The sequence below is a fragment of the Adiantum capillus-veneris genome, chromosome 16, assembly GCF_014529385.1.
Source record: "Adiantum capillus-veneris isolate H3 chromosome 16, ASM1452938v2, whole genome shotgun sequence".
In the NCBI taxonomy this organism is placed as follows: Eukaryota; Viridiplantae; Streptophyta; class Polypodiopsida; order Polypodiales; family Pteridaceae; genus Adiantum; species Adiantum capillus-veneris.
Genome location: NC_140946.1, coordinates 96,686,202 through 96,758,290, shown reverse-complemented (window position 1 = coordinate 96,758,290; position 72,089 = coordinate 96,686,202). Strand labels below are relative to the sequence as shown.

The following is a 72,089-nucleotide window of genomic DNA, read 5'->3' as shown; positions in this document are numbered from 1 at the left end:
AGAGGTGAGTTGTGCATGTTGTGATGAAAACTGCACAGATCAAACATTTTGGCAGCAACGCTATTAATGCAGATTAGTTGAGCATTTTCTGATCTGTATGCCAATACATAAATAAAAGGTGTAGTTTTTTAGGGTTAAGGGTAGCTGATTTTCAAAAAAAGGTCTTGCATGTGTCCTAGTGCAAGCTGCATGTTTGAGATTTTCACTGCCCATGCCAATTTGCATGTTACGAGATTTGATACTATATGTATGTTGTAAAAGAAAGCATTCTAACTATTGGAATGTGTGAATTGACTTGATCTTTGTAAGGAAAAACATAATGGAACATTACCCCATGCTTACAAAATTCTATCATACAACAGAGGAGCTAAATGAGGAGTATGGGCTAAGCCTGCTGGAGGTGCTTCCAAAGGATCTAAGTGAAGTTATGCTCCCAGAGGATCAGTGGTTAACAATGTTCAAGTTTATGCACAACAAAGGTGCCAAGATTTATCTTAATCACATGCACCCTTGCTTCATAGATGACTGCAGGATGCTCTTCCACAAGGTGTATCAAGCACCACCATCTTGTGGAGAAGTAAGAACGAAGTTTTCTTGAGGGTACGCTTTTGAGAGGTGCCATGCTGCGATGAAAGACCCTGCATGCCACACCGTGGCATAAGCAAAGTTTGGTGAGAATGTTATTAAGATGTGCAGAGCAAGAGGAGGCTGAGGCTGCTCATGGAAAAAGCCTCGCATTACACACTCTGGCAGCAACTTGTGCACAGAGACCAAGCCGGCTGTGTTTATCGACATAATTTGCCGATTTGTGACTATGTCGTTGATTTGGAGTTATTGGTGGAGAGAATTCCAGCCAAGAACAAGCACACTATGGATAGGCTCTTTGAGATGAGGACCTCGATCCAGCTAAAAAAGGAGGTGCTACTTATGTGTGTGGGGTCCAACGCTATGGCCAGCAGATAAATGTGGACATTAAACTGTATACAACGCGACTGCAAGAGCTCCAAAACCAAATTCCAATTAATGGCGAAGAGGTGAAGGAGGTGGAAGTTGATCTTGCAACAAACCAACGCATGCTACAACACCTAGGGGTCACTGAGGACATAAAAAAGCTCCAAATGGAGCTTGAGCAAGAGTAGGTTTGGTCCTAGTTTGTCTATCTGACTAGGGACTCCTATGTTTTACTTTAGGGAATTTAGGGACATTTGATACTTCATTGGTGGTTGTGTAATGCATTTTGGTAACACATCTTGCAATTTTGGATTGTGCATACGGTCAAAGGTTTCCCTTGTACATCAACATCCTTGGTCTTTGGTGCATACAATACTCTTTGGCACTAATGATTATTGTAGGATTGACTTTGGTACCTTTCCATGGTCTCCTTGGTATTTATAAACAGTACCCTAGCTAATTTTGGTACGACTTCTACCTAACTTTGGTAGTTTTATTTGTCTTCATACTACCTTGAGGCTTCCTTGATATACCAAAAATCATAGCTTTCTCTGGGACTGCATTGGCATCTCCCTGGTCTTTGGTGCATACAATATTGCTTGGTACTTTTAATGATTGTAGGGCTGTCTCGGGTACTTTTCCATGGTCTGTTTGGTATTTATAGGTACTGCCTCCCACTGTATTTGGTATTTCTTCCAGCTAGCTTTGGTATGCTTACTTTGTCTTGGAAGTGCCTGGGTACTTAGACATGTAGGATGGTATTGTTGGTGCTTCCTTGTTATAGTACCAAATCTAGATTTGACTAGAAGATGCCTTCGTATGTTCTTGATCTCATTGGTGCATAAGTACTCTTTGAATCTTTGGTAGTTTTTGTAGGTATTTTTGTTCCTTTGCATTGTTTTGGTAGAGCCTTGGACCTTATCATTGTAAGATGGGACCGCTTTGGTACCTCCTTGGCATAGTGCCAATCATTTACTTGGTACCTTTCCATAGTTTCTTTGTTAGTTTTTAATTTGTGCCTTCTAGTATTTTTGGTAATGTCCTAGCTGCATCGGTGATCCCTTGATATACCACCAATCACAGCTTTCTCTAGGACTTCCTTGGCATCTCCTTGGTCTTTGGTGCATACAATATTTTTTGGTGCTTTTAATGATTGTAGTGCTGTCTCGAGTACTTTCCCATGGTCTCTTTGGGATTTATGGTACTACCTCCAACTATATTTGGTATTGCTTATAGCTAGCTTTGGTACGTTTACTTTGTCTTGGAAGTGCCTAGGTACTTAGACATCTAGGATGGTATTGCCTTGGTGCTTCCTTGTTATAGTACCAAATCTAGCTTTGACTAGAAGATGCCTTGATATGTTCTTGATCTCTTTGGTGCATAAGTACCCTTGGACTCTTAGTACTCTTTGTGGTAGTTTTTGTAGGTAGTTTTGATCCTTTGCATTGTTTTGGTAGTGCCTTGGACCTTATCATTGTAGGATGGGACCGCTTTGGTACCTCCTTGGCATAGTGCCAATCGTTTAGTCTTGGCACCTTTCAATAGTCTCTTTGGTAGTTTTAATTCCTACCTTCTAGTATTTTTTGTATTGTCTCTACCTTCCTTGGTGCTTCCTTGATATACCACCAATCATAAATTTCTCTAGGATTGCCTTGGCATCTCCTTGGTCTTTGGTGCATAAAATACTATTTGGTACTTTTAATGATTATAGGGCTATCTTGGGTACTTTTCCATGGTCTCTTTGGGATTTATAGGTATTACCTTCAACATTGCTTCTAGCTAGCTTTGGTATGTTTATCTTCGAAGTGCCTGGGTACTTAGAAATCTAGGATAGTACTGCCTTGGTGCTTCCCTATTATAGTACAAAATCTACCTTTGACTAGAAGATGCCTTTGTATGTTCTTGATCTCTTTGGTGCATACAGTTTCCTTGGACTCTTGGAACAATTCTTGATAGGTTTTGTAGGTAGTTTTGGTTCTTTGATTTGTTTGGTAGTGCCTTGGACCTTATCATTGTAGGATTGGACTACCTTGGTACTTCCTTGGCATAGTGCCAATCGTTTAGTCTTGGTACCTTTCCATAGTCTATTGGGTGGTTGTTAACTCCTGCCTGCTACTATTTTTGGTATTGTCTCTATCTACTTATTATACTAGTTCCTACTTACTACCTTAGTACTTCGCTTGGTAGTCTTAGTGGTTTTGAATCTAGGTAGCAAATCCAAATCTGCATGGGTACTGTTGGTGCAATGATTGTTTGATATTTTGTGTGCAATGTCTAGTGCATGGCATGTTCCATGAGATTGATTATTTTTGTTTTGTTGTGTAGACACAACATGACAAGCTGGAGGCCTCCTGCAAGGAGGGACATGTCCATTGCCAATTTGTGGATGGGACTCTCGAGGAAGTGAAGCAAGCAAAGAGGTTCACGCTATTCCCCAGGCCACCCTTTGTAGATAATGACAAAACAATCCATGTATTTTGCACGTGTGTGTTGGAATTAGGGTTGCAGAGAGACACACACAACTTGGAGAAGATGAAGGAAGCTCAAGCCACACAATAGAGAGTGTGTTGCTTAGTATGCAATGGAAAGATAGATAGCCCTAGAGTGATGGGCGTATATACAATGCTTGGGGGGAAAAACCTCCTAAAGAGGGAAAAAATACCCCGGTGGTCCTAGTGTGTTCACACACATCACTACTATGGTAACAAATCCCCTCTAGAGTGATGCGGTGAACGAGAGCTGGCACATGAGTAAAGGGAAGTGCCGTGCCCTGAGCACATGATCAGTCCACAAAGGGGAGTAAGCCCATAGCTTTGCGGAAAGCTTCAAGCTTCTCATGAGACAATGCATTTGTGAAAAGATCTGCAAGGTTGTCCTGTGTTGGCATATAAGCCAAGCTGATCTCCTGCTGAGAGACTCTCCCTAACATAGTGGTAATGCACCTCAATGTGCTTTGTGAGAGCATGAAAAACTGGGTTCCTCGCAACTGCCAATGCGCTCTGACTGTCAGTGTAGATAGTGTAGGCAGTGTCCCGTTCAACACCCAAATCGGCCATAAGGCGTCTGAGCCATACACACTCAACCGTAGCTGTGAAGACTGCCATGTACTCAGCCTTACAACTTGAAGTGGCCACAGTAGGTTGCTTCTTGTTCAACCATGATATACATGAACTACCAAGCATGAAACAAAAACCACTTGTGGACACTCGCGTGTCAAAACAACCAGCCCAATCTGAGTCTGAAAAAGCATGTAAGTCTGGCGGCAATGATCCCCCCTTGGGATAAAACAAGCCAAGATGTAAAGTGCCACTAAGGTAGCGGAAAATCCTCTTGACACCCTGCCAATGCTTAGACCCTGGGCTATGCATAAATCTGCTGACCTGTGAGACTGCAAACTAAATATTCGGCCTCGTGTGCTTTCAGCACTATAACCAACAAAAATACATTTGACAGCCTTATCATCCAATTTTTTGTGTTGCACTTGTGGCAACAAAGCATATGCCAAACAACCAAAAACACGCATGTGCTCAATAGAAGGCTTTCTATCATACCATGCTTCATATGGAGTAATAGACTGCAAAGCTTTTGTAGGACACCTGTTAAGTACATAAGTGGCACACATGATGGCCTCAAGCCAAAAAGAATGCGGCAAAGCTTGAATTTTGACCATACATAGTGCCATTTTCATCAGTGACTTGTTTTTCCTCTTAGCAACACCATTTTGCTAAGGTGTATAAGGCACTGTACATTGGTGTTTTATCCCACGACTAACCAGAAATGCATTAAATTCATGAGACATATACTCACCCCTCGATCGGAACGGAGGGTGCCCATAGTACATTTCGAGACATTTTCAGCCATAGCTAGAAATTGTTTGAAGCACATAAAAACTTCGGACTTCGATTTAAGCGGAAATACCCATGCATACCTGGAGTAATCATCAATGAAAGTCACGAAGTAAAGGTAATTGCCCAAGGACGGAGTTTGCATGGGCCCACAAACATCACTATGCACAAGCTACAACCTGCATGAGGCCCGAACTGAACCATCCTTTGGAAACTTAGAACGCTGCATCTTACCCAAAATACAGCCTTCACAAACATGTTTGACAGGTGCTTCAAGAGGCGGCAAACAAGCAACCATATCAGATTTTTGCAAACGCAGCAAACTGGCAAAATTCGGATGACCAAAACGTGCATGCCAAAGTTTTGCATCTGAAATAGTCCTTGAATCTGCAACAGCATTTGCAAAATTTTGTCCACACTTGTCATACAAAGTGAGCTTATATAACCCACGGCACAAAAGGCCAGATACAACAATTTCATCACCAAAACTGAGATCATGAACTGTACATCTGTCATCCACAAATTTGACTACAAATCCAAGTCTAGCAAGTGCGGATACAGACAAGAGATTCTTCTTGATCCCAGGTACATAAAGTGCATCAACAAGTGTGAAGGAACTTCCATTTGCAGCAGTAAGTACAATCTTTCCAACTCCCTGAACCAGATAAGAGGCATTGTTAGCACAAGTGATTGAATTCCCATGAGGGACAGACTCGAGAGAGGTAAACAATTCACGATGTGAGGTAATGTGCTTTGTAGCACCACTGTCGAAATACCACACATGTGAATCTGTAGCAACTGAGAAGCATGCATCATGGACAACAGGATTGTAAGTGCACTCTGCACTAAAAGCCCATTCTGCATCAACATCAGCATCACAGTCTCCTTTCACAGAAGACTCAACAATGGCTGCATTTATAGTGGAACCAACATTTGCAGTCGAACCACCCTCTTTCTTCTTAGCCATTATTGTAAAGATAATGATCACTTGATCAAGTCGTGTCCTAAGTTGAAGGCCTCTCAAATTTGAAGTAGGGGAGAGTTGTTACCTACTAGCATCAACTCAGAAAAATACATTAGAAGAGACACTATTAATGCTAGAATACATGTGTCATGATGATCCTCACTTGTCTCATCGATGTCACTAGCTAATTTAAGAAAAGACAAGGGAATGGGGTCATTACCTCCACATGGTTCAAGCGTCACATGTCCATTAACCCCAACCAATAGAGAAAGATGGATATAAACACTTCAAAAATCATGTAGTCATAAAATCATTAAACTTGGTATAGATAACATATAGTTGAAGGTGGAATGGACAACCGCAAAAAATGGAGTCTTTTCAGCTCATAAGTCACCTTTGTGGATATCAAGCTCTTCAAAATCCATTCTACATATGACGATTCTTGGAAGTTTCTTGGGTAACTGGACATAAAAGATTCCTTGGTTGCCAAAAACATTTTCCCTGACCAAAGAAAATAAGGGCATAGTTAAAACTCTTCCGATAATTTGAAGCATTTGATGATATTTATGCTAAAACTTTTTTTTTCCCTGCAAAAAAGGATGTGTATATTTATGCTAAAACTTATGAAATATTCCTGATTTTCTTCAAGGCAAACTCAAAATCCAATCCGGATTTTGTGATTTCAGCCAGCTAGGATACACTTAACTTTGGTCTTTTGCAAGCATTGAAAAGAGTTAGGTTATCAACCCAGTGTAACTTTGATGCACTAGCTCTTTCTAAGAAACATGTTTTACTTCTTCCCTAGTGAAGTGAAGATTAATGTTAGCATTTGCACACTTTAAGGCACCTCTAATTTAAGATTTGACCAAGTTGTACCAAAAATATCTGCTAACGATTTGGGATCTTTTTTTTTAGGCGAACCTTTGGGAGATGCGATGGAGCATGAGAAAGCAAAAGGAATTGTGCCAAGCCAACTGAACAGGTGTGAATGAGTGGGAAAAGGAGAAGCGCAGGTGACGAGCCAAGAAAATTGGAAACGACGGATATAGGTGGATCCAGGGTGAGGGCCGCCTAGCCTGGGAAGAGGAGGGTTGCGGTATCCAATTTTTTTAATGGTAAGCATGCGTGTTCAAAGCAGCGAGCGTCGTCGAGCGTCCTAATAGAGATAAAAGCAATTTGTGATGAGTGCGAGATTGACGCCTGGTTGTGAGGTTTGATGATGAGCATGTATCCTCCTCTCCGAAAAGTCATACATAGGGTAAGGGAGCCAATTTAGAGGTGTTTTGTGGAAACATGATATTTTTGGGGGGGATTTTGCAAATCTCATCATTTTTAATATATATGCATTGCACGAGACTCCTCACGAAAAGGCAAATCAAATGATACCAAAATCAATATTTTTTAAATTTTGTTTAAATGCTCCATTTGAATAAATTCAGCTTTTGAGGTTTTTTAGCATTAGAGACACTCAAAGTCCAATAATTACTGGTACACTTTTTAGCAAATCACATAAACAAGATTTTAAGAATATTTTAAATTTTTTGTCTCTAAATTGGAGGTGGATATGTGCTTTCCGTCTCTAAAGTGGCTCCCTTACCCAATGTAAATTTCCTCTTGGTTACATACTGAAATCTCTCGCACCATTATGCTTTTGATTGAAAGAAGTTGACCAAGCTCAAAATTCCAGTGAACGTAGGATCCTAAGACAAAATTACATCGAAACTTTCAAGACATGAAGAGTGAAGGGTGAAATATATAGATCAAAGTTGTGGGAAAGGTAGTATTTAATGGGATGCTGCATTTTTAAAATGATTAGTGTGGCCAGCGGTTTCGCCGCCTCTCTCTCTCTCTTTCTCTCTCTCTCTCTCCCTGCGTCACTGTGTTTCCCGGACCTGCAAGCGACACTGCCGGCTTGATCTCTTGTGACGCGTGTAGGGGGGGGAGCCGGAATCCCCTCCCCCTTTATCTAATAGTATAGATATAGAAAGGCCAACATCTCCAAAATGGAAAGAAAGGAGAGGAGGGCTCCCAGGAGGAACAAGTGGTGACGAAGTTGTAGCTTTGCTGTTGGAGGTACACATCGGACTTGGTGGCATGCAGCCGGCATGTCGTTGCTCTCTCTCTCTCTCTCTCTCTCTCTCTCTCACAGAGGAGATGATGAGGGCAAAGAGGTGATGCTTTGGCAGCTGCACACAGAGATGGTGCAAACGGTGGAGGGTGGACAGTTATGCTAAGCGAGGTTGACGAGTTTGTTCTCTCTTGCTCTGCTGTGTCGCACGAGCATGGTTTGCAGGCCCTCCGATCGAGCTCAGCACGGTTCCAAACAGCCTGCGGACTCAAGGGGACAAAGTTGCAGGTGTAAATTTCCAGGCAGGGTCTGCTGCACGGCGAGGGTAGGCGTTCAAGCCTCCTACAGAGCGAAGTGGAGCCTCCTACAGAGCGAGGTGGAGCCGAGGGAAGAGGCAGGAGCTCTCTCTCTCTCTCTCTCTCTCTCTCTCTCTCTCTCTCGTTGCCCTTCACTTCCTCATCGTAACTAAAAATCCCATAATGCATTTTGTAAGCACGGGACACATTTTCGTGAGGTAGAGTTACGGTGGGTTCAGACTAGGCGACGGAAAAAAAATGGAAAGGGGCGTGGATCCTCCATGGCGAAATTTAAGTGGTTGGAGTTTGAGACACTCTTCCGCCGGACCCTCCATTTTTCTTCCGACCCCCCTCCCCCCCCCACTCCCTCGGAAGAGTTGATGGCCTCTCTCAGTCCCCTTCACTTTTTCACTTTTCCTCCTCCACACTGTTCACACTAGGTAGCGGAAGATTTTGGAAAGCTTGCTTCTTCCACCGGTTCAGTTTGAACCTAACCTTAGTGAGGTTGCGTGGAGGAAGGGGGGAATCTCTACGCAGAACTCTTCTCTCTCTCTCTCACCACGATTTTGGAAATGAATTTATCTAGAGAAAATCTGCGACGATACGATTGACTACTCGATATGCACCTTGGATTTGCGATCGCCAATCGCTCCCTAAATAGAATGCCATCTTGAGCACCATTTGTCTCATAGAAAGTTGAATTGTAGACCCCATTACGTCCAAGAATCCCCATTCGTGAACTATGAACATATCACATCTTGTCCATAATCTGGCCAACAACAATGGATTCTGCACCCATCCATATTGTTTTGTATACGCCGTGTTGGTTCCTTGCCAAATGCATGTGCCTTGAACTCCCACACACAGGTTCAAAATGTTAAAGTTAATGCATCTCAAGTGAATGCCCAATGTGACCCTAGTTATTTATTTGTCTTGTAGCTATTTATTTTACTTATATAACAAGGTTCTAGGTGGCTCTCTCTCTCTCTCTCTCTCTCTCTCTCTCTCTCATGAATTCTCTCCCTTATTGTACACTCTGCATCAACGACTTTGACATAGTATTAGAAGAGCAGCGACACAAAGGAATAAAAGAGAAATGCAATGTTCTTGGTAGCGTTCTTGTAACGCTCAGAGGTCGGCAAGAAGGGCTTCATCAGGAGCATTTTCTAAGGAATTTTGAAATGCCCTTAGCAACAGCAGCTTGGAGCTCGTAGCACCTGACCTGTTGGAGCATTCTAAAATGCAATACAAAAGGGAGGCTCTGACTAGCTATTAAAAGTGCATTTTGAAACCCTACAATAGGGGAGCAATTTTGTGCCTCCATTTTGAGCATTTTGAGAGGCTATAGATTGCGACCAACGATTGATAGCCCCATTTCATTGAGTGTTTTGAAACACAGAGCCTAGCAAGGCAAGCCAAGGTAGCTCCTTTTGTAGCACAAGAGCACTTTTCTACACGTTTTCTTTGGTAGCGTCTAAAGAGACAAGAGCCCTTTGCAATAATTATGGGCAATATCTTGGAATGCAAGGAACAACAACCCCATGAGTACAGAGCCAACGAATGTTCTTGAGACTGTACCAAGTAGAAGAACAAAAGCCTTGTCCGATGTCTTAAACCTCTCAAGAATCTGAGCCCTGTGATGGTGTTTCGTTGTGCCATATTTTCTCGAGCTTTGAGAGGTGCCCCTCAATAAGTTCTAAATGTGGTGGCTTGATTCGACGGCATTTTGGAAATGCTTTCAGAAAGGCATGTGCTTGTGCTTTGGTCGACTAAAGTGTGATCTCCTCTTGCGATGATGTTTGATCAACACCTCTTGGCTATGGATAGTGCATTGACTAGTACTCAACTAGCGGCCTTTGGACTCATGAGGTTGTCAAAGGATTACGAGTTGGTAGCCTATGCATTACGTTTGCAAATCATGAAAGAAAAGTGGGATTTTGATGATCTCGCTTCTTTTCTCATTGAGGCGGAAGCTCTCTTAGTCTCCAAGGGCAAGGTTCGAGGTCCAAGAAGGGACAAAGACAAAGGCAAGCTTGACAAGGACAGAACAGTCAATTATTCCATCCAAGAGAGCGGCATAGCACACATGGCGGCGACTTAGTGCCCTACAGTTCTAGCTTTCTAGTTAGTTGGCCATTGTCGCACATACTTCAGAGACATGCTTGTGAGCGACAGACAGAGAGGGTCCATTGGTGCTCCCCCTACATGATTTGGACCCGTGTGTCGGAGTTCAAGTAATCAATGTTTGAAGCTGTGTGTCAATTTTCAAAGCACGTGCATCTGGCAAGGAACCAACACGATGTATACAAAACACTATGGATGTACGCATGATCCATTGTTGTTGGTCATATTATGGACAGAATGTGTTCCAAAGTTCATTGTCTTGGACATTTTGGACAAGGTATGTTTAGAGTTTACGAATGGCGATTCTTGGACGTACAACATTCTATGAGGCAAACGGTGCCCAAGATGGCATTCTATATGGGGATAGATTGGTGATCGCAAGTTCGAATAGTCAATTGTTGTTAAGAGTGTCCATGGTAGCGTCTTCATTGACTTGATATTCCTACATATGTGTACTATGAGTTGTAGAAGAAGAGGAAGAAGAGAATTTTAACTTCTTAGAGAGGGTGTTAAAGTCTATGCATCTTGATTGAATGTCCAATGTGATCCTAGCTATTTATTTATCTTTTAGGTATTTGTTTTACTTTTTTGACAAGATTTTAGGTAGGAAAATCCTTTAGGTGGTATATAAGCACGCCCATGCCCATATTGTATAATCATTATATTCATTGTTGGTTGGTTAGTTCAGATATCTCTCTCTCTCTCTCTCTCTCTCTCTCTCTCTCTCTCTCTCTCTCTCATTATACTCGTCCACATTGTCCAATTTGACACAAACACCAATAACTTGAACTTTGACACACGAGTCCAAATCATGTATAGGAAGCACCAAATGCCCCTCTTTGCCGCTTACAAGCCTCTCTATGACTAAAGCATGTCACGGGCCACCTGACTAGAATGTTGGAGCTTTTGCCAGTGTAGTTTGTACCACACCGGTAGATTCCATTGAGTTCTTTGCAAAATTACTATCATTGTTGTCCTCATCATGCTTGTGTTTGCCTTTGCCTTTGTCTTGTCTAGCTTTTGTCTTCGTCGTTGGATTTGTAATCTCGAGACAAATGACCTCGTTTTTCACAATTATAACAGCGGCTCTCGGACTTCTTTATAGTTGCCAAAGCAACAAGTGCTGTCCACATTTTCTAGAAACTTAAATTTTGCATTTGAGTCATTAAGGTGACTTCCTACTAAATGAGAAAAGAGTTGAGATCATCAAATTCCACCTTTTCTTTTGTGATTTTTAAGCATAATGTCCTTTACATTGTCTCATACTCTTTGGGCAATTTCGTTTCCTTCATTGACTTAGATAGCATGAAACTTTCGGTTTCAAACATGAAAGAAAATAATTGTCCAAGAAGGGTGATCGCTCGCATCTTAGAATCTTGATCAAACATTCCAACGAGCTTAAGCCACATTTCACTGCCAGTTTTCAAAGTTTGTACAACAAGAAAGATTTTCTCCGTGTGTGATTCCAAATGGCTAACATCGCCTTCACGTTTCTTGCATCCCAATTAATGCGTCATGTGAGATATTCCTCATCCTGAAGAGAGATTGTGCCAATAGTTGTTGTCCCTCGTGGATCGCGCCTCCATGCCGTCGACAATATCCCCTAAGCCTTGTCATTACGCTCGATAGATCTTGCTTAAAAGTGGGCTCCAAGAGGCTTTTCAGGACTCTCCGCAGCTTATCGAGTCTCCTTGCGATGACCTGCCCCACTGCTGCGTTTCAAAACGTCTCGGTAAGTGCCTGATCACAGCGTTTCAGAACGCGCCCCTTCACGCACGTCAGGTAGCTCAGCTGTCGGGCTAGAGTTTTATAACGTAGGCCATTTTGGGCAAAGGTGCCGCCGCTGCTAAGAAGCTCACCTGCAGCGCTTTAAAGTGCAAGAGAAAGCACCAGCAAGCGGAACCACCAAGCCACTTAGTCGTCTCCCACCTCTGTCTCTACCATGTCAAAGGTGACAATGTGGAAGCGCCGAGCAAATGAGAGAATGCGAGAGAGAGCTTGCTGAACCAACCAACGGGGTAATGGGAGCACTGGGTTGCTTATACACTACCTATAGACATGGCAGATCAGGTTCTTCAAGACTGCTTGGTGGCAAAAAGATGGGAAGTTCTGCTCTACTCAAACTGTCAGGTACTTCTTCCCTCACCAGCGAGGAATCGCCGTGTGTTTGAAGGAGATCTTGATGTGGCAAGCTTTTTAGAGATTATACAAGACAACAGAGTGAAGATATATACCTCGGAAGCAAGCAAGACTCAAAAGATTGGTCTAGGGCTACCTATGCCGTCTTGTCTACATGTGTTCAGTAAAAGCGTTGAACTATAGTTCACCTACTTTGTAAAGCCGGTTATGATTAGCCTCATTGAGAGGCCGGAACTTGAGGTTGTTTTGTAATTTTGTTGTTGTGATTAATCCAATTCACTCACAAATTGTGAGTTTTGCAAAAAGGAAAAAGGAAAAAAGGAATCGGCCTCCTAAAATCTTGTCAAATACATATCTAAAAGACAAATAATTAACCAGATCATATTCTTCAGATGCATGAAACTTTAATAAAGAGTGCCACATTGGAAGGAAGATTCCATGTAATGAAAACACAGAGATGAGCAAGTATGGGAAATGATAGGTGCAAAGAATTTGGAAAGACAAAGGCCAGTTTGCTTACCTATCTAAGAACAATGTATTCTAGAGATGAGCAAGTATGGGAAATGATAGGTGCAAAGAATTTGGAAAGACAAAGGCCAGTTTGCTTACCTATCTAAGAACAACCTAGAATACAGGTGATACTGATATCTCTTGGGGTGTCAATTTTCATTTTGCCCTTAAAGTTTTGATCTCTTCTTTCATCCACTTGTAGGAGTCATTGTTTTCAAGTGGAGCGTGTAGTAGGTCTGCACAACTTCGAAAAGCCCACGCAAATAAATGGTTTTAATGAAAATGTTGCATTTTACTTGCACTGTCTTTCGAGAGAAAGATGCAGAGGTTTTTTGAGCCTGTGTAAAAGGGCATGCTTTTCTGGAACCATGCCATGCAAGTGGAAAGAAATAGTGAACTCGAATAACCTATCACACAAGTGTGGTAGATTGGTTATCCCAGTTCCCTCTTGACACTAATAACCTATCACCCATGTGTGGTAGATTGGTTATCTTAGTTCCCTCTTGAGTGTCAAGTCTTGAGTTCAAAACTCATGGGATAGATCTTTGAGGTTGTTTCTACGACATTAAACCTCTCTCTCTCTCTCTCTCTCTCTCTCTCTCTCTCTCTCTCTTTCTCTCTCTCTCTCTCTCTCTCTCTCTCTCCACACAGTGCCATAGCCTACAAAGGTTAATTGATGTGGAGAAGAACTCTATTGGTAAAGGAATAGGAATGGCAGTAGAAGGAGTTGGAGCATTAACGAGGTTCTTTAAGGATGGCAATCTCTAGGAGAGACCACTTTTGTGATGAAGAAATCTTATGTGATTGTAGAATGCATATATATACCTCCCCAACCACCATCACCTACCTAGTGTATCCAAGTGCAATTATCCACAAGCTCAAACGTACAAAATGTACCTTCCAAATAGTGAGTAGAATTGAAATACCACCAGTTCATATATAACATGTGAGAACTTCACAAGGGCTTGCCACAAAGAGAGAGAGAGAGAGAGAAATGAAATGAAATGAAATGTTATATTAACGTCTTCAAAAGGCCATAATGACCTATGAGACCCGAAAGTTACAAAGTGGTGGATCTGATACAAAGTCAGAGTAACAAAATAACCTAACAACAATACAAAACAAAGATATATACTATGGGGTCCTAAGCTGATCGATGTGAACCAAGCAAAAGACTAAGCAAAAAATGGGCGGCTTGTTGGGATAGCTGAATCACAAGAGATCTAGCATCGGTCGTTGGCGAATCTCATCAATTTCCTCCATGGTCAGTAGTCTGACCGGGCGTCGTGCATGCCTGGCTAGCGTGCTCCGAATTTTTTGTCGTAGCCTCCGTCGATGCTGTGTAGTTCTTCGCAGTCGCGGGCGCCTGGATTTCCCCCGTTCAATCGCTCGGTCAATCAGTGTGCCTCTGGTGTGAGACGAGGGGGAGCTCTGTTGTGGGAGTGGCTCTTGCGGTTGTCCCGTGTCTGCTCTGAAGAAGTCTGTGATCCGTCGTTGAGACTGGCTAGCCTCACCATTCATCAGGCTATCTCTTTGTCTGCGCAGCTCGAGCAAGAACAAACCCAGACATCTTTGATCTTCGTATCCCATGACTCTTGAGAGTGGTCCAAAACCTTCTCTGAACAAGCAATGGAAGCGGCCTCGTATCTCGTAGTAGACGGGGCAGTGACATGTATAGTGTAGCTCTGTCTCAGGTTCCATGTTACACAAGGGGCATGTCCTGTCCTCTGCTGGTACTCGGCTGTATCTCCCAGTTTCAATCCGTAACTGGTGAGAAGATGTGCGTAACTGGCCAATAGCACATCGTATCCCATGAGACAAGTGGGTATCCATGTATTTGGGTCTCGCCACAAAACCATCTTCCGTAAGCTGGAGAAGGTGGTCTTTGTAGAAAGCCATCTTCGTGCCCAATTCCTATGCTGGTTGTATCCATGTCCTTCTGGTGTCTAGCTGGGTCAGGTCTTGGCGTATGAGCTTGGTGATCTCTGATTGTGTAAGGGTGAGAGATGGTGCATCCAAAGAGTAATGAAATGGTGGCAGCCGGTCTATGCTGAACCCATGTGCCTGAAACCATGATGTCATCTCCCCATACCAGCATGTTGTATCTCCTTGTATGGCTAACTGTCAAGAGGATTCAAGTGATATGCGAGCATATCTGTCTCTAGGAAGTTCCCATGTGCGGTTTATGAAGGAGACTGATATGGTGAGCGCCTCCACTACAAGTGGGGGGGGGCGGGCTAGCTCTGCTTGAATAATGGCCCGTGGTACTGATGCCTTGGCTCTAATGAGCCGCGAGATCATAGAGACGAGAGGTTTCTCCATGATCCCCCATCCGTCTGAGCGACCCGTCCTCCCGTGGTGATCCAGTGAAGGTCCCCATATCTCGGTTCCATAGAGCAATGCTGAAGGCACCAAGGTGTCAAAGAGCCAGAGCTTCGTTCGGGGCTCCTAAAACTGAACCTGCGAACACATCCTCTCCAATCTACCCAATGCTGCGTGGGCTCTAGTAAGTCTGGTTTCTGCTGCTCTTCTGAGTGAGAATGTAGGTCCGCTAAAAACCACTCCAAGGTAAGTGTAAGCGTCTGTGTACTCCACCGTCTCCTGGCCGTATGTGAGTGTAGGTGCTGACCTCCTGATCCACTGTGGGGTGGTATTAAACACCATAACCTTGGTTTTACCGAGGTTGACAGACAAACCACTTTCGTGGGCAAACGTATGCAGAGCATCCAATTGACGTTGCATTCCCTCTGGGGATTCGGAGATCAACACTATGTCATTAGCATATAACAAAAGTGGAATCCATGTCCCTGCCAACTAAGCACCTTTATCCCCATCGCTGTCAATGTAGTCAGAAATCTCATCCACATACATACCGAAAAGAGTGGGAGAGAGCGGGCAGCCTTGCTTCACCCCAATAGTGGAGTGAACCGGTGTAGAAAGTCCCTCCGGGGTGCGTACATGCCCTACTACTGATCTGTACAATGCCATGATCCCCCAAATGAGTTCTGTGGGTACTCCCATTTCCTGTAATCTGCGCATCAGTCTAGCTCTGGGTACCGTGTCGAAAGCTTTGCGGAAGTCCACAAAGCTACAATAGATCCGTCTCCCATGAGATCTGCTTTCCTCAATGATGGCCCTGAGTGTTAGGATGTGGTCGAGAGTAGAGAAGCCTCTCCTGAATCCTGGCTGCCCAGTTGCACGTATTCCTTCCCTCTCTGCCCATCTACTCAGCTGTTGCTCAAGAATGGATGCATACAACCATGCCAGTGTGTGCCTAATCATAATAGTGCGATAATTCCCAGGCTCCATGGGGTCTCCTAATTTGAAGATAGGTACGATTGTAGATAGGCTCCAAGTGTCCGGTAGGCCCTCACACATGGCACGGTTAAACATAACTGCTAGAAGCTCTGCTAGTAGGTCTTTGGCATGCATGAAATGCTCAGCTACTAGGCCCTCATGATCATATGCTCTCCCAGTCTTCATCCTATCAATGGCTTTCTTCACCATCTCGGCAGTGAAAAAGACACGTGTATGTGGGCATGGGTCGGGGAGGTTGGGGAAGGGCGGCTGTCCAGGTACTGTGTACAAAGATGATGCGTACTGACCCCAGGTCTCTGTGGAGGAAATAGCAGGGCGGGGGGGGGGGGGACTGCTCATGAAAAAGCTCCCACGCTTCACGCGAGTCTTGACTCAAGAATAGCTGATATAGATCCTGCTCGAGTCTAGCCAAAAAAGCCCTCTTCTTCCACCGCACCAGGCGTCGGAAGTCCATCTGTGACTTTCTGTGAGTGACGCCCCCAACAGCACTTCCCTCTGAAGTCTGGCTCTAGTCTGGCGGCACTCCTCATCGTACCAGCTGTTCTGAGGCATGCTCCCAGATCGGCGGCTCTGCTCAGGCTGGGTGTGTGGGTATGCTTCAGCTGCTGCCTCATGTAATGTCTGTGTCAGTATAGTAGTTAGCTCCTCCAGAGGTAGCCCCGGGTCCTCAATGCATAAGCGTCTGTAGATTCCGTCCATGTATACCGAGTCCGTCTCCCTTGTGAATGTGTAGCGAGTAGGGGCTGCTACTCGTGGCCTGTGTGCTGCATTGAAATGGAAGGAGATGGTCAGTGACACCAGAGCATGATCCACTGCCACCCCGACCGGTCTAGGCCCAGCTGTGAGATCCTCGATACTAGAGATGAGGTTCGGTTGTGCCATGACATAGTCCACTGTGCTGGCCCCATGTCTGTGTGGGAAGCATGTAAAACCTCCCGCAGCAAGAAATCTCTGTCGGCCATTCAAGATGGCCAATCCATGTGCAGTGCCCATGTCTATCAGGTGCCGCCCATACTCAGTATATTCCATATCGTGTGATAGTCTGGAAAGGCCCATCTCTGCCACATCTATCTCTCTTAACATCTCCTCTAAAGTATCATAAAACATTGCCTGGTGATGGGCAGTCCTAGCATTGAAGTCCCCGAGGATGATAATGTCACCGTCCCTAGAGAACTCCCATATGTCATCATCCAAAATAGAGAAAGGGGACTGTCCTCTGGGTGGTGCATAAATTGATGTACTCGAGGGAAAGTAACAAATAGCTAGATAGAGGTATCTGGCTGTCTCTGCTTTCAGTCTCACCCACATGTACCTAGCATGTTCGTCCCTGCGGGCTATATGAATCAGTGGCTGCAGATCCTCTCTAAATAACACTGCCACTCCTCCCGAGCCCCGCCCTGTGTGCTCTGAGCGTGTCTCCTGTTTGTAGGCTGTCTCCCACCTATATCCACTGATGTGAGGCATGGATTGCCCAAGGGCCTGGTGTGTCTCAGAGTAGAAGATGATGTCTCTTCCAGTAAAGCTATCCTACAAAGCACCCACATCAAGACGCATTGATCCATTGCAGTTCCAGGCAGCTACTTTGAGTGTCGTCCCATAAGTCTCGCACCGTCATGTGGAGCGTCGCTCGAATATTACCACTTTTCCGTCTCGGTAAAAAGCGATCTTGCCTTTTCCCCTTGCCGCTCTAATCTCCGGCATTACTTCCTGCATATGAGCGATCTGCGAGAGGGTGAGATCGTCCCCAAGAAAGATGCCAGTCTCTTTAAGAGTTGGTCTTTTCTTCAAGAATGACTTCTTTGCTTCCATGGAGGGAAAACGGAGGATGAGTGCTCTTTCTTTTGAGGTTTCTCCACTGTCTCCATTTTTCTTTATGTTGCCCACTCTCCATGCCCTTGTGTGTGTCGGTTCATGAATCCCCATCAAGGCTATGAGTTCTTTTACTTCTTCGTCCACATTGCCTTTGTCTTTAAGACCGCAAATTCTCACATGTAAAGCGCGCACCCTTCTCCTCTGCTCCTCCTCTAGTGTCTGGTTAATGATGGTGTTGGGTGTGGACGTGGGCGTTATCTCCTTGTCTTTTCCTTTCTTGGCCACCTTGATCCATTTCTCGGTAGAGAGAGAGAGAGAGAGAGAGAGAGAGAGAGAGAGAGAGAACATTTGAGGAAAGAAGAAAGAGAGAAATGATTTGCCTTGGAGACACATTGCTTAGGCCTCACATGGCATGTCAAAACCTAATTTTTTGCCTTAAAAAAGCATATATGCCGGTAATAGATGTAATAGTACACGAGAGAGAGAGAGAGAGAGAGAGAGAGAGAGAGAGAGAGAGACCCTCAACTCTCGAATTATAGCCCTCCCACCCACCGTGGCTCAAATCCGACGATGAGGGCGATGGACGAGAGAGAGAGAGAGAGAGAGAGAGAGAGAGAGAGAAATGAAATGAAATGTTATATTAACGTCTTCAAAAGGCCATAATGACCTATGAGACCCGAAAGTTACAAAGTGGTGGATGTGATACAAAGTCAGAGTAACAAAATAACCTAACAACAATACAAAACAAAGATATATACTATGGGGTCCTAAGCTGGTTGATGTGAGTCAAGCAAAAAAATGGGCGGCTTGTTGGGATAGCTGAATCACAAGAGATCTAGCATCGGTCGTTGGCGAATCTCATCAATTTCCTCCATGGTTAGTAGTCTGACCGGGCGTCGTGCATGTTTGGCCAGCGTGCTCCGAATTTTCTATCGTAGCCTCCGTTGATGCTGTGTAGTTCTTCGCGGTCATGGGCGCCTGGATTTCCCTAGTTCAATCGCTCAGTCAATCAGTGTGCCTCTGGTGTGAGACGAGGAGGAGCTCTGCTGTGGGGGTGGCTCTTGCGGCTGTCCCGTGTCTGCTCTGAAGATGTCTGTGATTCGTCTTTGAGACTGGCTAGCCTCGCCATTCATCAAGCTATCTTTGTGTCTGCGCAGCTCGAGCAAGAACAAACCCAGGCATCTCTGATCTTCGTATCCCATGACACTTGAGAGTGGTCCAAAACCCTCTCTGAACAAGCAATGGAAGCGGCCCCGTATCTCGTAGTAGACGGGGCAGCGGCATGTATAGTGTAGCTCTGTCTCAGGTTCCATGTTACACAAGGAGCATGTCCTATCCTCTGCTGGTACTCCGCTGTATCTCCCCGTCTCAATCCACAACTGGTGAGAAGATGTGCGGTTGGAGGAGGTGGTCTCTGTAGAAAGCCATCTTCGTGAGAGAGGATCTTTTTTGTGGGTTTGGGGGGGGGGGGGGGGGGGGGGGGGGGGGTCGGGGTTGTATTGAACTGCCTTTGAGACACATTGCTTAGACCTACATGACATGCCAAATTAAATGCATGACAAAAAGGTGAAGAAATAGCACCATGAGAGATGAGAGTCTGAACTCTTGGCAGGCAAAACAAATGGTCCCAAAGAGAGAGAGAGAGAGAGAGAGAGAGAGAGAGAGAGAGAGAGAGAGGATCTTCTTTTTTGTGGGTTGGGGGGTTTGGGGGGGGGGGGGGGGGGGGGGGGGTCGTGGTTGTATTGAACTGCCTTTGAGACGCATTGCTTAGACCTGCATGACATGCCAAATTCAATGCATGACAGAAAGGTGAAGAAATAGCACCATGAGAGATGAGAGTCTGCACTCTTGGCAGGCAAAACAAATGGTCCCGAATCACAACTGCCCCTTCCCAATAGTAGAACATGTTGGCAGCACATGTGGATGAGAGAATTTTTTGGATGCTATCTTTTTGGGCACACTATGTCTAAGGCATGCATCAGCCAACCTTGACAACAACCATCACATAGGATCTGAGCATGAAGGATTGCTTATATACCAAGATCCAAGTAGCTATTTTTCGTAAAAACTGCATTCGATGTGAATTTTAAGACCCACAATTTCAACACTAGCAAACGAAATAAAATTTGAACATTTTAACCAATATACTGTTCCTCAAATCGTGAACAGGGTTTTGTCCATATTGTTCAATTTTGCCATTCATAATTATGTTCAGTTCTATTCCTATATAACAAATCAAAATATGTATAACACCCATTTCAATGCAGAGAGAGAGAGAGAGAGAGAGAGAGAGAGACAGAGAGAGAGAGAGAGATTGGATTTCAGGAAAAAGCATCTTTCATTTTGTATTTCACGCTTCATTCACATTAGTGCTGCTCTCTTCAATGATGGGCAACTTCTGATCATGGGAAGGAGCCAATCCGTCATGCTGATCTTGGCCACCACCAATGTTGTCGTCCCACGCAATGACCTTTTGATGAGATTGCTTGAGTGCAGTAAGGGTGGAGGAGGACAACAAGTTGCTATTAGTAGCAGAACTTTGATGGGCATTGCCGCTCTCTTCAGAGTTATTTTCCTCAACATGATGGGGATGCCCTCCAACCTGATGCAAATTCAGGCGGGGGACGAGAACATTAGATGCAACCTTCCCTCCTGTGCTAGCTTGAGCACCCTTCTCGGCCTCTTCATTACTACTTCCATGCTCTTGCAATTGCAAGACCCCACCGACACTGTTTTTTTCACCACTGTGCAAACACTCTTGTATGTTGATCATGCCCTCTACCAGATCCGCTACCACATCCTTACTTTGATCAAGTTCTCCTTCTTTGGATACAGCTCTTCCGGGCTGTTGGCTATTGTGCGATAGGTCAAAATTGGCAGCGTTTGCTTTCTGTGTCAGATCTTCACAGGGATATTTGTATGGTGACAAATGCCGAGGATCCTCAATTGCACGAGAAGCTTGAACAGGTTTATCAGCATGTGTAGATTTCTCCACCATGTGAGATTCACCTTCTTGTATATGAGCCTTGGGCCCAGAGCTGTGGCGACGCTCTCCTTCCAGGGCATGATTGTGAGTCGAAACCTATGTATACAAACTTTAATATATGTCTGCAATGAAATTGACGCTGTTTAATTGAACATATGCAGTATGTCGGTACACTGACTTGTGGTAACCTGGAAGTCTCCATAGCTTTCTTATTTGTTGGCTTTGCAGGTGATCTAGGCCTGCTTCTCCTTCCTTCTAGTGAATCCCCCCCTACCAATTTTGCTCTTTGCTCACCCCTTGTTTTTGGACGCTCTCCAAGAAGTAGCTTTTCACATTCTACAGTATCCTGAAACTCTAAGAATGGCACAGTTTCATATTCATGAACTATCTCCATGTATCTGTATATCCATTCATGCTAATGCTTTCAAGCAAATCAAAGGCCCTAAACATATGAGGCATTCTTTGCTTAATGACCATCCATCATCACAGTACCAATACGATTACAAAGAAGGTAGCATGCTCGTACCATCGACCATCAAAATTCAAAGGGTTTAATGTTAGATCATTGTATATTTATAAATAGAATTTTGCTTGCCACTTGAACATTACCAGAACGCCCATTTTCTTTTGAAGATGGATGCTAAGTATACCCGATGCCGATAAATTAGAAGAAGAAACAATTTCACTCTCAATTATTGACAAGAATACCACCTCTATGGGGTAAATATCTTCGTCATAATCTTCTACAAAAACAGAACTACGACTTGAACAATGATTTGGAACTGGCTAGTTTTGTAATTACCTAGATGAGCACAAGAAAAGCCCAAATTGAAAGAAAGTGCACTTTTTTATAGCCAGTATGGCCGCAAACACGTGTACTACTAACTAATGCCGTTGTTGCCCCACTGCGCATTGTACATAAAAAAGAGTCGTATCAGGGTTCTAATTGATCTAATCAATCTCTAAGGATATATAGGCTTTGCAAAAAGGCTTACAATGGTGCTAGCAGATAACCCCCTGTGGTTTTCCTAGTCTATGGTTTGATATATCGAGCCCATGTGTATGTGACACTAAGATGCACTTTGTTTGCGGATGATACGATTTGTAACCCTTGCTTTCTGAAGTGTAGCGCACTAAAGCAAAGGCCAAGCAATGAAAGACATGCAAGTAGCGATTTGAAGGCTTTCGCCATGCTCAACTTCATACAAAGTGATAGACGACAAAGCTTTAGTGGGACATCTGTTACACCGCACATGACAGCCTGAAGCCAAAGCAAATGTCAGAGTGATGACGTGGCATCCTGTGTTGAACGGGACGAGAGGAGCCAAAGCCAGGCTAGAGCTGGAGCTGGACTGAAAGGGAGGACTCGTCTCTGAGCCTGGCCACATGAGAAGTAGCCTTTTCTTGGCTTTTTGGGCAGGACGTCTACTTTTTCAGATGTGGCAGCCAAGTGCTTTTGGTGCGCATATTGATGCATATGGATCATATGGCGTCGACGATGAACCTTATGCACTTATTGCAACGAGATACCAAGGGCTACGAGAAGGATGCATGGAGCCATGCTAGGCATGTACAGAGATCGCTATGGATACCCTATTGGAGTGATAATTGATATGCATAACGAACGAGATGCCTCCAAATTCTAGGACATCTTTTGGTAGAGAGGGCAATCATCTTCCGAGGCCCATTGTGATCATCTAATGCCTATGGAGACTCAGAAAGACTTTAAAATGGGCAGAACTTGAAGTTCCACACTTTTTTAGGGCCCCAAGATGCGAGCAAAGATTTAGCTTTTCTTCAACAGTTTGATGCATCATTTTCAAGAGGCAACTTCACAGAAGCTTCCAAAGTTCGAAAAGCTGCTTCTCTTTTGAAGGAGAGTGCACTCACATGGTGGTCGACCTTAGTGTTACATGGACAAGCACCTCATATTTAGGTGGGGTTTAAGATTCTCTTTGGTTGACACCTACATATGCAGCAAAGATTTTGACAGCATGGGACCACTTGAGGCCGCGACCAACTTATGACTTACAACCAAAGGTTTTTGGACACATTTCTACCTCTATGGCTTTTTGGATGGTCCCTCTTGAGGAGCAGATGGAGTGCTAATGTTGTGGCTTGCCTGAGGAACTGCATAGCTATTTTATGAAGCATAAGGCAATGAGCATTTAGAGACTGATGCACCATGCTCCGGATGGCTAATACTACTTACAGGACCTTTGACCTTTGGCACGGATGCATCAAGGTCAAACCCATGTTAAAAAGAGTCTAAGAAGGATAAGAGAAATGGTAAAAGATCTGTAAAGAGGAAGTGCTTTCAAGCGAGTTCAATTGACAGCCGAGCCATAGTGGTCTCGTACGGTCCCGTACGTTTTGTACACGTACGATGATGTGCGGTACTAAACGAACTAAAAAATATTAAGATGTACGATGACGTTACGTACGTTCAAAATAAAAAAACAAAGAATTCTTACGTCTAAGGCTCAGGCCCTTGGGTTTAAACTTTACACTTAAAGAAACTTGACATTATGAGATCTTCAATGGGAGCTTGAGAGGGAGAGACCCAATGGAGAGAAGATGGAGAGGCAAGACTCTAGTCTCTAGAGCTTGTCACTTGAGAGCTAGAACATGGGAGCATTGAGCAGTGAGAGCATTGAGAGCATTGAGAGCTTGAGGGCAATGAGCATTGAGAGCTTGGAAGTGTTGGAGAACAAGATGGAGAGGCATTGCTTAAATAGGAAGAGGCTAGAGCATGAGAGAGAGAGAGTTGGGCTGCTCAATGTAATCCATTCACAATTGTGAATTTTGCCCCAAAAAAAACCACCAAAAAAAAAACGTACGAAACGTACGGGACGGTACGTGACCCGCAGTACGGAACGAGACGTTCCGTACGTCGTACGAAAACTACCCTGAGCCGAGCAAAGGCTAAGTGGTTCAAGCAAAGAACGTGTTACAATTGTGCTGAGATGGGTCATATTGCGACAAAGGAGGAAAATCCAAAAGACAAGCTAGAGACTTCGAAGGCAGCTGAGGAGCACCAAGCTAAGAAGGGAAAGACGAATTCAAGATTGGTTACAAATTCAGGGGGACACCAAAGGATCATGAGGACTAGAGTACTAATTTCTGCATAGCGTGGGGCAAGGTCAAGAGTGTCAAATTTTCTTTGACATTGGAGCCAAGGCAAACTTTATTTCACCACAGATGGCGACTCAACTGGGATTGAAGATTGATGGGGCTGTAAATGGATAAGGTCTAGCAGCACTAAGGCACGAGGTTTCAGTGACACCCTTGATAGGCAAGCTTGGATTGGATTGTCACAACTATCTTGGACGAGAGGACTTCCATATCATGCCACTTGAGGGATGCCTTAGCACCACCAATGAATTCTCAAGCTAGACAACTTTGATTGAAAAAAGTTAAGGGCAAACATCTAGTTTTGGATGTAAAACTCAAAGATGAGTTTGTACCTCTTGTATCGGTTTTGGCCAGTTCTAGATAAATCAAATCAAGTCCTTTTGCTTATATGATCAATGTCAGAAAGCAAAATGAATCTAAGGGTTCATCTAATTTGTCTGAGTTAGAGTTAGCCCCTAATAATCTCAAGTCTCATGGGGATTGCTTCTCAGAAGGTCTTCCAAGCAAGCTACCTCCTGAGTGACTTGAACATCACACTATTGATTTGGTTCACCTCCAAACCAACCCCATATAGAGTTAGTAAAGCACAGCAAGAAGATATTACAAGTGAAGCCAACAACCTATCGAATAAGGGCTTGATCCACCTGAGCTCTTTGCCTTTCTGTTCACCAGTGCTATCTGCACAGAAGAAAGGACAGATCTTGGAGGATGTGCATAGACTATAGAGCTTTTAATAAAACCACCATCAAGACTAGGTTTCCGATACAAAGAAGATATACTTGACACGTTGCAAGCCTCTACTTATTTCAATAGGATAGATCTGAAGAGTGGATAAGATTAGTTGCTCCTAGAGATGTATACACATCTGCGTTTAGGAAGTCCTTCGGATTGTATGAGTTTTTTGTGATGCTTTGGGCTCATTAATGCTCCTTCAACATTCAACAAGATGACAAACTGGATTTTACAAGAGCGCGTGCGGTACATAAACAAATTCTTTGATGATATGATTGTTTTCTCCAAGCCCAAGCTCATGTAGAGCATAGAGAGCATCTGACCACAAGTTTTCAGGGCGCTGAGGGAATAAATATTGGTGATAAACAGCAAAAAGAAAGTACTTTTTGCGAGAGGTATCCTTCTTATGGCATAGTGTATCGTCTTACACTCCCTTTCTTCCTGGATGATACTAGGTATGGCTAACGGTTTGTGGTCCTGGTGAGGTTGAGTTTGCGTGGGAAACACTATGTTTGTAATCCTGATCTGCTTAGGTTCCAACACTAGATCCCTTTGGTTCTCCTCTATTGAACTCCTCAAGTGCTTGCTAAATCTCCTCTACAAAGTTTGGGTAAGTCCCCATCTTGTCCTTGGCTTTTCTGGGTTTTGATGCCTACGGCCTCTCTTGGGAGCCATGAGGACACCCGTTGATTTGTTTGCGGTGAGGGAGTTAGTTTCCATGGTTTCTTTGAATCTGAATCATCTTCAGGGTCGTTCATATACACGGGGTCATCAATGATCATCTTCAGGGTCGTTCATATACACGCGGTCATCAATGATCGCCTAAATTCGCATTTTGGTGATTTCTTCCTTTGTGTTTTCTTCTCCATTGGTCGCGCGACCGATGCAACATCTCTCTCTTCGATGATATAATTTCGATTTTTGAGCATCGACCGTGTGAGTGCATTCACTGGTATAACAGGTGTAGTTCCTGATGTCCCATTAATAACCTCAATCAAGTTCGATGGTGTAATCTTTGGTGCACTTGAATTATGGAGACATTGAGCAATCAAACGATCTATGCCACAGTGATTACAAGTGAATATTGCAAATGTGCTCCCTTGATTTGTTGCACTGGTGTAGCGTTCTTTTGTATTCTACTATTGGGACACTCAACTACATGATGTGGTCCACCACAATCATAGCATTGAAGAGGTGGTCTCCTGGCAATGGTGTTAATATTTTGGCCTCTTGCTGCAAGAGCAACCACTTGATATACACGCTTGATTTGTCTCAAATGATCTTCCATGTAGTACTGAGGACATAATTTAAGTGTATCGACTCCATATGGAATGGTTATCATCCTTGTAATCCAAATACGGGCAAAATGGCTCACATCCCATTTGATTTATAGGACCTAATCTCTCAATTCCGCAGCCTCTGACACCCAAAGATTTTGAAAGAACCCAAGCAAGACATGGGATAAGTTCAAAACTCACTTATGTGGAGCAGTTTCTCCCACCATATTGAGAAGTCGATATCCGCAAAGAATGGGACTAACTCTCACCAGAAGAAACCCAAAAGCTAGATACCTTTGTGTACATAAGTTTTGGTCCTATTGAAAATGACACAATGAAGATCTATGCAGAAGAAAGATGCACAAGTTTGACAGCGGGTCTTCAACCTTCGCTTCACTAGTGCATAAAGTGTATCCACATGATACAATACAAAAGATGTAGTCAGCAACTATTTTGAGAAGCTGAACACAAGCGTTCTACAAAAGCAAGGGTATAGCTTATGCTAAGCACAAGGGTAACAAGGAGGGCAAGTAACTTCAAGTGCTCTCATTTAAAGACATACATGAAGAACTAAAGTGTTTTTTATGTGAGAACCAGGACACAAGAAAAAGAATGTCCCACACTGCAAAATAACACTACTTTGTCATCTCCCAACTCATTTCCAGATGTTCAAGGAAACACTAGTACTGAAAATGGCCAAAGACTCCTTCTGAAACGTTAAGCAGCAGCCTCAACAACCAAGGGGGTTTTGATCCTGTTTCATCCAAGATCTGCAGATAGCATTCTCACTAGACTCAGGAGAACAGCTGAACATCTTGTAAGATCAGTTAGGAGTATAGGGTATGCTGAAGGAATATAAGGACAATTCTGTCTCAGCAAAGGTAAGTACAAAAGATGAATCTTTCCTTCTTGATATCATGGATGGATGTAATATGGCCCTTGAAATGCCTCGGCATGATAGGATGCATCCTATAATTCTTTATTCTTTATTGCTCACTTTTGAGTAAGTAGTGAGCAGTATTTTGTACTTGCAAATGCAGATAGCTCTCTGTAAACACAGAGACTAAGAAGTGTGTTTTGGCATGCTTGATTTTTGCACTAGAGCGGATGCTAACACGAGCCGAACCCAACTTACATTCTATATCCACGCTTTAGCTTAGACACATCTTTCTCAATTACTACTTGACATAATTAGCAAAATTAATACCCTTTAACTTCAGTTTCTCGTGAGAACATGCAAGTTCCTTGGAAGCTCCATTCGTCTACTTTTTCAATGGAATTCACTTAGACTTCTATGTGCTACTTCAACAAATTCTTGGATTCAAGGCTTACCAGTTCTCTTGATTTTGAAGTGTGGAAAGTTCCACCATGAAGAAATCCCCATGTTTTTGCAAAAATGCCTGATTGGTTCTCTTCACACTGATTCTGATCTGAATTTGATGAGGTTTGGAGCTTCGCTTTGGAAGAAAGGCTAGCCTCAACGTTTTGTACTTCCTCTTGCAAGACATGAATCATTTGCTGTAACTTAAGCTTTTCTGACTTCTCCTTCTCCACCATTTTTGAGAGGATAGCTAATTGCTCTTGTAGATCCAGGCACTGTCTCTCTGCCCTTTTTGCTCTTATCAAACTCTCATTTCCTCTCCTTGAGCTTTCATGTATCTCTTTGTTAGCTTTCTCCAGGGATTTTTGTAAATCCTGCACTAAATCCCCTTACTTAAACCCTTTATTATTTGTAGAAACATTAACTTATCTTTCAAGCTATAAACAGCCCATTCAAAATACCAAAGGGGCACACAGGTGGCATGGACTTCCCCTTTCCGCCGTTAGCCATGTATCATGGTTGATAGACAAGGGCCACCCTTGAGCAAGCGGTAGGTGGCCCTTGGGGATTACAACAACCTCCTTTTCCAGAAATTGTTCAGCCAAAGAAGGGAAATTTATTGGAGCATGAGCACCGGAAACCCAAAAAACAAGTATATGTAGATGTCCCTTTGATAAAAATGTCGAGCTCATGACATCCTGGCTACGAAGCACAAGACTTTACCATTAGACTAACTCTGATCAAATATGTGGCCCTCATTGGTAGAGCAATGAATGCAACCATAATGGACGTGCTTTATCAAACCACAGTTTCTAAGGCAGAGATTTCCTTGCAATTACATTTGAAGAGTTTTCAAGCCTTTGAGTGGCTGCCTCGAGTTGTGTAGTCCTGTCCTTGTACCGCCATAACTGTTTATTCTCGCAAAATAAGCGATTTTGCACAACTTTCAGCTTCCTTGCAAAATTTTGCAGCCTTTCAATCTCCTCTGCAAATACATCTCTTTCTGCCTCCAGTTCCTACAGTACAAAAGCACTCAATTACGCACTATAAAAGATATACCAATTACATACTGTTGCAATCGTCAAGGCCGAATCTATGCAACAATGTTTTAACATAACTCATCTGACACAAAGCATTGCCTCCACCACTCTACTTACACTTTATGCCCAAGTAATGGAAGAGTCCCAAGTTTGACATCTCAATAAAGACAATGTCATCAACCTTAAAATTGCTTCATTTGGTCAAGTGAGCAGCATGTGATCAACATAGGGAACAATGATTAGTGCTTTTGCACTTTCACAAAATCACAAAATACTTGACAATTGGGCTCCTAAAAGACAGTTGAGATGGCTTAGATCACTCATGTACAATTTCAAACTTCCCTTATGCTTCGATATGTTTGCACATAGACAAAATAATCAACAGTTGCGCTTTCAGCAGTTTTGTTACTAAAAACCCCACTGTCTACAATCATATAGAACTGGACAATTGAATTCCTAGCAGACAGCTAAGAGGGCTTAGATCCTCATATATGGATTACGAACTGCTCTTATTCTTCTATTTTGCAAGTCGACAAGATACTCGACAATTGAGTTTCAGTAGTTTTTGACCTAATCAACAATTGAGTTACAGTAGTTTTGACTTAGGTCAGATATGAACTAACTTTGTTCATGTGCTTTCATATTCTTTGCAGATAAGCGAAATATGCGACAGTTAAGCTTGTAACAGGCAAGGTAATATTGCTTAGAGGTTAGTCAAGAACTACATCTTTTGCTATGAAAAGAGAAAATAATCAAGAGTTCTTAGTTCGGTTTTCTGAATGAAGATGCAAGAGCTGCAAAGAATTACTCGCGTACGTGTCACACGGATGTCCCCACGAAGCAGCACTAGTTCTTCTTGTTGAACCTCACATGTTGCTTCAAGTTGAGAGACGCGTGATTTCAAACCTGTAACGACAAACTCTATGGTATATAAGCCAGTAAATCAAGACATAGAAACAATGAAATGACCATACTTCAAAGATTATTACGGTGCCCTTTCTTTTTTGATATCAAAGTCTTCCTTGCTGATGACCTCACATGAATGGAGATCAAGCATAGGTGAGTCGTGCTTGCAAAGAGACCTATAGATCCCCAAAGAGGGCAAGAGAGCTATATACAGCGACAACCTTGTCATCAATGATGGCAGGCAATTGAATAGGGACTCGTGGCCTGTGAGACATCACAAATAGAGTTACATATGGTGCCATAGTATTGTAATGGGTCATTATAGACACCCAAGGAGACTAGAGGAGGTGATGGAGGGCACAGACATAGAGACGTGTCACATGCGCATTGCACTTGAGCCACATGCACAAGCTATTGCTATAGGTCAGCATCAATCTTAGTTAGCTTAGGATCTAGCCTGGCAATTTTGTGAGCCTCTAGGACATGCATGATCAGGCAGGTCATAGTTGCATACCCTCACTTGCACAATACAGTCACTTAAGCATATAGGCATATGAACACTCACTTAAGTCGTTATCAATAAGTAACTTTGACATGACATTTATAAAAAGTAGGTAGGGCAAATGGCTAAAAATCCTATGAAATAATAAGAGAGTCACACAGAGACCGGACCAAGAGGGATCGAGATGATAAAAACCCTAGCTCTTCAAATGCGCCTGAACCATAGGAACTTGAGTTGTTCAATGTTTTACCAAGGTAGAGTTTCATGTGTCATGGATCATGGCTGCTTTGTGCAACTTGCAGGTTTCCTAATCGAAAGGAAGAGATTATACATGTGTTACATATTGCCACACATATGATTGCTTATGCAAAAAATATTGCAAAGAGAGATGAGGAGATAAATCAAAATTACGCTCTCTTTCACATGCCTTACTTAAATTGATGTCCTCTCATGAATGGTTGATGTGGTAGTCTACTTCTAAATTGCATATAGTTTTTAAATTGCTCAATGACCGTTATTATGTCTTCAATTTCATGTCTGTTTAATCGTACCTCATTTTTTGTTAAACTATCCATCTCTCTATAACACAGTCAATTATAAGTGAACATTATGTTTCCAAGAAATTCTATAGCAACTATTAGCAAGGCCTACCAAGCAAGACTAGTTTCTCTCTATCCAAAAATGTTTTTAGAAAAGGCATATGCAAAATAAGTTGAAGCAGCTTACTTGGCTAAAACTTGAAACAAGTACTCACCTTTAAACTAAAAAGATAGACATCTCAAACTAAAAATCAAACTTCACACAACAACTTCTAAAGGAACAAATTCTTAAGTCCTAATGTAACCTAAATACCAAAAATGAATACTTCTACAAACCTACGAGTACAAAGATCCAAACCTGACAATATGTGACCTCAACTTCTCTCACGAGAGTGTGACATCCACTATATATATTTGGCGGTTTCTTTCCCTTGATTTTTATTTAATTTTTGGGACCTCTTGTTAAAATCACAAATGCCCGGACATTGTGTGGCCAGTGTGAAATGGTCGTTGGCCAAGAGTTTCACCCGCCGAAGTCAAGGCCAGGCAGTCACGAGATGATTGGGCCGATCGGCACTAGAATCCCACTAGTAAAGAAGTGGCTAGGCTCAATTAAAGTCATTTAGGCCCCGCGGGAAGATTTTATGAGTTGGTGGGTACTAGGAATTAAACCAAAAGGAGCAAACTGGACACATGGCAATAGGAGAGCAACCTGCAAGTCAACACATGGTCCAAAGTATCTCATCCCAAGAGGGGGCGCCCAAAATGGAGACTGGGGCTGATTTTAGATCATAAGTGACTGCAATGTGTGTGTGAGTAATGGGTGCAGGTGATCACAGCTTTAATGGAAAGCTTGCCTTCTCCCTTGTCTCATGCAGCGCGATGATTTGCTCTCACGCATCTCTCTCTCCCCTTTGCCATATGGTAATGCCCCACTAGTAGGGCTTCTCAGAACATCATGTGATGTACAATTTTGGGGGTTTTATGCACGTTTGCCAAGGCAAGAGCCTTCTGTACAAGAACCGGATTAGCTAATTGCTAATCCCCTTTAGGCACGCACAGTTCTATCGTGAAAGAATGCGAAAACGGAGATTTTTCTCACATGAAAACTCATCCGATTTACAGGGGAGGTGTCCCATTGCGTGAGGGAGCTTCTGAGATACACGTAGATGTGTTTGCTCCGCTCAAAATGATGCGAAACAAGGAATTACAGCCTGCTGTGGTTTTTTTGCAAGGTTAGGGTTTTGCACTTAAATGACAAGATATCGATAGGGGGAGACTAAGCCTTGGGTGCTTATACAGGACAATTCAGAGAGATTTCCCACGAGGAATCTCGACTAATTCAAAGAGCAAGTGACCCTACAGCTGCGGGAGCTTGAGCGCTGCCCACAAGAGTGATCGGCATGCGAATCGGAGCGCAAAACAGAGAATTACAGCTTGCTATAATTTTTTGCAGGTTTAGGTTTTTGCCAGTTTTGATGCATACATGTCCCACAAGCTTTGGGGAACCTAGGGAATATATATACCTAGATGAATCCAGGATAAGCCCACATTCACCCTTTAAGGAAGTGCAAGGCATAGACCCATGGTAGTCACCCACAAGACAATATAACCATCAGCTCCATCATGCATAGTATTGACTAAATACCACGACATCCCCACTAACGTCATTAGTGCCCAATAGTGGGTATAGAACTAGGTACTAACATATGCTCCCAAACACAACACACACCACACACACACACACACACACACACACACATGAGCATACATCAACACAAAGTTCAACGTACTGAGTTTCGGTCATGACTCCGGAGATCAAGGGCAGACTCAACCATAAGCCTGGCACTTAAAGAAGCATTAAAACGAAAAAATTAGCACAAAAATGAGGTAGTTCATAGGGCATACACACCACAAAAGATAAAAAGAATTAGCACAATATCAATTGGTCGTAACTCGGACGAAAACTTCACAATGTAAAGTCTGCATGTCCGCTATACGACTAAAAAATATACCTAGATGAATCCAAGATAAGCCCAGATTCACCCTTAAAGAAAAGTGCAAGGTATAGACCCATGGTAGTCACCCACAAGACAATATAACCATCAGCTCCATCATGCATAGTATTGACTAAATACCACGACATCCCCACTAACGTCATCAGTGCCCAATAATGGGTGTAGAACTAGGTACTAATATATGCTCCCAAACACAACACGCTGTCACGTGACACATCCAACCCTATGTGTCCGTGGACAAGCTACAGCATGACCAGGGTTCAGTTCAGTCAAGTCAGTCTAGAATAGGAAGTGATCTGGCACTTTTGTGGGTCTATTCGCAGACCGTGCATGTCCAAACACTTAGTGTGGATGCATATCCTCTGGTTGCACACAGCATGATCATAAGCATTCCCATCGGAATCCTTCAGGGAAATTTTCCAGTGCATTTAACCTATTTTTCCTATTTTTGACATTTTTCACTTATTAATTTAAGTGACTTTTGTTGGAAAGTAGGTAGGGCAAATTGAGTAAGTTTGTATATAGCAAACCTAGGCTAGCACTAATTGGCAGAAGAGCAAGGAGAACACAGGCCGCAGGTTCCCCCTCTCTCTCTCAGCAAGATCCCCCCCCCCCCCCCTTAGCGGCGTTTTCCCTCCAAGCCAGATTCCTCAGCACCTAGAGTTTTTCATCAGAAGTCTCATCGCCAAGATCACAGTACCTAGCGTTTTTCAGCAGATACTTATCGCCATCAGCACCCTCACCTTAGCGTTTTCAGCAGGGCTCCATCGCCACAAGTTTTCCCCCCTTTGCTGGCGTTTTTCAGTAGGCGATTAGCCCCTATTCCCTAGCGTTTCAGCATCACCACAGTAGCAGCAAATCAGCAAATAAAGCATCAAGAATTCAGCCATTCCAGAACAGCCAGAACAGCGTTTTTTTTTGGAGAACTTCAAGGCTGCAAATCAGCGTTTATATGAGCAGCAAAACATCGTTTTTCAGCAGCAGCAGATTTCAGCCCCTGGCGTTTTTGGACAGCAGAACAAGTGCACCCGTTTTCAGCCATTGAATCGGTCTCGTCATCCCCATCGTCGACATCGACCTAGCCTAGACTTGCATCAGTCACATGCATCCACTTTGTACCGGTTTGTGCAATCAATAGTAGACCACTCTCACCAACGAGAGTGGGACCTTCGGAGGAGGGTTTTACAACGTCTCTGGTGTCGTATATCTCTTCTCTCTCTCTATCTCTCAGTCTCATACACTTTCACGCACAGTGTCCACTCACTTGTTTGTGATCATTGCACTCTCTCATTAAGAACGGAAGGCTCTCCCTTCCCTAAGAACAAAAGGAACCTTGAGCACATTTGGAGCACTCATCTTGAGAAAAGTACAACATTCATTCCGCTGCACCTTACATTGGTATCAGAGCTTTGGCAGTGTTCTGTATCACTCAAGGAAATGTCACGTGACACATCCAACCCTATGTGTCCATGGACAAGCTACAGCATAACAGGGTTCTGTCAGTCCAATCAGTCTAGATTAGAAGTGATCTGGCACTTTTGTGAGTCTATTCGTAGACCGTGCATGCCAAGTCACTTAGTGTAGATGCATATCCTCTGGTTGCACACAGCATGATCATAAGCATTCCCATTAGAATCAGTTAGGGGAATTTTCCAGTGCCTTTAGCCTATTTTACCTATTTTTGACATTTTTCACTTATTAATTTAAGTGACTTTTGTTCTCCCTTCCATAAGAACTAAAAGGAACCTTGAGCAAAATATGGTGAAGGGGATCGGGGAGCACCACAGACGAAGAGTGAGAGAGAGAAGGAGACACACAACACGATGTGGGTGGGGAGACTCAAAGAGTGAGCAACCCCCTATACACTTATGCTATGTATAAGGTATACAAGTCAGTGGGCGCCCCGACTCTGGGCGGCCGGGCAAGGCACAGGCGCCTATACCCCAACAACCTCCCACTTAAAGGCGACTGTGCCTTTAAGCAAGAGAACCTAGTCTAAAGACTACAAAAAGCGAGAGAAAACCGCTCTCAACCGATGCCCACTGGCTGGCTGTGATCGTGTGCATCCGGCTGTCCTGCTCCCGTGTAAGTCCATACACCACCAGACGTACCACACACGTACTGCAAGTATGTATGCAATACCTGCATATCTCCCTCGTGCACTATGCCATCATCAGTCAACAAACGACTGACAACCCCAACTACAAATGCTCCCACTGCAGCTGCGATATCCGGTCTCAAGATCAACATCTCATACATGAGACCACCGAATGCCGATGCAATGCTAGCGGGCCCTGCTAGCTCTACGGAGCATGCATCAACATATATATCCCTGGCAATAGGCATATCTGACTGACAAGGCGTGTCAGCCACATGCATCTCATGACTGTCCGCAAAAGACGCATCAACCTGTCGTGCAACCTCAGAGCAAACCAGCTGCTCTAGGTGTCTGCTGGAAGACATATCCTGCACAACTATATCCCCATGCTCATTGTCGAGCATAGAAAGGAATGACTACATAATCGCTGACATCTCAGCCTCCTCTGCAATCATCCACTGCAAACATGACCACTCAATCTGCTGTGACTCACTAGAGCTCTCATGCTCTAACTCCATATGCATAGACTCTTGCACAACGTCCTCCTGTCGTGACTCACTAGAGCAAGGCCGCTCTACCTGTCTATCCTGCATAGAAGTATCTCGCACAACTGACTCTCTGCTTTGCTCAGTCACTAGCAAAGCATGCATGTATGACTCTGTCACCTCTCTGTGTGACTGCTCAAGTCGTGCCCCAACTGTGTGCACAACGAGCTCACTACTCTGCACCCCATGCAAAGCACCCTGCAACCCATGAGCAAAAGAGACTCGCCTGCTCTCTCGCTATCTATGTGGCTGCATGATCACAGAGACAACACCGTCTCTCCCGTGATCCACATGCAATGGGTAACCTGTACCACTCCTGGCACCTCTCGCAATCACTAGCGAACCCAAATGCATCACAAAATCTCGCTCTCGTAGCGAAATCTGACACCCACAATCTCTAAGCTGACCAATCGAGATCAAACTCACTGTCAAATCTGGTACATAGCGCACATGTCGTAACAAGTAAGATGCACCACTCGGTAATGACAGTCTCACATCTCCTGCACCTGCTATCGCATGCACCGATCCATCGGTCAAACGTACACTGCCAAGCATCCCGCTAGAATAGCTACAAAACCATTCACGATGCGGCGTGACATGAAACATAGCATCTGCGTCTAGCAAACACTGCGAAGGGAGTGCACTATCCACATGTATAGCATCTCGTGCATAGCTCGAGGTAAAAGTGACATCCCTATCACTAGTATACTCCGACACTACATGTGCCTCAACTGTCAAAGCAACTGAGTCAATGGCATCACTACATACATCTCTGAGACTGCAATGTCTCCTACGATGTCGCATACGACGAAAACAGCGTCGTCTAACGTGTCCAGAATGACCACAATACCAACATGTCACATGTCGGCGTGCTCGTGAATGTACATGTCTGACACGAGTCTGTGATGACTCAGATCTATCATACATATCATGTAATCTGCGCCAAAGTGCTCTCGAAGTAGTCTCATACATAACAAGAGCATATACAGATTCCGCAAGGTGCAAAGAGAGTGTAGATAGTGCCATCTCCTCTAGCTCCTGCCACTGATCGTCACACATGTTTGAAGGTCTACCTGTATCACCACTCAATGGTCGATGCAACCCTCGTTGTGTCAATGCATCAAGCATACACTCTCTCCATGCCGCAAAGTCTGAGCCATCAAACACGCGCATCTGTGAGAGGTCACAATCTGATCGATCACCTGTCTCTGCCATGAGCACAATGTAACAAAGTAGAAAGAAAAACCACCTCACCAACAACACCTAGAAACTGTCTACAAATATGGCCAGAAACACAATGTAAAACCTTTGAGACACACTCCAAAATAGAGCTCCCGCAATGTCAATACAAGCCTCACTTGCTCTAGTATCACACTGCAATCTGTGAGCTAATCACCAAGCCCACACTGTGCGGTATCGATGCATACACACGTACAAATCTCCCACCTGCAGAGAACACCGCACGCAAATGCTGAGTGCAACCCGCAATCTCTACCTAGATCGCATAAATGATGCGCATAAAACTCCTGGGAAAATTTCGCCAGAGTTTCGACGCACAATGGCTATCAACACAAAATAACCATTGTCCTGCAAGCTCAATACAATGAGCAATCAATGCGCATCAAACTACACTCAACATACATGCATAAGCTCTGCAAAACTATGGCAAACAATGCTCGAGATCACAAGACTCTTCCACCTGAGAGCAAACCACTGTCTCAAGCAAAGAAAGATACACAACTCCTCACTCTTGCGAGAGTGGATACAAAAAACACAAAACTGTGTCCAAACTGACAAAACCTGTCAAAGCGAGAGTAAACACTCGATCACAAACTATGGCGAGAATCTGGGAAAAATCCGACAGAATTTCCCCTGAAAACTGAGCAAAAAACTCAAGTACAATCTCTACCATAAACCATAACACTACTCAATGCCAATGAGTAGAAATGCCAAAATGGCTCCACATTTTCACATACAATGGCATCCGCACTCAACGTACATCAACGGAGTGACCGCGCATAAGCAAGCGCCAAAAGATTTGCAATCCGGAAACTTGATCAATGCGAAAACAATGCTCTCAAGAGAGCTTACCGGCACTTGAAAGTGCTCGCCAAAATGCATGTATAATGGGCATCAACCATGCGCCATAACCATATGCAAACCATCCGCAAAGACCATGAATCCAAGCACAAAATCACTGCCAAAGTATCCTGTGAAAACCAGTGAAAGAAGCTCCACCTGTGTGCTCCAAAAAACTGCGTCTCTCAAGAGACCGCCTCGATGGTGTGTAAACGCCTCCGTACTTCGTTGCCCAAGTCTACCAAAAAACCCTCAAACCACAAGCTTAACACAAGCTGCAATTGCATCTTCAGCTCAGAATTTATGCACTCAACTTCAAGCATCTCCCGTGCTTCCAAAAGTGCATCAAACTCGCACACAATGCGACAACAGAAAATCTGAAATTTCTGTATACAGTCAGTCTGAGCTGAATATTAGCAAAACGGTGAGGAATTTGCAAAAAGTTTCTTCTGCAAAGTTGTAGACCACGTCGAAACGGATGGGCATCACAGACAGAATTCTTAGATCTACATTCTACAAGGAGAAAAACGAATCTGAAAACAGTGCTGCTGCACACACAGTTTTAGGGCAGCACCTTCACTTACACACAATCTTCCACACTCCTTTCTGAGCTTTCACAAAAGCATACATCACTCTCAACTGAGCTCACAAGCTCCCATTGTATTCTCACAAAGCTTCCAAGCTTTCTTAATCTCTCTACCGTCGAGAGCGAGCGAGCTATCGCCTCGAAGCTCTCAAAGCCGTCGTGCTCTCCGCGGTTACCATAGCTCTGATACCAATTGAAGGGGATCGGGGAGCACCACAGACGAAGAGTGAGAGAGAGAAGGAGACACACAACACGATGTGGGTGGGGAGACTCAAAGAGTGAGCAGCCCCCTATACACTTATGCTATGTATAAGGTATACAAGTCAGTGGACGCCCAGACTCTGGGCGGCCGGGCAAGGCACAGGCGCCTATACCCCAACATATGGAACACTCATCTTGAGAAAGAACGACATATTCCGCTGCACCTTACAGGAAAGAACCACAAGAATCACAAGAACTTTTTTTGCTTGTTGCGGTCGTACGAACCCAAGTTCACTTGGGCGTGTCGATTCCTAATCGTGTTTTTGAAGAGCGACAGGAATCCCACGAAAGAAGGGCTTGTCCAACCTCCCCTTGTGCCTCTTTTCACTCATTGAGAGCGGACCGTGCACTTTGCCACCGGCCAATCGACGTGAGGTGGGAAAAAGAAACCTTGGTGTGAGCGCAAGGCCGCCAACGCCCGCAGAAAAGAGTAAAACTCGAGTGAAGAGAAGATCATTCTCAAACACAGATTGCACGCAAAAGAAGACCCTCAAGAACCTCAAGACCTTAAGACCCTCAAGAACCCAAGAACCCAAGACCCGCAAGAACCCAAGTTCCTCGTGAACTTAAGAACCAAAGATCATAGTGCATGGTCATCACCCGAAGCAGAATGGATACTTCACATACAGGTGATGAGCATGAGAGAGGCGACAAAGAATTTTTCCCACCAGGAGGTTTTTCCGACTCTCCCTTGTCCATCTACGCCACGAGTTGTACCAAATCCTATGGAGGTGATGGTCAAGTCGATGTTTGACATGATGGCACAACAAAAAGAAGCGAATCGAGTTGCGTTGGCACAACAACAAGAAGCGACTCGCGTTGCGCTGGCACAACAAGAAGCGAATCACGTTGTGCTAGCACAACAAGAAGCGACTCGCATTCCTTCGGAACGCGAGCGCGATGCACGAAAAGAAAGAAAAGCACAAAGAAAGGAGGAAGCCGAAGCAAGACGAGCGGCCTTAGAGGCCGATCGGGAGGTCCAAAGAGACCTCCGCACTCAAGAATTGGTTTGACGAGTTCTTGCCTCGAAGTCCGAACCAGCCAAAGATATTGGTAGCTCCTCCAATGGCGCAAGCAGCGATTCGGACTCCAACAACCCAGTCACAGAGAAGTTGACTTTCAATAAGTATGATGGTAAGATGGATGCTACGGTTATTCATTCTTGGTTGCATCAATTTAATGCTTATTTTGCGACAACTAAGAAGACAGAGAATAGCAAGGTTTTGACGGCAACTATGTACCTTGCCGGTGATTCCATCAATTGGTATCACGCATGGCAAGAGGCACAATTAGCCGCGCACCTAAAGGAAGCCGACGAATTCACGCCCCTTTCCTTCAATTGGGTTGATTTCCAAGACAAGCTCAAGGCGTAGTTTATGCCACCTCAGTACCTTGCACGATTGAAGGACCATTGGCGCGCTCTCAAGCAAAATGGTATGCCGGTTATGTCTTTCTCTAATCGTGTTTTGCAGCTCGGCACTCAATTACGCAAATCGGATGAGGAGCGCATGAAGGCATTCCTTTATGGACTGGACGAGTATATCAAGTACGATGTCGAGGTGCTCGATCCAATCGATCTCAACAAAGCGGTAGCGATTGCTCTCGCACAGGAGATGAAGCACAACAAGGGAAGCCTAAGGAGAACAAAACTTCCACAAGTACCTCCCAGACTTCTCAGAACGGTAAGAACGATAAGAATGGTAAGAACGGTAACTCTTCTAACCAATCTTCCAGCAGTCTCTCAGAAAAGAACTCTCACAATCAACTTAAGGGTAAGGCTAACACAATTGCTAAACCTAAGCTTACTCCATATGAAAAGGTAGCACAAGGAATTTTAGGAGGATACATCACGTCGGAAGAGCAAAGCACTTATTCTAAGGAAGGTCGTTGTTTTCATTGTCACATTAAGGGTCACATAAAAAGAACATCTCCTAAGATTGACTCTAATGAATCTAAAGAATCCACAGAACCCACTTTCTCTGGCAATGCAATCAATGACAACACGAGTGTGTCCCAAGTTTCTCCTAACCCTCCCATTGATGAGTCTCTCATTAAATGTTATGGTCATATGACGGGGCAACGTTTTGTCATATTGTCTGAACCAGGCAATATGCATGATGTGATCAATCCCTCTCTTGTTGAGAGAGCCCGCCTAGAGGCAGGGATGACATGTACGGTCACGTACGACGGGTACACGTACGAAGACGTGCGGTACTAATCGAACTAAAAAAAATTAACATACAGTGACGTAACGTACGATGCAAAAAAAAAAATCATGCGTCTTACACACTACAAGAGAGACTAAACCACGAAGTTTTCAATTTCAGAAGTTAGAACATGATAGATCATATGGGTCATGACATAGATGATAGACCTTAGTACTTAGTACTAAATACTTGTAACTTAAGCCTTACAAGTTAGAACATGAAAGATTTGTCCATGGACATTGGAAACGGTAATATCTGCAGAAAGAAGAATCGTGATCTCCAAAGTGGTGGCGGCCATAGTAGATACGCTACCCGAGCCTCGCCGCACATACGTCATGATTGTTTGAGCCAATGCAGCCATTGGGCTCTTGGTCAAATGCAGTCGAGATGCAAAACAATCCCACACCACAAATCGCCCCCGCAAGGGAAAAAAAAAAAAAAAAAACTGGCCGGGTCATGTACGGGTCATACGGAACGTACGGAACGTCCCGTACGTCAAACGTGGACAACCCTGCCTAGAGGTTAGTCAGAAATCTCCTCTCGAGGTCTCTAGCTTCGCTCCCAGTATGGACTCTCTCATCACGAAAGAGTGCCTTGATATGTTGTTTACATTTTAACAAGCTGCTTTCCGCAGAAAATTTTTTGTCTCTCCTCTCTCGGGATGTGATATGATTTTGGACATTCGATGGTTTCGTGAGCATAACCCTCTCATTGATTGGGTAGAAAATACGTTCACTTTCAATGCCAAAAGTGACTCTCCCATTGTCATTCGTGGAGAGCAAATTGTTCATTCTCCATCTCTTATTGCTAATGTGCAGGCGAAGATTGAACGGGAGAAAGAGACTCTCTCAGTCTCTTCTTCTTCAAAGCAGAACATTGTACGTTGAGCACGTTTCACTCATGAATGAGCACGAATGTATGCGGATTGTTCATGAAAAGCTGAAAAGTATGTATGTCAGGAAGTCATATTCCATGTCTCTTCCTTGGCATGATACATTCGTAGAACGAGCACAAGAAAGTATGAGCACCAAGCATGGGCATTTCCGTTGTGAATTGCCAAAGTTGATTGATTTGGATCAGAATGACAAGATTCGATCTCATTGTTTGCGTGTGTGTGGTGAACGGTTTGGTACTCCGTTTCTTTGTTCATCTACATTGCATGCACAGTCTTTTGAGAAGACAAAATTTTTTCCAGTCACTTTACATGGAATAGGGTTTTGTGTTGAAAGTGGTTTCAGGAATTTTCAGCCATGGAGATTCTTGAAGAAGAAAGAAGCATGACCCTAGACGAAGTTGAAGCATCGAAGGAATCCCAAAAGACTTTGAGTCGCTTTCGACGCGGCCCAAAGAAGCAAGCGTTGCAGAACTTTATGAAGTTCAAGTACCGCACGACCCACACATCAGAGTGGGCCAGCGAAGAGTCCCTTCAAAGATTCCGGATGCTATTGGCGATCTCCCTCGACGCCATACAGTTCGGTACCAGTACCTCACTTTGAAAAGGAGGGGATGTCGCGTGACACATCCAACCCTATGTGTTCGTGGACAAGCTACAGCATGACCAGGGTTCAGTTCAGTCAAGTCAGTCTTGAATAGGAAGTGATCTGACACTTTTGTGAGTCTGTTCGCAGACCGTGCATGTCCAGACACTTAGCGTAGATGCATATCCTCTTGTTGCACACAGCATGATCATAAGCATTCCCATCAAAATCCATCATAATCCTTCAGGGGAATTTTCCAGTGCATTTAACCTATTTTTCCTAATTTTGACATTTTTCACTTATTAATTTAAGTGACTTTTGTTGGAAAGTAGGTAGGGCAAATTGAGTAAGTTTGTATATAAGTAAACCTAGGCTAGCACCAATTGGCAGAAGACCAAGGAGAACACAGGCCGCCCTCTCTCTCTCAACAAGATCCCCCCCCTTGGTGGCGTTTTCCCTCCAAGCCAAAATTCCTCAGCACCTAGCGTTTTTCATCAGAAGTCTCATCGCCAAAATCACGGTACCTATGCGTTTTTCAGCAGATGCTCATCGCCATCAGCACCATCACCTTAGCGTTTTCAGCAAGGCTCCATCGCCACAAGTTTTCCCCCCTTTGCTGGCGTTTTTCAGCAAGCAATTAGCGCCTGTTCCCTAGCGTTTCAGCACCGCCACAGTAGCAGCAAATCAGCAAATAAAGCATAAAGAATTCAGCCATTCCGAAACAGCCAGATCAGTGTTTTTTTTGGAGAACTTCAAGGCTGCAAATCAGCATTTTTATGAGCAGCAAAACAGCGTTTTCCAGCAGCAGCAGATTTCAGCCCCTGGCGTTTTTGGACAGCAGAACGAGTGCACCCGTTTTCGGCCATTGAATCGGTCTCGTCATCCCGTCGTCGACATCGACCTAGCCTAGGCTTGCATCAGTCACATGCATCCACTTTGTACCGGTTTGTGCGATCAATAGTAGACCACTCTCACGAACGAGAGTGGGGCCTTCAGAGGAGGGTTTTACAACGTCTCTGGTGTCGTATTTCTCTTCTCTCTCTATCTCTCAGTCTCATACACTTTCACGCACAATGTCCACTCACTTGATTGTGATCATTGCACTCTCTAATTAAGAACGGAAGGCTCTCCCTTCCCTAAGAACAAAAGGAACCTTGAGCACATTCATTCTGCTGCACTTACACACGCACACACACATCAGCATACATCAACACAAAGTTCAGCGTACCGAGTTTCTGTCATGATTGCGGAGATCAAGGCAGACTCACCGAACAGGTGTTTTGGTGCAAATTGGAGGCCAAAAACAGAGATTTCAGTGTGCTGTAATTTCTCGCCAGGTTTTTGTAAAGTGCTCGAAAGTGCATGGAAAGTCACTATTTACTGAGGATTTTGTTCGTGGAGACTTCTACCGTGGTTATGCTATTGAATCGGGTTAGAGTAGGGGAACTTCGGCCTGATAAAAGTGGGACAGCTTGTAGAAGTTTACAAGTTTTTCTCAAGTGTAATAAGAATAAAGAAATACCGAAAGGGGCGCGAGTCTTTGGGGCCAATAGGGTGTCGTTGTTTGCTTGGGAGCACTTTAGCTGCCAAGCCGTGGTTTATTTGAAGTGTAATTCCCAGTCACAAGTTTATTCGTGAAGTTCCTTTGTATAGTAAAGTTAAAGTAATGATCGGGTGAAAGCTAAAGTCTACCGCCCTACGGGCCAGTTTCAACTTCGCTGCTTGTCCAAACAGGAAGAATAAAATTATCACCTTTATCATGCATAGCTTCGATATGACATCCCTACTCACATTGACAATGCCGAAGAGTAGATGCAAGTTTGTATAGAGGTCATTCATGCTTTGAACATACTCTATAAAACCAATGACCTGAGTTTCTATCACCCTCCAGAGGTGATGGGCATACTCAGTCATAATAAAGGCTAGCATTTTTCAAGCTAAAGCAAAAGTCCTAGAAGCGCTACAGGTCAAAACATCAAAATAGTGTGTTACTAAGTCAAACAATAAGTGGGCTTTTAAGCTTTCTACTTTTATTGAATTTGCTATTGATTATCTTGAACATTCCAAAGGAAGAAACTTTGGATGATATATACTCTAGTACAATTGGTTGTACTCCTTATGAGGTCACTTCGTTACCATCAAATACACCAAGTCACCCTCCTTGAAAGAGACATTCTAACGATGCTTGTTAGCATGCTTAGAGTGTGACTCTTGAGCCTTGAGAACCTTTGTCTGGGTGCGGATAACGAGATCAGCATAAGACAATTTTGATATCGACCAAAGTCAAGAGAGATTGAAAGAAATCTCCTCGTAGTCTTAACTCCTATTGCGTACCGCCCACACGAGCACGGGTAGCCAAGCACGCATGTAACCACACGTGTAGCGGCTCAATGCAGAGGGGAAAGGAAGCGCTAGCAGAGAGAAGAGTCGCAGGGCAAAACGTTGAGAGGGAGAGATCGATGGTGCTAGAAACCGCTAGAGCGAGGAAACGTGCGCGCACACATAACGCTTCAATATGAAAACGCTAGAGAGAGAAAGTGTGATTGTGATGCCCAAAAAACTGGCTACTGCAGTACTCACCGTATGCCAAAGGAGGGAGGGGTGGGTGCGCGGCCTATATAGGGGTAATTGGTAAACTGCCCTACCAACCTCGCAAAAAAACCCACGACCCTACAAACTGGAAAAATTTAATAAATATGTCAACTCACTGAAGTGACCAGCCACACATATTTAGTAGCAAAACTACAGAGAACTCGAGACTCTGACCATGGCCAACCCTAGGAACGAGGATCCCGCCTCGTGCCAACCAACCGAGTGAGCAACACCGTGGAGTGCAGCGCCGCGAAAGGTACATCTATCTCAGATACGGCCCGGCACAACCATAAAACAACCCCCACTCCCTAATCTGCTCTTGGGAGATACTGGAGCCAACATCCGGACAAGAATCCAAACTCTAACACACTTTCCCAGCTCCTAGATGAAAAACAAGTCCAAGGGAGCTAGCATGAGAGGATAAGGTCACATGTGGAAGAGGTTGGGTGAAGATATTAACACGCTTATCCAAAGTTGGGATGTACTCTAGTCGGATAGAGCCATCCTTGGTCTTCTCACGAACAAAATGGTATTGTATCTCTGTATGCTTGGTCCGGGCATGGAACACCGGATTCCTCGCAATGGCTATACAACTTTGGTTGTCACAGTACATGATGGTCGTTTGCTGGGGAAATCCCATCTCCAAAAGTAGCCTCTGAATCCACATTGACTCACATGTAGCACTGCAAACAGCTCGGTACTTTGCCTTTGTGGAAGATAAGGCAATTGTAGGTTGTTTCTTGTTGCTCCATGAAACTACTCCTGAGCCGAAAGAAAAGGTGTAACTTGTAGTCAACCGTCGTCCATCTGGATCTCCACTGCAATCCGAATCACTCCATCCTCGGAGAATAATATGGGAGTCTGTACCTGGAGCCGCATAGTGAATGCCTAATTATTTGGTCGTCTTTAAATACCGCAGTGTCCGAAGAGTGTGCTCCAAATGTGACTTGGCGGGTTTTTGCATGAAAGAACTGCAGGAAACTGACATCAAACCGGGTGTTGAGAACCCAAATGAGAGAACCAACCAGTTTCCGATACTTTGTAGCATCTGCTACATCTAGGAGATCATATTGTGACAACTTCTGATTGGGATCCATAAGGGTCGAGATAGGTTTGCACTCAGTCATACCAAATGCTTCCAACAATTCATGTGTGTAGCGCTCATGGGAGAGAAAGATGCCCCCCCGTTGTCTGCCATATCTCCAATCCAAGAAAGTAGTGAAGCAAGCCAAGATCTGTCATCTCAAACTCCTTAGCCAAGGCTCCATAGTATTGCAGATGTGCTCAACATGGCTACCTATACTCACAAGATTGTCCACAGAGGATAACAAGTGTCACCAATCCTCCCTCACGATAAATGTATAAATCTGGGTTTGCAGAAGATCGTCGAAAGGAGTGTCGTAGGAAGAAGAAGTCTATCTTCCGGTACCACGCTCGAGGGGCTTGCTTCAGGCCATAGAGAGCCCTTAGCAACCTACAATCCATGTCTACGAAGTCTAGATCCTCAAACACTGGACGTTGTTCCACATACACCTCCTCCTCTAAATCACCATTGAGGAATGCCGAAACAACATCCATTTGAAAAACCGGCCACCCAAAAAAGGTGGCAAGGGCAAAAACTATCCGAATGGTTGTCATCCTTGCAGTCAATGCAGAGGTCTCGTCATAGTCCACTCAAGGTTTCTGAGAGAAGCCGTTGGCAACTAGTCTTGCCTTGTGCTTGTGTCACAAACCGGTGACGTAGCATGCCCGAACATTCACAACAGGCCGGCAGAGACAGTCCCGGAAAAACCGCTAACATGCTGACATGGCATACCGTACGGACTTCAGTGATTTGCGGCCCAAAAAGCGACTGACCTGCTGACGTGGCAAAGTGTACGTTTTTGCGCTACTGAAAAGCTACGCAGACTGATTTTAGCAGTTTTCGAGTCAATTGCTTTATTTTAAAATCTTTTGAGTGAGAAGCTTTTGGGGCTCTGTTTTTTGGGCATCCCTTGTAAACCTATAAATTAGTGGGCAGGGCCCTCACATTTCAGAGCATCTGGACGCTAAGTCTGAGAGTGAGAACCCTCCCACTCTTGTACTTTGAACACAGATTAATACAAAAAGAAATACCGAAAGAGGTGCCAGTCTTTGGGGCCAATATCTCTAAGCACAGAACTCCGTCAGGCCGTGTCGAATCTATTGTGAACTGTGAACTCTTTTGAAGTGAATCTCTGCTGTCTCGTGGTAGAATCTTTACTTGGAGCGTCGAAGTTTGTTACAGTGGTATCAGAGCGCGGCCGATTTCTCTTCTACCGGGAAATCCGATCCTTTTTCTGCGGCACTTATGGATTCCAACAACGAACAATCGACTTCCTTTGCATCTAGGGTTGCGGGAAGAGATCACGAAGAAGATTCTCACGAAGAGTACGGCCCGCCTCGGCATACTTAGGCAGAGATTGAAGAGATGGAACGTCGACAATTGACGACGCGACAAAGATGATGATCAACCTTGCGAAGGATCCAAAATTTGCAATCAGACATCCTTTGACGCGGTGCACACCCAGTGGCAGAAGGCCACAGAGCCACCCCTCAAACCGGCACTCAAGAAACCTCCTACTCCGAGGATGTTTACAGAGCAAGAATTAGAAGAGGTGGTTGATACACGGATTATTCAGCTTTTTGACGCGAACAACAAAGCCAAAAAAGCACGACAAAAAGCAGAAGAAAGAAACTGACTTCCCGGGTTATTTGGGTCATCAACCTACTTTTGCCTCAGCAAGAAAGCATTGGAAGCATGTGCGATTTGAAGGAGTATCCAGTTCTTCTTCTTCTTCTGACAATTCTTCTAGCTCTTCTGACTCGAGCGAAGAAAACAGGAAAGGGAAAAAGCGAAGCAAAAAGCAAAGCTTCGGAAAGGGCAAGAAAAAGGCAAAGAAGCCTGAGTTTCGCCTAGTTTCTGACAGTTCTACAGAGGACTCATCTTCAGATAGTTCGGACTCCAACGATCACAGATTTTACGCAAAGAAGAAGCATTTCTATAAAGCCAATCAGTATGACTTCCTCGAAGATAAAAGCAAGAAAGTTCAAGAATTGGAAGAAGGTGGACAGTCAATTAAGTTTGACACTTTTTTTGAATTCCAAGATGCTTCTAGGGCTTTGGCCTTCATACAAGTAGCTATCGGAAAAGCAGATGCGGTGGGCGAACATCTTGTCACAGTTTCACTTCCATATTGTCCATGTGCAGGGACAGAAGAACTTGGTGGCAGATACTTTGTCCCGGAAGCCGTTGGTCTTGGCTATTTCCACGATACGTCATAGAAGCTTCGAGGACATGGTCGATCAGTATGTCATAGATCCAGATTTTGCAGATGTATTCGATCGAATACAGAATGGGGAGGTAGTAGGGGGATATTCCATTCGGGATGGTTACTTGATGAAGAAAACGATCTTGTGAGCTACACAACCGTTGAGGGAAAAGGTTCTAACCGAATGCCACTATCCACCATTTACGGGTCACCGCGGCATTGATACCACCTTGAAAGGTGTGGAGAGATTTCTTTTGGCCCAGACTCAAGAAGGACGTGGACGATTTTGTACGCAATTGCTTGGTATGTTAGGTCAAGTTTGACATGCATAAAGCACGGGGATTGTTACAGCCTTTACCCATTCCCAGCCGCCCCTAGGAAAGTATTGCTATGGATTTCATTTTTGATCTCCCGAAGACACAGAGTGGGCACGATGGTATCTGGACTGTTATTGACAGATTTAGCACGCAAGCTCATTTCATTCCAGTGAAGAAGACAGTCAAGCCGGATCACTTAGCGAGATTGTTCATTGTCCAGATATTCAGATTACATGGAATAGTCTCTGGCAGAGATCCTCGATTCACGAGTTTGTTTTGGAAGGCTGTTTGGGAGAACATTAGCACATGGTTGCAGGTCTCGTCATCTTTCCACCTACAGACAGATGGGCAATCTGAGATTGCAAATTCAGTCGTACTGGATTTATTGAAGTTTTACATTTCGGATCATAAGACTCAATGGGAAAAGTATTTGCCCTTGGTGGAATTTGCCTACAATAACACGATTCACTCTTCGACGTGGAAGGCACCATTTAAGATTATTGAAGGTGCTCCGAAGGTTCCACCCTTCTTAAGCACAAAAGATAAGATTTTTGAAGGCGACCAGTACACGAGGGACTTGGACACTGCTTTTGCCAAGGTTCGGGAGGCTTTACAGAAATCTTAGGAAAGACACAAAAAGGCAGCAGATAGACATCGTCGCGATTTGAAATTAAAGGAGAACGATTGGGTGCTCTTACATTTTGAGAAGGCACGCCTGAGAAGAAAAAGGGAAAGGAGCGGCTTTTTCCAAAGCTTAGCATGGGATACTATGGACCTTTTCAGATTTTTTTAAAAAAAAGATAAATGATGTCTCCTTTAGACTGAAACTGCTCGATACATGGAGAATTCACAATGCTTTTTATGTGAGTCTCTTGAAGCCTTTTAAAGGCGATGTGCACGATGATGGGGAGCCAGATGAGTAACCCGAGGTGGAGGAAAGCGAGGAGATACTCGTTCCAGAACAGATATGGCACATAAAGATGGAAAGATAAAAGGTAAAGCGATAAGGCGGTTCTTGGTTAAATTCAAGAACTATCCAGCATTGGATACGAAGTGGATGGAGGAGGACGACCTGGCAAATACTCCTCAGGTTGTGAATCTTTACCTTGAAGCATTCGGTTTAGCATAGTCTACTCCGATAGAACCCCGATTTTAGCTTGGGCGGAATTTGGTACAGCGGGCTTGCACAAGAGGGGAGTCACTCTGCTCCTTTGTCAATAGATCGCCCCGATTTTTGATAATAGAGTTACTGATGTTCCTATTAGGTTTCAGGGATACTGTGGGTTGAAAGTATTCTGTTGTAATGACTTTAAAATTTGGAATTCCCGATAATATGATACTGATTTGTACTTGACTTGTTTAAGGCGACGAAATGACTGCAGCATTTCAGTCTGATAGGTCTCTATAGACATGATTGCAATAGGCATTAGTTAATCGAGCATCTGAGAGGTCCCGACTGGATCTAGATGCAATTGCTAAATACGTTACTGATTAATCATGGTCTGATATTGGAATGATTCTTGAATGTGATTTGTCATGTGATTGGCCTGTGATGTGACTGTCGATTTGTACATGTGCTGGATGTGTTGTTCCTAGTGCGTCGGTACTAAAAGTCAGTGTCTACTAAGACAGTTTATAGCCTTTGTCTGTTTTGCAGGCGTAATTGTCACGTGACACATCCCAACCCTATGTGTCCGTGGACAAGCTACACCACAGCAAGGTTCAATCAGTTCAGTCAAGATTAGATTAGCAGTGATCTGGAACTTTTGCGAGTCTATTCGTAGACCGTGCATGCCCAGTCACTTAGCATAGATGCATATCCTCCGGTTGCACACAGCATGATCATCAATATTCCCTTCAGAATCCATCAGATTCAGTCAGGGGAATTTTCCAGTGCATTTAACCTATTTTCCTATTTTGGTTATTTTCACTTATTATTTTTAAGTGACTTTCCAACAAAAGTAGGTAGGGCAATTTTGCTAAGTTAATATATAAGCAAACCCAAGTTAGCACTTTCTGGCAGAAGAGGCAGCAGGAGCTTCCCGCTCAACAGGCAACTTCTCAACAGTACCCCCTCCCAGTCACTTAGCATAGATGCATATCCTCCAGTTGCACACAGCATGATCATCAATATTCCCTTCAGAATCCATCAGATTCAGTCAGGGGAATTTTCCAGTGCATTTAACCTATTTTCCTATTTTGGTTATTTTCACTTATTATTTTTAAGTGACTTTCCAACAAAAGTAGGTAGGGCAATTTTGCTAAGTTAATATATAAGCAAACCCAAGTTAGCACTTTCTGGCAGAAGAGGCAGCAGGAGCTTCCCGCTCAACAGGCAACTTCTCAACAGTACCCCCCCCCTAACACCCCTAGCGTTTCCAAGCCTAGGCCGACCTCCCACTTCCTTTGGCGTTTTCCCAGATCCAACCATCGCCATCCAAGTCCTCCATTGCTGGCATTTTTAACCATCAGCAGCAGCAAATCAAGTCCATAGCGATTGTGACTCACAGATCTCAGCCAAGAGCAGCCAACTACTAACGCTAGCCCTGCTGCACACTTCAGCATTTTTCCAAGCATTGGATACTTGCAGATCAGCGTTTTTGTAGCATGAAACCTCAGCCCATTCCAGCGATTTTCAGCATTAAATAGACCTGTTGAACCAGCGTTTTCAACCTTCAACAAACAGCAGAAAACGCAGCCAAAACAGGTACAACAGTCAACGTTTTTGACCTCAGGTTGACCCCCGTCAGACCCACCATTTTCAGCTCTTAAGGACAGCCATAAACAGTCATTTTCAGCCATAGAATCAACCATGAAAATCAGCAGTTAGAAGATCTCGGATTTCAGCCACCAAGTCGTCATCGTCGTCTTCGGCATAGTCCCATTGCATCACTCCATTGCATACACATTGTACACCTTTGTGCAATCCAAGTAGACCACTCTCGCCGACGAGAGTGGGGCCTTCAGAGGAGGGTTTTACAACTCTCGGGTGTCGTATCTCTTCTCTCTCCTTCTCTCAGTCTCATTCACTTGCACGCACAATATCCAATCACTTTGTTCGTGATCATAGCGGCACTCTCCATAAGACGGAAAGCTCTCTCTTTCCCTAAGAACTAAAAGGAACCTTGAGCAATAAAGATCACTAATCTTGAGAAAATACAACATTCATTCCGCTGCACCTTACATTGGTATCAGAGCTTTGGAAGTGTTATGCATTACTCAAGGAAAGAACCACAAGAATATTTTTTGCTTGTTGCGGTCGCACGAACCCAAGTTTACTTGGGCGTGGCGATTCCTAATCGTGTTTTGTTGACGAGTGACAGGAATCCCAAGAAAGAAGGGCTTGTCCAGCCTCCCCTTGTGTCTCTTTTCACTCATTGAGAGCGGACCGTGCACTTAGCGGCCGGCCAATCGACGTGAGGTGGGAAAAAGCAACCTTGGTGTGAGCACAAGGCCGCCAAGGGGTGCGCCCGCAGAAAGGAGAACTCGAGTGAAGAGAAGATCCTTTCTCAAACGCGATTTGCAAGCGAAAGGAAACCTCAAGAACCTCAAGCACCCAAGACCCTCAAGACTCAAGAACCCAAGATTCTCACGAATCAAGGACCTCAAGAACCTCAAGACCCTCAAGAACCCAAGTTCCTCGCGAGCTTAAGACCCCAAGATCATAGTGCATGGTCGTCACCCAAAGAGGAATGGATACTTCGCATACAGGTGATGAGCATGAGAGAGGCGACGAAGACTCGTCCCCACCCGGAGATGATTTCTTCAATCCTCCCCCTTCGCCATCTACGCCACCAAGTGCACCAAACCCTATGGAGGAAATGGTCAAGCAGATGATGGCCATGATGGATAGACAAGAAGCAAATCCCCTTGCTCAGGAACGTGAGCGCCTTGCTCAGGACTGTGAGCGCGACGACAGAATTGCAAGAATGGCCGCAGACCAAGCAGCCAAGGACCGTGAGGGCGACGACAGAATTGCAAGAATGGCAGCAGACCAAGCAGCCAAAGACCGTGAGTGCGACGAAAGAAACGCAAGATTTTCCGCACAACAAGAAGAAAATCGCATTGCCTTAGAACGCGAACGCGACGCAAGAAAAGAAAGAAAAGAACTACGAAAGGAGGAGGCGGCAGCACGAGCCGCGGCCTTGGAGGCCGAGAGTGAAGCTCGACGAGAGCTACCCACTCAAGAGTTGCTTGCCCAAGTCCTAGCCTCGAAGACCGAACCACCCAAAGATCGTGGGAGTTCGTCAAGTGGCGCAAGCCACGACGCGGATTCCAACCATCCAGTCACAGAAAAGACTTTTAGTAAGTATGACGGTAAGATGGATGCTACATTCTTGGTTGCATCAATTTAATGCTTATTTTGCGACAACTAAGAAGACAAGAAATAGCAAAGTTTTGACGGCAGCTATGTACCTTGCCGGTGATGCCATCAATTGGTACCACGCATGGCAAGAGGCACAGCTAGCCGCGCACCTAGAGGCAGCCGACGATTTCACACCCCTCTCTTTTAGTTGGGCTGATTTCCAAGACAAGCTCAGGGCACAGTTTATGCCACCTCAGTACCTCGCACGATTGAAGGACGATTGGCGTGCTCTCAAGCAAAATGGCGTGCCAGTTATGTCTTTTTCTAATCGTGTTTTGCAGCTAGGTACCCAACTACGCATGTCGGATGATGAGCGCAAAGAGGCTTTTCTCTATGGATTGGACGAGTATATCAAGTACGATGTCGAGGTACTCGATCCAATCAATCTCAACAAGGCGGTAGCAATTGCTCTCGCACAAGAGATGAAGCACAACAAGGGAAAGCCTAAGGAGAACAAGACTTCCACAAGTACCTCGCAGATTTCTCAGAACCCGTAGAACGGTAAGAACGGTAAGAATGGTAAGAATGATAACTCTTCTAACCAATCTTCCAACAGTCTCTCATCAAAGAATTCTTCCAATGAATCTAAGGGTAAAGCTAACACAACTGCTAAACCTAAGCTTACTCCAGATGAAAAGGTAGCACAAGGAATTGTAGGAGGATACATCACGTCGGAAGAACAAAGCACTTATTCTAAGGAAGGTCGTTGTTTTCATTGTCACATTAAGGGTCACATAAAACGAACATGTCCTAAGCTTAAATCGAATGAATCTAAAGAACCCACAACACCCACTACATCTGTCAATGCAATGAATGATAACACGCGTGTGCCCAAAGTTTCTCAGGACCCTCCCATTGATGATTCTCTCATTAAATGTTATGGTCGTACGTCGGGGCACCGTTTTGTCATATTGTTTGACCCAAGTAGTATGCATGATGTGGTCAGTTTCTCTCTTGTTGAAAGAGCCCGCCTCGAAGTTAGTCCGAGATCTCCTATCGAGGTCTCTGGCTTTCGTCCTGGTATGGACGCTCTCATCACGGAGGAGTGCCTTGATGTGTTGTTTGCAATTCAACAGACTGCCTTCACTAGAAGATTTGTTGTTTCTCCTCTCTCAGGATGTGATATGATTTTAGGCATAAAATGGTTTCGTGAACTAAACCCTCTCGTTGATTGGGAGGCTAACACTTTAACTCTCAATGCCAAAAGTGATTCTCCTACTGTCTTTCATGGAGTGGACATTGCTCCTTCTCCATCTCTCATTGCTAATATGCAGGACAAGATTGAAAGGATTCAGGAAGAGGAGACTCTCTCAGTCTCTTTCTCTCCACAGCATGACACACAAAATTTGCATGATTATGAGAAGCATGATGATAATGATTTGCATGATGATTTGGATGATACAAACAAGCATGATGACTTGCATGAAAAAGATGTGATTGTTCACCAGGATGAGGTGTTAGTGGATGCTTTTTCTAGCGAAGCTAACCTCGTTGCAGATTCGATCAATCACGAAGGATTGATCTTGGCTCTCGAGCCTTGGTCCAAAGAACCCTCACAGGAAGTATTATGTGTTCGCATGATTGATACGCACGCATTGTTCGAGTGTTTCATTCGTGATGGTTTCCTGTATTTTAGTCAACATCATTATGTGATCCCTTTTCCTAGGCATGACATATTGTATGTTGAGCACGTTTCTCTCATGGATGAGCACGAATGTATGCGGATTTTTCGTGAAAAGCTGAAAAGTATGTATGTCAAGAAGTCACATTCCGCGTCTCTTCCTTGGCATGACACAGTTTCCGAAAGAGCACATGATAGTATGAGCACCAAACATGGGCATTTCCATTGTGATTTGCCACAGTTGATTGATTTCGATCAAACAAAAAAGATTCAAATGCATTGTTTGCATGTGTTTGATGAACGGGTTGTCACTCCGTCTCTATGTTCATCTACATTGCATACACAGTCTTCCAGGATTCTGGATGCTGTTGGCGATCTCCCTCGACGCCATACAGTTCGGTACCAGTACCTCACTTTGAAAAGGAGGGGATGTCACGTGACACATCCCAACCCTATGTGTCCGTGGACAAGCTACACCACAGCAGGGTTCAGTCAGTTCAGTCAAGATTAGATTAGCAATGATCTGGCACTTTTGTGAGTCTATTCGTAGACCGTGCATGCCCAGTAGATGCATATCCTCCGGTTGCACACAGCATGATCATCAATATTCCCTCAGAACCCATCAGAATCAGTCAGGGGAATTTTCCAGTGCATTTAGCCTATTTTCCTATTTTGGTTATTTTCACTTATTATTTTTAAGTGACTTTCCAATAAAAGTAGGTAGGGCAATTATGCTAAGTTAATATATAAGCAAACCCAAGTTAGCACTTTCTGGCAGAAGAGGCAGCAGGAGCTTCCCGCTCAACAGGCAACTTCTCAACAGTACCCCCCCCCTAACACCCCTAGCGTTTCCAAGCCTAGGCCGACCTCCCACTTCCTTTGGCGTTTTCCCAGATCCAGCCATCGCCATCCAAGTCCTCCATTGCTGGCATTTTTAACCATCAGCAATAGATCAAGTCCATAGCGATTGTGACTCACAGATCTCAGCCAAGAGCAGCCAACTACTAATGCTAGCCCTGCTGCACACTTCAGCGTTTTTCCAAGCATTGGATACTTGCAGATCAGCGTTTTTGTAGCATGAAACCTCAGCCCATTCCAGCGATTTTCAGCATTAAATAGACCTGCTGAACCAGCGTTTTCAACCTTAAACAAACAGCAGAAAACGCAGCCAAAACAGGTACAACAGTCAGCGTTTTTGACCTCAGCTTGACCCCCGTCAGACCCACCATTTTCAGCCCTTAAGGACAGCCATAAACAGTCATTTTCAGCCCTAGAATCAACCACGAAAATCTGCAGTTAGAAGATCTCAGATTTCAGCCACCAAGTCGTCGTCGTCATCACCATCGTCGTCTTCGGCATAGTCCCATTGCATCAGTCCATTGCATACGCATTGTACACCTTTGTGCAATCCAAGTAGACCACTCTCGCCGACGAGAGTGGGGCCTTCGGAGGAGGGTTTTACAACTCTCGGGTGTTGTATCTCTTCTCTCTCCTTCTCTCAGTCTCATTCACTTGCACGCACAATATCCAATCACTTTGTTCGTGATCATAGCACTCTCCATAAGACGGAAAGCTCTCTCTTTCCCTAAGAACTAAAAGGAACCTTGAGCAATAAAGATCACTAATCTTGAGAAAATACAACATTCATTCCGCTGCACCTTACAGTAATCGAGGGCGATTACAATGCTTTCAAGAGGGGGGTATGTCACAAACCGGTGACGTGGTGTCACAAGACGGGCACCACATGCCAATAGAAAAGAACAAACTGAACAGACTATTAGCACTTCAATAACAACTGAACTGAGAGAGAGAGACGACACGCGACACGGAGTGGCAGAATTTCACCCCAGAGAGTATTGGCCCCAAACCGGTACAAGCCGGTACTCCAGACTCTGCACCTTCTCTAGGAAGCATGCCAGAGAATGAGCCCTTAGCACATATTTAAAGGCCCTTGGCCTATGAAAAGCAGTTTACATGAAAAGCCTTCAAACTCAAAAGCTTCTAGTCCAAAAGCAATGCCAAACAGCTGCCAACGTAAATCACGGAATTCCGTACAACTGGCAACGCAAAACACGGAAATCCGTACAGCCTGCCACGTCAGCACTGTCACCGTGATTTCCAAAAACTCCCATGTCATCAGCTGTGGGTCCTGCTTTATTTTAATTCTTTGTCAATTGGGGCCCCATCGAACGGGGTCCCATAAGTTGGTAGGACTTCTTCTTCTGTTGCTTGTTCTTCTTAACGTTTAGGCCCCTCGGCCGGCATCTACAAGTTGGCTCCATTCTTCAGGGCTTGACACGTCAGGAATTTGTGACATCCCCCCCTTCTTGAAAGAAAGTAATCGTCCGCGATTATAGCATATCTGCAAAACAACTCAAATTAGCTCAAAATTTTTTCGAGGGACAATCAGTTTACTTTTTTTTTTTTTTTGTTAAGGAGTTGGCTTCTCCTTTCGACGCTTTTGGTCAAACAGTTGGCTTCTCCTTTCGGCTCTTTTGATCAAGGAGTCGGCTTCTCCTTTCGTCCAGTTCAGAACTCTTGATATACTGGCATAGTAAAATTGGCCATCACACCCAGACCGCACTAATCTTCCACGGGTGTCTTGATGCACTAAAATTACATAACCAGGCAATCTCATTCAATTAAGAATATTCAATGGTTGGCACATCACAATGCAACACAAATGCTCACATATACATGTTACAAGACACAACAAACAGCGCCGTTGGACACTCCCTCGAGACAACGGTCTACGGTCTGAAGCTACTCAACGACTACCTCGTCACTCCCCCCGCAAATAACCTGAAAAGGTCCACGCTATGATCTCAAAGGACTGTACAACCAAACGCTCCCACATCGCAGTCTGCATCACTTGGAGATTCAAGCATACAACCAAACGTTCCCCAGGCATCGGCCTGCGTCCTTCGGAGGTTTTCTAGCATACAACGGAACGCTCCCCAGACATCGACTTGCGTCGTTCCGAGGTTTTCAAACATACAACGAAACGCTCCCCAGGCATCGGTCTACGTCGTTCCAAGGTTCGAACAATACCAAAACAGTATTTCTCACTTCTCCACCCAGGAGTAAAATCACCAATCATTGAAACCAATATTTAAAACCAGAGCAAAACAATTCAAATCGAAACCAAGACAGGTTTAAAACAGATAGCATCCATTTCAAACAAATTTCAAACAATACTTTCTCAAACAATGTTCAAAAGTATCTAACTAGAAAACAACTAGAGAGGTCATTCAGGGCTTTGTTCGGACAACCGAACTTTGAGGACAACTGGCTTGCCCTTCTGCATCATGATGATGGTTCGGTTCTTAACCTGGAGAGTTGCATCATTCTTGTCATGCCAGGGCATGCCCAAGAGAACGTCGCAATTGCCCAACTTTATATTGTGGAACTCAGCTTTTCCATGATAATCTTGTATAGTCATTGGAAGTGCACCAATGAGCAGCACCACTTTCTAAGTTTGCCCCGTGGCTAGCTCAGCTTCAATTTCTCCACCCTCTGCATCATAATCAAAGTGCATCTTCTTCAAGAATTCTGAATGGATGAGGTTCTCCATAGCTCCGGGGTCAAAGAAAATAAGTGCTTTCAAGCCGTTGACTTTTTCATAAGCTCTGCATAATTCATTAAAACTCTCGAGGTTATACCATAAATATCGAGTACTAGTCCAATAGCAGGTCTAGCCTTCTTAGCCGAAGGTGGCCCCAGGGATCTGTCTGACATCGGAACGGAAGGTTGCACTCAGGACGTCGAGGCTCGCTCAGGACATGTATTGAACGTATGCCCTATTTGGAAACATTCGAAGCATCGGCCTTCTTGTAACAAGGCGTCTCGTTGACGTTGTGTCAGAAGAGGCCGTTGAGGTTGGTTTTCACAGGATTCCCGAGAATTTGTTCATTGTTGCCGAGAGTTATGGTTAGTGGCCGGAGGTTCTTCTGTGGTAAACTCCGACTTTCCTTTCATGAGCTTGTAGCCGACCGCGGCATGGTCCATAAGCTCTTGCATGGTAGAGACTTGCTTGGAGAGACAATATTCCTGCAATGGTGATGGTAGTCCAATGGTGTAGCGCTCGCACTAGTCCTCCAAGGAAATGAACTTAAAGGACACCGGAAGGTACACGTCGAGAAACCTTTGGTTATAGTCGTCCATGGTTTCGGTGGCAATCATTTTCAAGTTGCCCCACTCAGCCAAAATCCGGACTTCAAAGATCAAAGTCATGTAACTACGTGCAAAAACTGTCTTGAAAGGTTGCCAGGTCCTTGGAGCATGCAGTTGTGTCGCGATTGAACTCCACCAGAAATCCCGCTGCTCCAGAAATCTTGGATTCTTCTGTATAGTTCCCCAAAGCATAGATGTTGTCGAATTGCTGTAGGAACTGCAATGCTTTCTTGCGATCTTTCACCGCGGAAAAACTGAAAAATTTGACTGTCGTGCCGCCATCTTTGAAATCGTTGGGTTGGTTAGGCGCATATCCCGAGTATGGATAATAAGGGTATCCATATGGGCTCCAACCATTGTAGCCTAGTGGCGGCGGTGGTGGCAATGGCGGTGGCAAAGGTGGTTGCACTGGATCAGGGTCAGATGGCTGCACCATATTCCTAAAGACTCCCTCGATCGGAACAGACGGCTGAGAAGGTTGCCGGTTGGAACATTGTGCACTTATCAGCCCACATATGATTGTACCCACCCACATTTGTTTGAACTGATGTATTGCGTGATAAGGATGTAGATTAGACTTACATACCAACCAAGTCTCGGTACCCTCATTTATTTCTTTTTTTTTTATGTTCCCGAAACACTGTACTAGAGGCACACATGGACGTAACCTTTTGGTGTCATAGGTCATTTTGACATTTTGAAGACATTAATATAACATTTCATTTCCTCTCTCTCTCTCTCTCTCTCTCTCTCTCTCTCTCTCTCTCTCTCTCTCTCTCTCTCTCTCTCATCATTCAGAGTGCAGATGAGGATGGATTCTAGTAGTAGTAGTATTTTGTTCTAGTCTTTTTGTACCCAGACATGGCATCAGATTCACAGTTTTGTAACAGTTTGGTCTCATAGGTCATTTTGGCCTTTTGAAGACGTTAATATAACATTTCATTTCATTTCTCTCTCTCTCTCTCTCTCTCTCTCTCTCTCTCTCTCTCTCTCTCTCTCTCATATACACACACACACACACACGAAAAATAAGGTATATAATTAACTAGCATTTTGCAACACAGGAAATTTACCACCTTGGATTTTTGATCTTAATCGAGTATCATGAGACACAAGACCTGGCCTAGACACCCCCTTGGTGTTGTTTCCTTGATATGCAAACTCTTCAAGCTCTTTCTCAAGTTTCCTAAGACAAGTAAGAGGCAAAACCTTAAAAGACTCTGTGCATAGATTCAGACAGTAAATGCTTTCTTTCGGGACAATGAGTAAACTACCACAGCTTTGTGAACATGTGACATCTTTCATAAGTATCAGACAGAGTGGAAGTAACAAGTACCTATTTTCAAGTTCAAGATTGCTAGAGAGGACTTTCTGTCTTTGGAGAGTGGCAGATTGATCAAGGAGAACCTTTTTCAAGTCAATAATCTCATCCATGAGTGACTCTTTGTCACGATTCGCGAGTACTTTGCTTCGGAGAGAGGGGCTTCCAAACCGTTTGGGAGAGATGGAAGAATCACAGGGGGTACTGGGGCGAGTACAACTGGCAACAGCAGTAGGCCCGCTGGGAGCAACATTGTTGAAGGCACCAGTATGATTGCAACTAGTGCTCAAATGAGACGCACCCAAATCTGCATTATTAAGGTCACAAGTAGCATTAAGGTTAAGGGCCCATGGGTCAGGCTTAACTCTTCTGTGACTTGGGTTATTCAAATTGGGGTTATTGAGGTTGAGATTGGAGAGAACAGTAGGGCTTGAGGATCTGCCTCTGGGCAAGAACAGAGTGGGGCTTGCTCTGTCTCTGGTGCATAGGGCTCTTTGTTCTAGTTGCTTGACGAAGATGCTGTTTTGATAATAATCAACAGGGTTCTTCAACTCCTTGTAGTCCAAGGATGCATAGGCCTTGAGCTTCTTGTCAAATATCTCCTCTAGCCCTGGTGAGGAGTGCTCCATCTCTATATATCAGGTCCAAGCTCATAATCCTCCTGTTGCTGTATGGGTATCTCTCTCTCTCTCTCTCTCTCTCTCTCTCTCTGCCTGATGGAAGCAAGAAATCCGCACACCTGGTTTCTGCGCTCTATCTCGCTTCCCTCTCTCCTGTTACAGTTTGGCTTTCCCGAACAACGGTACTCTTCACACGGACTCACAGAGGCGCTAAAAATCAAGCCAATCACTTACATTGTGAAATGCTTCTTTTCTCTCTCTCTCTCATTGACATTGCGCATAAGGTTTCCTTTGTGAAGCACAACTAGCAGCATTTGTATTGAACTGAAGTGAGTCCAAGGGTAACAGAAAACAAGAACCCAGAAGCCAAAATCTTAGAGAGAGAGAGAGAGAGAGAGAGAAAACTTGTGCTTTATTTTCCACAAATCATGTTACCTCAAGTTGACATGGTCTTGTGTTTACAACGTCACGATCTTCATGTTCTAATTTTACTATGTCTAAATATGTTCTTAGCTTTTAAATTGTATTAATTATTTGATTCAATCTCTCTCTATTGTGTGCATTCTCGTCATTCGTGTAAGTGTGATTGTGTCATTTGAAGATTCAACAAGAGAATCCATCCCTGGAGAAGAAAATGGAGAGAGAGAGAGAGAGAGAGAGAGAGAGAGAGAGCTTGTTACCTTTCACCAAAGCATGTTTCCTTGTTTTCTGATTGGTACCTTCCTTAATATGTTACAATCGTGAAGCACCAATTTTGATAGATCTACCTCACAAAAGAACCATGAGAAAGGTTAGAATTTATATAAATTGATGATTCGAATCATTTGAAATATGTTCACTTTTAAATGTCGTTCCCCTTTTACCTTTGGAAAAAAAAAACATGCAAGTCTCCTTGCATGGGAGAGTTTGCAGAGTTCTCCCCAATTTTTATAATACGAGGGAACTTGCCATTCCCACGGCAATGTACAATTTTCAATGTGTTCGTTTCACTACATTCTTAATAAAGAGTAAAGACTTCAAAGTATCTTATGTACCTTCCGTTTCGACATTTATTTGTCAATTGTCATAACCAACACGATGATGTTGGCTAAAGCTTTGTGAATGAGCTTGACAACATGCTTCATGCTTGCTCCCATTGATATATCTTGCAATCTCATCGTGGACTCTCATTCATGTGAAGGTCTTGTGTAAGGCTACAATCTTTCAAAGAGATGACTGAAGTGGAGGAAGTGTTTGGAGAGAGACATTCCCTTAAACCAGCCTAGAACTTCGTCACAATAGTACAAGAGACTTTGACTGAAGAGAAACCCTCACCTCGCTTATTGATCTAAAATGTCTCTCATGGGCAGGATGGTCATGCAATCTTCATCTCGGTGGTGATACACCATTTACACAAATCTTATAGCATCATTGGCAGCAACTTTGGGTGCAGTTTTCGCAACTATTATCCACAAATTAATCAAGAACCATTGCAACAACACAATCCATCCCTAAATTGTTAGACCCTGTAGGAATCCAATGTTATGATTTCCTGCACTCCACCTTGGAAATGAACTTTGCTCTTGTACGGCAATCAGGACATACCTACCTGGATGGTTGCGCCTTGAGGAGTGCTTACTAAGTCTATGGCTAGTTTCTCTGAATGCCCATAGCTGTAATTTTCTTTTTCTTTAGCAACTATGGTATTAGAATGTTGATATTCAACCCCTCTCTTGGTTTCATTTAAGGATTTAACTTTAGCATAGACATCATCTAATCGTGGATGGTTGTCATCTCCAACCAAGAAAGGAATGTACCTAATTCTCAAGCCTTGGCTGGCTTTTCCATACTCCTGAGAACCTTGTATTCTTATTGCATCCTTTTTCATACATGCACTGACATAGCAGTTGCACAACCACCATTATTGAGCGTTCAATCGAAGCAGTGTTCTCCTAATGTTGCATTGTATGTGTATTACAAGAGCCAAGCAAGGAGGTCCATCCGATAATATCCAGAAAAAATGGTATACTTTCCATTAGATCCTCTGCCTCCTCTAAAAGTCCTGCTCTACCAAGGACATCCACCATAGAATTATAGTGCTCTAGGGTAGGCTCTAAGTTATAGTCCTGTCGTATGGACTTGAAATGTCATCGTGCCTCCTCAACCTTGCCTGCATGATTGCTGCCTTCGAGGTGGAAGCATAGGTGATTGCAATTAGAGACGGGCCTTTCCTTTGCATCTCTCTTGCAATCAATCTGGTCTGAAAAGAAAAACCCATTGCCTTTAACCCCTCATCATACTATGCTTATCTATGCTTGACTTGTCTTCCGAATATTGCTCGTTCCCTAGATTTTGCTAATTGAAAACTCAGCAAATGAATTGTGTTTGAAGATCTTGTATAAGGCCTCAAGCCTTCGAGGTGGAAGCATAGGTGATTGCAATTAAAGACAACCCTTCCCTTCGCATCTGGCAAAAAAAAGCCTAGAGCTTTCTTGGCACAGCCAAGTTGGGTATATCTTGCAATCAGTCCGATCAGAAAAGCCAAACTCGTTCCTTTTAACTCTTGATCATGCTTAGTTCATCTATGCTTTACTTGTGTTCCGAGCAATGCTTGTTCCCTAGATTTTGTTAGACAAAAACTGAGAAAATGAATGTGTTTGAAGATCTCGTATAAGGCCACATGCCTTTGAGGTGGAAGCGTAGGTGAGTGAAATTAGAGACAGGCCTTCCCATCACATCTGGTAAAACAGCTCCGAGTTTCCTTGCCACAACTAGGTTTGACCATATTCTACAATCCACTCACTCCAACTCTCCATTCAAAAATGCATTCTTTACATCCATTTGCTACAACACCCATTTTAACGCGACAGCCACTACAATAAAAACATGAACGATAGCCATCTTAGCTATGGGGCTGATTATCTCCTCATAATTCCATAAGTCTGTGCATAACCTTTGGCTAGAAGCCTAGCCTTGTACTTGCTCACACTGCCATGAGCATTGTGCTTTATCTTGTAAACCCACTTACATCAAATTGCCTTTTCACCTTTTGATAGTGGTACCAATTCCCATGTTCCATTTTCATCAAGTGCAACCATCTCTTCATCCATAGCCTGCCGCCATTTTTCATCCTTGATAGCATCCTGAAAACAAGTGGGTTCTACCTTCTTTTTTATCTTTGCCATAAATGCGTAGTTACGAGCCACATAACTGCCATAAGTCAATCTTTGTACAGGATCTGTGACCCGTGTCACTTCCAAGTGCCTTGTTCCCTGCTTGCATCCTTCTTGCACCCGGAGTCTTCACAAAGGGTATGCCAAACTCCCGGGGCGGTCACTTATCAAAAGCTTCCTATATCACGTGCGTTCAAGAGGTTATTAATAATACCTCAATATACATACTATATTTACACTACATGCCTATTTAAAAAAAACCCACCCCCCTCTGTATGTATACATTTTGATACATTTTGATCTTTTAATAATCCTCTCCGGTTAACTCACCTGATAGCATACGCATTCTAAAAAGTGACCGCCCCAGGGCCAAACTACTCATCCAAAGTGTGCTCATAACCACTATTATTGCCATCATCATAACCAACACTCAAATTTGGCAACTTAGGGGCATCATCCACTTTTTCTTTTCCTTTCCTGGATACATTTGAAGAGTTAGCATGACTCACTCTTTCACGTAACCTATCACTCCATGGATTCTTGCCATGATCTACACTAGGTGACCCTTGTAGCCCACCTGGCACCTGTGCACCTGCATTTTCTACATCCACATTCTCTTTTGCATCAGCCCCCAAACCATCTTTTACATCAGCATACCAACTCGCCATTTCATAAAAAACAACATCACACCAGGGTGTCACAAGCCTTCTTCAGAGTCGGAGCATCTTGTATATGACCAATCATAGTGTCCTGCACACTCACAGAAAGCCAATACATGACCTTTCGAGCTCCCTAGTTCCAATCTCTGAACATCTTTATATGCTCAACACTTGCACCTTCCTCTGGTAACGATGGTGTTGTCTCATGCTCTCCATCAATGTAGTCCCAATAACCTTTATCCATAAGGAAATTGGACATTCTGAACTTCCAAGCATGGAAGTTGTTCTTGTACTGCTTCTCATTGACAATCTACCTAAGTCCATCATGGTTGGATGACATGTTTCCAACGCTGCACCAAGTCTCTGAGCAGCCTGTCAAAAATAGTCAGGTATCACTTGTAAGCACAGTATGCATACATACACCTGTTCCACTCTCCCAAACAATGTCTTTGACCACTGCCGAAGCTTTCTGCACCTCCCAAATTTAGATCTACAGACTCTCGAACCTTAGCATTTTTGCATGTTAATGCACTCTAACTCCAGAATGGGAGTCAAAATGCGCTCGAAATGGAAATTTGGTTGCACAATCTTAATCCAAAGGATTGTATAGAACCCTAATGTACGCTTTGTTGTACGTGTCGAAGGCTGGGAACTTGCCTGTGCACTGTGTGCAAGCCTTGAAAGGCTGCAAACACACAGGTAGAGAGTCCTAGCAAGCTCAAAGAACAATGGTGTGTCACTCACGTCTCAATGCTTCCCTCATGAAGGATCCTGTGCTGCGAAGAAGAAGGAGCTGTCGTTGATGCCGCGCTCTACCGCCTCGCCGCCGTCGATGTCGTCGTAATGCTCTCTCACTCTCTCTCTCTCTCTCTCTCTCTCTCTCTCTCTCTCTCTCTCTCTCTCTCTCTCTCTCTCTCTAGCATACACACACACATGCACGAAGGAGAAACAGACAAAGATGGACCAAGAGCAGTTCTTAGCTTACACCTCAGAGAATGAGGATTTTTAGGTCAAATGGACCTTTTATAAGAGTTTGGCCCGTTCACACATGGACGCCCACAGTGGTCGATCGTTGCAAAATTGCTGTAAAAATAAGATAAGTGGTGCGCCTCTCATCGGCGATCACCTACACACCTATTGGACCGACAAGCCTGGTCCATGACTCAATAAAAAGAAATTAATGCATCCGTCGAAGGTGATAGGGTGTTCGTGAGGGTTAACATGCCCCCCTTCCTGATGTAGATTCTGTCCTCGGAAGCTATTGAAATGAAGTATGTTCGTCGAGGTGGAAGAGCATCCGAGATTGAATGTCCTTAGCCTTCTCCAATCACTGCAAAATTAACAAAAATTGGCACAATAATTGCATTCTCATATACAATTAAAAAGCATATGCAGTTGTAAGCAAACAAATTGTTGGTAATAGAATATTAAACAATTTGTCAGCAATAAACATTAAACTGTAATAGAATCAAACGCATAAAAAGGTCAAAAACTAAACAAGTCTGGGGTCGCTAACTTCACGGTAGAAAGGTATTAGAGGTCAACTATTAATACCATGGGCAAGCTTCTCAATTTTCTCTGGTCAATTAAGCTGTTTAATCGCAAGAGCCAAGTATTTCATGTGTGAAGGTTGATTAGAGGCTATACCTAGAAGACCTTGTAGTTAAGCTACGATAAAAGGAATTGCTCATGAAATCATTGCCTGACTTATTTCCTTTTCTTTGACCCCCCAAAGTCTTTTCTCATTGATTCAAGTTTGATGTGTGTGCTTATTTTGTATGCCTTGGGTTTTTTGCTTTTTAAGGAAAAGCGCCCACACTGGGAACCTCTAGGGCTCCAGTACCATAGGCGATATATGTGAGTGAACTACCAAATCAAGGTGGGATTTCTCTTCCAGCTTAAGATTTTACCTTGTGGCACTTTTGATTTATTTTTTTTGTTCGTTTTCAGCATTTTAATTTTGTAACTTTGGGGGGTCATATAACACTATTACCCTCCCCAAGCTCATCACACTAGTAAATTCCCTTTATAATACTTAAGCTAAAGGTCAATAGGGACTAAGCTCACTAAAAAGCCCTAGTACATTGCACACAATGCTACCTAAATTGGATTAAGAACCTAAAGTAACCATTGATTATTAGGAAGGATTCCCCATGGTATTAATAGAAGATCTCTAACTCCTAACTTGGTCAAACTAGCATAGTCAGACTGCTTGATTCTGAAACCCAGACAAGGGATTATGACAAAAAATTAAATAGAATCTAATGTTTAATCTAAGCAAATGTGCGAAATATTGTACTACCAATCACATTTAAAGCAGACAATCATTGTTGCAAAAACAAATACAAGGGGCAATGCTAATGGTCAAGAGACACTTGTTTGTGTTGATGATCGCGCTTGATTTGAAGAGTGAACGAGAGAAAGATTCCATGAAGGTCCAAATCTTAACAATAGCAACATGTTCCTGTACACACTAGGAAACATAAAGAATACCTCTAGGAGGCACATCAGTGGAAAGAGGTTTGACCCTTATTGAACATAATCAAACAAAAAAAGGAACCCTAACCTAATTATTTGCACTCCCCCGAGAGAGTCAAGGGAATAGGATATTGTAGAGATTAGGGGGGAACCCTAAGGCTAAACCCCTATCCTCGTCACCATCGAGAAAAACAAAGTCATCATCCGTGAGACCATATGTGCCATCCGTGTAATCATGTAACTCTTCCTCATCATTAAAGGCACAACTGTTCACTAAGAACATCACTAGACGTCTATAGTCATCTTGGTCAAGAGGGTAAGTTTGTGCAATCGGAGAGACGTCCTCTACTAAGTATGGATCAGCCGTGGTCAAGAAACGTATCAGCCATTCTAACTCCTCGAAATTCCTCTCACACGCTAGTGTATCTACCAAATCCTATTCACATGCAAGCACCGGGTAGACTATGTGAAACACTTGTGCAGAGTAAAGAGAGTACCTCTCACCCGAGGTAGGAGTGGACGACTCTGTAACATTTAATGGCCTAGTAACTTGTGTGTAGCGGAAAATAACATAGACATAGTGAGCATTTTATTAGAATAGATTCCTAATGAGCATAGCAAGAGTGCTTGGATGGAGAGAGCAACAAAAAGCATAACACGTAGTTAGATAGGCATGAACAATGCTTCAAAAGAGAGAGAAGTTAAGCTATTGAGAACAGTTGAGGACCGGATTTGCATGGAGCCGGTCCCCCCTCCAAAGGGCTTTGTATTATAGGTTTCCCCCCATCAAGGGAGACATTTTACAAAACAATTCTTTGTGTTCCTTCAATAACTAGCTAGTGCAATGAAGATGGAAGCTTCAAGCACTAAGCAAACACTTGAGAGCTAGCGGGGTATGAGACTAGATTGAGAGGAAGAAGGAGTAGTCTTACGAGAAAGAGGTATATCTCCTCACTTAATCACTCATAATAGCTTAGCATAGCTTAGTAATTAGCATGGTAGAGGAGATGAGCATGCATTGAAGCTTGGCTCTTGGTTGGATTTGCATCACAAAGCCAAGAGTTGTTGGTGTAGGCCTCCCTTCTCACAAGCTTGGAGTAGATGATGAGCTTTCCATTAAAGCTTGAGAAGGAGAGAGAGAGAGAGTCTTCTTGCTTCACACATGAGATGGTGTGAGTGTGTGTGTGATAATGCCTTGCCAAAATCAGCCCCCTCTCTCTCTTGGTCGACCCCTCTTGCAATTTACTCTTGCTGGCAACCCATTGGACCCTGCAAAGCTTAGCCAATCATAATTGAGAAGCATAAGTGATAGTTTTGTGACATGTGTCCCCCTTTCCCCTTTTGTGAGATCTTTAGGTAATTAAATAATGTAACTAAACCCTCATTGGACCCCTTTGTCTTTTGGCCAATAAGAATTAGGCAAGTCATTGGGCTACTGAATGCTCATTGGACCCCTTGGGAGACTGTCCAATAGTCTTCTAGAGAGCTTAATTCTTATTGGTTCTTTTATCAAGCGTGTTTAAATGAGTTAAAATAGATGTACTCTAGACTAATTCTCATTGGTCCACCTCTATGGCCATCCAATAGGATTTGAGTACACCTTGGGGGCAACTGGGCTAGGAGCTGACATGTGTCCACTATGCCCTTTGTGTAAAGGGGTTTGCATGAGTGTGTGTGTGTGTGTGTGTGTGTGTGTGTGTGTGTGTGTTTATCTGTCATCCCTACTAAAAGGGCTCGCCCCCTCCTATGTAGGGATCTAGGAAGACTTTTTGTACACAATACAAAACATCCAATATCCCTAAGGTTTGACCATTGGACTTTACATTGAAAATTGAAACCTTAGCATTTTGGAAGTCTTAATGGGCTGAAACTTAGGGTCTTTGAATCCCATTGTTGCACATTTCTCTTTTGCAGATGGCCCCCCTTTGGATCCCTATTTTCTCTCCTTTGGATCCCTACTGTGTCCGGCCTGCCAGCTTAACCATTATTTTAGCTTTTTCTCCTCTGGTACATCCCCATACTAAATGATCAGTTTAACATGAGAAAATCATTTAGGAGAATTAGATATTGATTATTATGACGTTACCTCTCTCTTGAAATCATAGTCGTCCTTGACTATGGGGTAGAGAAGATAAAGCCTATTCATTAGTCCTTTTTCTAGCGGGTAGAGGATCTCTATCTTACCCTATGACATCGTTCTAGAATGGATGACTAATCCATTTGGCGCTTGAGAGCCTAAGGATGCCGGAAGCATGTATGTGCATTAGTCCTATCAATCTTCCATAGTAGAGTGACAAGCTCTACTTGGTGTTTGGAAGACGTCGTCTCCACAAACTTGATTCTAAGCATGCATACTACTTAACATTTGTGAACAATAAAGAGAAAGAGAGTCTTATAAGACAAAAAATTTGTTCATTTTAAACATTTGTACATTTGCTTACTGTAGGGAAGCATTGTAAGCATTGACAAGGTTTAGGTTATCCTTTAATTGTATGCCTTGCATCCATCTAGCATCTTCAAAAGGATAATTCTTAAACTTAATAAGATACCGTCGGATAGTCTTACCGCCTCTTAATACCTTGTCTTCATGTCGAAGAATGGACTCAGGCTGCAGCACCTCTTCTTGATCCTCGATCTTCGGTGGGTCTTCAATAGTTGGTTCTTCAGGTGGCTCTCCTTTGTAAGGCTTTAGTAGGCTCACATGGAAAGCATTGTGTATGAGCCAATGGTTGGGCACTTGACTTGATAGGCCATCTCATTGATTAGTCGAAGAATCTGAAAGGGACCATAGTACCTTTTTGCTAACTTAGCATAATACTTTTGGTGTCCCGTAGGATTCTTGCCCATCATGTGCCTTAATTGAGCCTTGGGAAATTTAAGCAAGCCCCAATCATTTTCTTTAAAGTCTTGGCTCTTCTCTGCTTATCAGTAGAGCAGCCTTTTGTCTTTGTTGTGAGATAGAGATAGCATCCTTAATCTTTTGGTAAGATTTTTGCAGGTCTCTCATCTGCACCGAAGATCTTCCCGTGTACCTTAAGTAGCAGGGGATTTTTAGATCTTCCCTCAATCACCTCAAAAGGTGCTTTTCCCGTGGATGTATGTACTGTGTTATTGTAAGCATACTCCACTAAGGGTGAATACTTCTCCCATTGGGACCTTTGATCTAATTTTGTTACGTAGGCTTTTAGTAGATCAAGAATTGTTAGGTTAGCTATTTCACTTTGGCCATCCGTGTGCAGATGATAGGCCGAAGAGAAGTTTAGCCTTGTCCGTAAAGCCCTTCTTTGAGCAAGACAACTCCAAGGCAATCACCACAAGCATCACATTGGACTTCAAATGGCTTTGAGAGATCCGACAGTGTAAGCACAGGTTGAGAGATAAGCTTTTCAAAAGCATTGTTCTCCTTGGTAGACCATGTATACCTAGCGTTTTTCTTTGTTAGGTCATGTAATGGTCCTGCTATTAGTGAGAACTTTTCTATGAAGCATCTATAGTATGCACACATACCTATAAAGCTTCTTAGTTCATGAAAATTCCTTGGATAGGCCATCCTTTTATTACCTCTAGCTTTAATGGATCCATTTGGATGCCATCTTGAGAGATAATGTGACCTAAATACTAAATCTCTTGTAAGAAAAACTCACTTTTCTTTCGATTAGCATAAAGTTTATTCTCTCTTAATACTTGAAATATTACCTGGAGGTGTTGTTTGTGTTCCTCTAGTGAATTAGAGTAGATGATGATATCATCAAAGAACACTCCGGTAAAGGTTTGGTGAGGCCCGAAGGCTTGATGATCCACATAGAAAACAAACTTGTTGGCAAGAAGGTAGTAGCAAAATTTCTTCACTGTGTAAATCATAGCTAAACCTTCCCGCTCTGTAGTGGTGTAGTTTCTCTCGGCATCATTCAATTGACGACTTGCAAAGCTAATGGGGTAGTCCAATTTATGTTCTCCTGGTTGAGCTAGAACACACCCAATAGCAAAGTTAGATGCATCAATATGCACATGGAAAATTACATCCCAATCGGACACTGATAGAATGGGAGCGCTTGTCAAGGTCTTTTTCAATGACTCATAAGCATGGTCACACTCCGCGGTCCAGTGGAACTCAATAAGAAGCTTGTACAAAGGACGAGCTATCTCAACAAAGTTTCAAATAAACCGTCGGTAATAACCAACATGGCCCATGAACCTTTGAACTCCTTTATAGCTTGTAGGTGGTGGCAATTCAGCAATGGCTTTAATTTTTTCCTCATCTGTGAAAATCCCATTTTTGGACATTATATGCCCTAAAATGACTCCATGTTTAACCCAAAATTGGCATTTGAAAGGGTTTAAGGATATGCGATACAATATACACTTCTCAAACACTTTTTGTAAGCATGATAGATGTTCCTTCCAAGAGGAATAAACACAAAGGTCATCTAAGAAAGCTTTGCAAAACTCCCTCTCTAAAAGCAGTGTTTATCAATCTTTGAAAGGTAGCTAGGGCATTGGTTAAGCCAAAAGCCATAACACAAAATGCGAACACTCCAAATTTGGTTATAAAAGGTGTTGTTTTAGCTTGGTCCTCTAGCACAATTGTGATTTGATTGTAGCCAGAGTACCCATCTAAAAATCTATAAGCTTCCTTTCCTGCAACTCTTTCAAGCACATGTTCTGAATATGGCAAGGGGTAATGGTCCCTCCTAGTGGAGGCATTGAACTTCTTGAGATTCATGCACACTCTGAATTTCCCATTCTTTTTCAGCACAATCACTATTGGAGACACCCATTCTGAGTGCTCAATAGGGTATATGAATCCGTATTTGACAAACTTTTCAGTCTCTTCTTGAACAATCTTTGCATACTTAGGATTCATTGGGTATGGTCGTTGCTGAACTCGTTTAGCCATGCTATTCATGGGGATTGTGTGTTGCACCACGAAAGGTGGAACACCTTTCATATCATGATATGTCCAAGCAAATATATCACTGAATTCCTTGAGAAGTTCTTTAAGTACATACTCCTCAGTCTCTGTCAGATCTTGGCCAAATGGGTCTGCTAACTCTATTTCCTTAACTATCACTGGACCGTCATAGACTCCATTACTTCCATCGATAGGTGTCCTCTCTGCCTTTGTATACACAACCTTACGTTCCTCTGTGGTGTAGGATTTGAAATGATTGGGTGTAGGGTGTAAGTCTGTGGGGTCTTGTTGTTCTGTTGAGTGTGATTTCACTTTCGCTTCCTTTTGTTGTTGAGCTAACTCTCGATTTTGTCGTCTCCTTATGGTACGGCTCAACTTTGGCTTCTTTATAGCCTCTAGCTGTGCGATGTCAATGGGTTGTGGAATACACCACATAACGCTTTGAAGGTATTCACCCCAGCTATCTACCAACTTTCGATGAGCATCACATGCCCCTATATAATTAAGCCATTCTGCGGGAGATTTCTTTTCATTTATTCTAGCACGCACATTTGCTCGATATCATCGCCTCTTATATCTCTTACTCTTCTAATTTTTTATTACAGCCGATCCCTAGTGAAGGGTCACTAGATGGACCGCTACTCATGTCTTCTCTCTGCTGGATAGATTGTCATCTAGGGTACCATTGAGCCCTGAGCGGTTTGTCCCCACATTTGCACCAAGATTTAACTCAAATTATTTGTCCTCAGAGTCGTTTTCAATTGATGATTCTGACCCCGAATCGTGTGGGCTATAGTCTGGTGAGACGCTACTGGTTCCAATGTCAGTCAAGCCTTCACTTGGTAGGTCAT

The 72,089-nt window shown here is 43.7% G+C and overlaps 1 protein-coding gene across 1 annotated transcript; it reads right to left on the bottom strand.

Moving 5' to 3' along the window:
- Positions 1-20,346: 20,346 nt before the first annotated feature.
- On the bottom strand, positions 20,347-60,343 carry LOC147439505 (uncharacterized). Its single transcript, XM_086485331.1, has 7 exons — positions 59,433-60,343; positions 59,173-59,282; positions 29,327-29,424; positions 28,318-28,494; positions 27,490-27,852; positions 21,192-21,359; positions 20,347-21,109 (listed from the first exon to the last, which is right to left on the bottom strand). Exons 1-7 carry the CDS (start codon positions 60,044-60,046, stop codon positions 20,378-20,380), a joined length of 2,262 nt encoding a protein of 753 aa, XP_086341457.1. The 5' UTR covers positions 60,047-60,343; the 3' UTR covers positions 20,347-20,377.
- Between the last annotated feature and the right edge of the window lie 11,746 nt (positions 60,344-72,089).

Coding starts and splice junctions, on each gene's coding strand:
- LOC147439505 (XM_086485331.1), bottom strand. CDS start 60,046: ATGGAGCACTCCTCACCAGGGCTAGAGGAGATATTTGACAAGAAGCTC. Junction 29,425..59,172: donor ATTAAGATCAAAAATCCAAG/GTGGTAAATTTC, acceptor TTGTCGTTACAG/GTTTGAAATCACGCGTCTCT. Junction 21,110..21,191: donor AGACTTCCAGGTTACCACAA/GTCAGTGTACCG, acceptor TTGTATACATAG/GTTTCGACTCACAATCATGC.